Source organism: Chaetura pelagica, unplaced genomic scaffold (assembly GCF_000747805.2).
Source record: "Chaetura pelagica isolate M959 unplaced genomic scaffold, ChaPel_1.0 scaffold664, whole genome shotgun sequence".
Lineage (NCBI taxonomy): Eukaryota > Metazoa > Chordata > Aves > Apodiformes > Apodidae > Chaetura > Chaetura pelagica.
Genome location: NW_009952969.1, coordinates 485089 through 557177, shown reverse-complemented (window position 1 = coordinate 557177; position 72089 = coordinate 485089). Strand labels below are relative to the sequence as shown.

The following is a 72089-nucleotide window of genomic DNA, read 5'->3' as shown; positions in this document are numbered from 1 at the left end:
AGCTCATCTCCCAAGCCTCCCCCCTCTGCCTAGGTAGGAAATTGTTAATAGTGATAGGCAAGGAGGAGCACAGATCCAAATACTGCTTACCTGCCTTTGAGCCCACCAGTCTCTGCTCATGAGCACACAGCTGGGTTCAAAAACTGTTTCCAAACCCAGGCTGATAATCTTGGATCCTCTGTCCCCCCAAACAAGGAATTCTCTGACAGAACTTGCTTCATGATCCAGTTTTGGATCCAGTCTTTGTTCTAAAATCTCTGCAACCAGATTCATCGCCCAGTGTTTGCCTGACCCATGTCCCTTCTGAAGAGAAAAACATACTTCCCTAAGTCACTTATACACTTTTGAATGTTTTACTTGAGAATCATTTGGAAAAAAAGAAATAAACTCCCTCTCCACAAAGCTGTGACTTTTTCTCCTTTGAGCAGAGAAACAATTTTTTTTTAGTTCTTTTTTTTTTTCTTTCAAAAAGGGGGTATTTGTGTGGTTGAGAAATAAGCTGTGGTTGGGAAATTTTGCAATAAGATCCTTTTAAATGTTTTATTGCCCTTTTCTGATTTAATATTTTTATTCCAAAATATTTTGCTGAATAACTTAGTGAAAATAAGATGTGTTGCATTACTGAAAGTAAGTAAATATTTTTATTTTTACCCCAGTTGGAATATAAACATTGCAGGAACATTTGGATTTTATTGCCAGGAGAGATTAATGAGTTCCCTCTGAATCTCCTGTTCCATGTTTATTAAATCCCAGGGAGTTATACTACAGTGAAAAACACCCAAAGCAAATCCTTTCTGCCTGACAGCTACAGACAGACAGAACCTCCGGATGGGACTTGGGGCTCTGCCCAATCTCACAGCTATCCCTGGTTCCCATGGATATAGCTGAGCATCAATCTGATCTGTGTTGGCTGCAAAAGGCTGGCAAGTTCTGTTAGTTCCTAAAGACACTCTAGTTTAGTGGTGGTCACACTATGTTCAAGGTATTATAGCTGACCTTCTTCTTTGTGTTATGGTACCTTTTATTCCCACAGGGTACCCAACTGCTTACAGGGGCTACAGTTTATATCCATCAGTTACTCAGTGCCAACATTGAGAGTCCCACGTGGCTTGCATCTTCAATTGCATTTGCTTTTCAGAGGCAACAGGAAATCAGAAATAAGGAGCTAGAGTGATGAATTGTGGTCTCTGTATATCCCAGTATGGCCACCCACATCATGCCACCAGCTCTCCCCTGACTGGCCAGCACGTTCTGCATCTTCAGCTGCAGGGGCTGCCTGACCTCACACAGGTCTCAGATAGTGCTGCACTCCTGGAGAAATGCAACACTAATCCATCACACCTAATCATCATACCACACATCCATGCTTCATCCACACCGATTTGTCTCCTCCAGCACCTCAGCACAACTAATAACACTGGCATTTATAACAGCAGTATCATGCTGTGTACCTCTTCCCACTCCATAATTCATACAGGGTGATTTATTTGCAGTGGACATGTCTAGAAAATATATTTGCTGCTTCCCTCCCACAGGCAGTGTGACATCACTGAGGGCTGCGGATGCAGAGCAGAGCTGCCCAAGTCAGAGAAGGCAGCTGAGGTGGTCAATCCACATGGCACAGCCCCAGACAGGCTCAGCTTGGGTTCAGGAGCCATAGAATCATGGAATAATTTGGGTTGGAAAAGACTTAAGCTCATCAAGTCCAACCATTAACCTAGCACTGCCAAGTCCACCACTAAACAATGTCCCTAAGCACTGCATCTACACATCTACACGCCACCACTTCCCTGGGAAGCCTGTTCCAATTCTTGACAGCCTGTTCAGTGAAGACATTTTTTGTAATAATATGGTTTTTTACCACGTTGTGGTAAATAGGCTCTAAGTGGGACTTATCATCTTCTCAGTGCTTTCTGGGCAAATTCTGGCCAGATATGGAAATTTGTAACACAGTGATTGCTGGCTGGGATGATGACTTTTCCCCCAAAAAATGTCAAAAGATCGACACTGTGGGTCAGAAGGAGCTTCAGGAGAATCTCTGGTGAGAACCATTGCTGAAAGGAGGTTCACCACCCTGGAAATCCTTCACAACATTCTTGCTCTGCCCATATTTTAATCTCTTCTGCAAGAGAGACTCCACAGTTCCCAGCAGCCTGTTGCAGTAGTGTATTGCCCTCTCTCCATTTAAGATGGTTCTAATACTCAATATGCATCTTCCTTGCTGCATATTTCTTCTGGTCATGTGTACTGGCCGTGGGCAACTGCTAGCCACCATCATGTACATAAAATGTTTCTGTATAAAACATACAATATGTATATTTTATGTAATGAGACAGTTATCAATTCCTTCTCTTTTCTAAGATTTCTCTTGTCCTTTCATAATTTTTTTTCCAGTAACCACTGGATGTGTACCAACAATGAGCTGGGAAGCATTACTCATTTCTTCATCGTAGTGATACAGGTAGAGGGACCACAACAACCTTAACTCAGACTAGGAGATGCAGCATAGCAAATGGCCTGTGGAGTCAAGTCTCGTCTTAGTCTTACCTTTCTGGGGAGTTCCTTGCTGAGAAAACTAACACAACCTCCATGTGTAAGGCTGGCTCCACAGCCAGAGCATGAGCTGGGATCTCCACAGATTCACAGCAAGGAACTAACCCTCCATCACATGTAACATCCCTCTGGCCTTATCTTGCACACAGCAGGATTCCCTCTTCTGTCCTGCACTTAGACACACACACAGTCCAACACAGAAAATGTTCATTCAGAAGCCATCAACATTTCTTGTTAAAATCACTTTTCATTTTAGGAAGAATCCTGTTCACAGCAATGTCCCAGAACAGCACACGTACAACATGGTGTCTTTGTACTGTAATTTGTTCCTCAAATTGCTCTGCTTTGACCATTTATACTAGCATTATATGAGCAGTGAGCAGGGAGTGTTTTAAGATCTAATAGCTTTACCCATCATCACTAGAAACACCTGTCTGAGGGAACTGGGATGTAAAGATTTCTAAAGTTATAACTATCTCCAGCAAGCTCTAGGGGTTTGCTAGCTCTCAGGCCTTAAGGTTATGGCAGTGATCTATGGAAAATCTACCTCTGATGATTTAAAAGTTTTTAAAATTTATTCTGTCATCCAACTCATACAGGTATTGACTAGGTCAATGTGGGTTTATTGATGGGTGAAGTTGGAAAAAAGAGAAGACCTGGAAAAATATTCTGCAATTCTAAAGGAAAAAAAATCCAAAGTATTATATTTATAAATACTTACTTGCATGTGTTATTATATATGTGATTTTGATCAGCTTGGAAATGAGAAGGGGTTTTATACTGTGCCTTTCATGCTGATGTCTAAACAAAATAGGAAAATGTGTATGGTTTATCATTTTCCCAGAGGCTACTGTACTGCTTCTTGTACATTTTTTTTCAAAAAAGCAGATCAAAGAGTTGTTTTTTTTTTAAAAAAACATGCTTATTTAAAACACCTATTTTAATATATTCTTTATTTTTAAAAAGGCAAGAAAATGCTCTTTTTAAAAAATTTTATGAGTTGGACAGGCTTCATCTGAGACCAAGCTCTACTGCCACATGTTCTACCACATGTACCACATGTTCTGCCACAAGCTGCTACCCCTGTTTCCCACCCATCCTCTGTTTTGTGTGGTTAGACTAGGAATTCTTTGAGAGAAAGATTGTCTCTGAGTGTGGCAGCACAATAACATACTACTCTGTACTAAACCTTACAGCCATCATGGGGAGAGAAATAAAATTTCACTCTAGGGACTTAGTGTCCATCATTTAAAATTTGTTTACATTAGATTTGGAAGATAACCCCACTGTGGTAAAAGGGAACAGACAACTTCAAATAGTTGCCCTAGACTTATCGACCTTGGCAAGCTGGCTAGTGAAAAAATGACCATGTCTTCATTCAGGTGGCCAAAAAGCCACCTGAGATATCTGGCCACCTAGCAGTCAAGAATGGGAGTGTGCTTGACAGCTGGGTCCAGTGAGATGCAGCCTGTGACCTGCTGGAAGTTTATTCAAATTAAAACATTGTTGAAGTTTGCTTCATCGAGTTTATTCCAGACGTTTCTGACAATGTATGTAAGTACAGCTCCCTATTCCCAGTATTTCATGGCAGTATATTGGGGGGTGACAGACAGAATATTGCTGTTATCTGATGCAGTTGCACAAAATCTTTGCTAAAATATTGACACAACTGGAACAAGTTCCTTTAATTCAATCTGTTTCAGCCTGTGCCATCATTTTGACCTGAGTTTCAAAGTTTTTCTGGGTTTCACCACTTTTTATGTCCCTACATATACACTCACACAAAGAAGCCAAGCACCTTTTCTCTATCCTATTCAACATGGCAATGCCAACCAACTGGTTCATCCTTGCAAAATGAATAGTTGCTATAGGCATGATACCTGCATGTAACTATTGTCAAGGAATAGTCTTTAAATATCTCTTTTTATGCGACCTTGATAAATGTGGCCTGCTTAATAGGGCTAAGATGAATGAGCCAATAATTTCTGGATAAGACACCAGACAGGCAGACTGCGTTGATTTACAAGGCTATGTTAATAAATACTAGTGGCATGTTTTGTTCTTCAGGTTTCTGTACGTGTCTCTTGCTTCTGGGCTCTTGTCAGGACAAGGCTGTGAATTCACCTGCTGCTGCTGAGTTACCAGAGGGGGAAGTACTGAAGGACTGGGGGAAAGACACAGTGAGAGAGCAGTTACCTGGGCCATGCTGCAGATGATACTTCTGTCATATGATTTAGACACTGCATAACCCTGCAACTGGTGGTATCAGATAGTTAGATAGTTAGATAGTACTTCCCTGTGTTGTCAAGCTGTTTAACTTTAAAATATACAGTGTCCCAGCAGTGCAATCTTTCTCCTCTTCTTCTGCATGCTCATTTTTTTGTGTTTTCTAAGAGGGAGTTGATGCTGGTGTGGGGGTTGCTGGATTTTGGATGAGCTGTGTCCATCAGAGGTCAAGTTCATCATGGGTTTCCCTCTGAAGCTAAGTACCAGGTACAGTAACTCCCCAAGGGCTTGTGACTCCCCAAAGGGTGCTGTGCCTGACACAGCCACCAGAAGCAAATGAGGAGCTGGTCTTATATCAATAAGGAAGATTCTGATTTTGTAGCCCAAATCCTAATACTTACCTTAACTTTCTTCTTCTTTCAGCCAACTTTCTGTGTTTGGAGGCCTTTATCAGTCAATCCTAGTGTAAATGCACAAAACAGAAGCAACTTAATATTGGGTCAGACAAGACATAGTGGAAATGTTTTATGTAATGAAGAATACAACCACATATCAAACCTGACAAAATTTTGGGAAAGTCCCCAGCTAGCAGAACTTAAGAAGAATAAAAGACATAAAATGCAGGCATATTTATGTCATCGTCTTGTCATTACTTTGATTCCCTCCATATTACACCATATACCAGTATAGTCATAAACTTTCATTGTGCCATAAAACTGCATTTTGGAGGTGGCAGGAGGGAGTAACATAAGAGAAGAGATAGTGAGTGTGGCTGTGCCTCTGCTCTTTTCTCCTTGTGCAGGATGTCAGCAAGATGTTTCTACACAAGTGCTGGTACAAGCACACAGAGACAAAACTACAGGAAGAGAACTAAAATGCCTGAAAGCCAGAGGCACATCAGAGTTCCTGCAGCATCGTTTCACTGGTTCATAATTCACAGATAAAAATTCAGACTGCATTTTATTTCTATGCTCTCCCTGTAGCTGCACTTCGCCCATTTTGGTTTTTTTAAGCTACAGTCTCATTTCCTTTCAGCCCTCCAAAATTTCTTCATGGCTTCCATCTCTCTATCATTAATGTGCAATGGGCCTTAGGGCCATTTATTGGTAATACCAACTTTTCACTTACAAGTAACCTAACTGGGAGCAAGAGAATATAAATCTTGTTTTGGTCATAAAAAGCAGAAGTTAAAGAGGGTGCTAAGCAATAAAGGGGAGTCTGGCAGGCTGGCATTTGTGTTTTTCTGCTCGTCTTGTTTCTCTACTGGGGCTGGAGAAAGAGGATATGGTTTACACTGCTGCCTTTGACATGCTAAGTGTGGACTTGAAAAAAAGTTACGAGTTCATGAAAGTGGCTTCTCCTAGCAGGAGAAGCAGGAGTGCCTCTGCCACTCTATCTGTGGATGACAGCTTGTCCCAGGTATTTACATTGCCTCTGGCTTTAGTTGAGGCTCAGAGGAAGAATACAATGACATCTCCATCACTCTGTTATTGAACCTGATATCTGGAGCATTTCCGCTTTTGCATTTCTAAAGGAACTTCATGTAAGTTAAGTTTGTAGAGCTAAAGGTTGTCAAAACTTGTAATGTTATCCCCTGCCCCACCCCAGCTTATTTTTCACCAGATGTTCCACAGACCCAGGGATTTACTGACAGCTCTTCAGCAGTTGGTCACTGCAATACTGTTTTGTCTACCTATGGCATCAACCTCTGAGTCCGCTTCAGGTGGGTTCCTGAGCATTGAATAGGGCTGCTATGGATTGCTCTGTTACTGTGACACCATCTTCTTTGTCTTCATGAAGTTATGCATGTTTTAAGAATTGTTGAGCATATAAGCCTGCTGCTACCTCTGCAGGACTTCCAGAGACCTGACAGCACGGGTGTGACATCCCTTGATTCTACCAGTGTTGTTCTATGTCCTTGGTACTTCAGCACTGTCACTGCCTCCTCTCTTCTGAATGGAAATTACCAAGTAACGGTACCTGGGTCAGACAGTTAGGAAATCTCTTGAGGAATTGTTACTTGTACACAGAAGTAATTGGAATGAGGGCTGAAGCAACCTACCTGTCACTTGAAGTGGTAGTGGAGATGTCTGGGATAGAAACATTGACTGAGAGAGGCAGAGCCATCTTCCTCCAGCACTTCACTGCAGGCAAAGGTTATAGAGGAATCAGAACTGTCATGTTGAGTTCTACTCATCTTGATGAGGAGAAGGTGATGTTCCCATTACAGCAGTACTTTAATCTATTGAACTTCAGTGGGAATTTCTTTAATTTACTTAATTTTGTTCAGAAGCAAAGTAATCAGAAGGCTGTTGCTAGAATTACCTCCAAATAACTAGACTTAGCTTTTCAGCTTTCTGAAAGTATCTTCTAATGCTGGCAGTGTGGGAAATTCAAGCCTTGTGGCTAGATTTGAAGAATGTCTACTCTCTTTTTTTTTTCTTTTTTCTTTATCCCCAGCTTCAGACAGATGACTGCAGAATATTACTCATCATTTTAGAATAAATATTTTCATTCTTGACCTTTACAACTGAATTAAATGTATGATGCACCACAGGATTATTTTTTTTTTCATCTTGAAGAACAATCTATGATTCAAGTCCAGACAAACTCTCTGTCACTGTGCAGTCAGACACTTGCTCCAGACAGACTCTCAGCTGAGCCCCACTGAAATGGGACATATTGGGAATCCTGTTCTGCTCCCAGCCTGAAGAGCAGAGAGGGAACAGTTTCTGGCAAAGGTAACTGTTACTAAAGTAATTGATGGGCTCTAAACTCTCACCAAATGCAATTTAATTCCGTTTAAGGGTTAAAATTCTCTGTGGTCTTTGTGAGTCAGAAGTGTTATAAGCATGTATGAGATCAATGCTGGTATATTTTCACTTTTGCAGACAGGGGTGACAATAACTCAGTGACAACAAAGGACAGTGGATGAGATTGTGATGGTAGAACTACTAATGCCATGGCAGAAGCAGTCTGACAAAAGGGCCTGTTTATTTAAGTTTGCCAAGGGCAATTTGTCAAGGCAAATGCTTGTTCCAGCCCCAAAATGAGTCAAGCAGTCAAGACTATGATATTGATCTTTCCCAAAAGCTACCAGTAGCCAAAAAACTCTCTCCCTCCTTCTTTCTCCTCCTTCTCTCCATCTCTTCCCTTTTCCCCTCTCTGCTTACTCCTCTAGGTGATGAAGTCAGTGCATCTTAACAAGATCCCATGGACCAGTAGATCCACAGCAGTGATGTCTATGCAGACTCCTAGTGACAGCCAGCACAAAGTAGTAGGGCTTGGCATGGCCCACACAGCGATTCCCACCATCTGTACTTGCCCTGGGCTAACAGTGTGGATTAGCTCATTCATCATAATTTCTCAAAGCAAGAAAAACTGTGAGCCTGAGATCTCATCTGTGTGAGAGGACAGATGGAGGGGGGACGAGGAAGTACTGCAGGTAGAGGTCCCTTGGCCCATCCCAGCCAGGAGCTGGAGAATGGAAGCTGGGTGCAGTCAGCAATGTTCAAACATGGCTGTACTGGTAAGGACTGGAGGTTGACTGGTCCCAGATCTCCCCTCTTATCTCTGAAGCCAGAACTCAAGGGCAGAAGGTTTTTACAGCAGACTTTCAACAACCAACACTCAGGGTTGAGGCACTTTTTAAGAAGGAATGGGATGGATAGACTATGCATCCATTAATGTATCCAGTCAGGGTCTGTAGCCCTGTAGATTTTCAGTACTCACAATGTACTGCAGAGAGGAGATTCTCTGCTTAAATGTACACTGGCAATGAAGCACTTCCTTCTTTTTTCTTTCAAACCTGCCAAAGGGCTGAGGGGAGACCTTATTGCTCTCCACAGTTAGCTGAAAGGAGGTTGTAGTGAGGTGGGTGTTGGTCTCTTCTCCCAAATAACAAGTGATAGAACTAGAGGAAATGGCCTCAGGTTGTTCCAGAGGAGATTTAGATTGAATATTAGAAGAAAATTCTTCACCAGAAGGGTAGTCAGGCACTTGAAGAGGCTGCACAGGGTGGTGGTTGAATCACTATCCCTACAGGTGTGTGCTTAGGAATATGTTTTTTCACTAGACTTGGTAGGGCTAGGTTAATGGTTGGACTTGATCTCAAAGATCTTTCCCAACCAGAATGATTCCGTGATTGTACCACTCCTCCCCAGCTGGAAGAAGCAGAAAGCAATTGCTCCCTGTTTGCCCTATGCATGCTATTCCTCACATTGTAATTTTTAATTACCTTCTGTCCATACCAAATCCTTACCTAACTGAAGCATCCCAGTCTGTGCAACCATTCTGGGTATCTGTACTGCCTTTGTCCAGCCTGTCACTGTCCTTTGAGAGGTGAGCAGAGCCAAGCTGCATGCAGTACACAGCATGTGGCATAACATTTTGTCCTGTTTTCTTCCTAATAATTTTTAACTTGTAATTTGTTTATTTGACACTGATGGTTTGACCTCAGGATTTACGGAGAGTTTCCCTTTTAGGGGATGGGGCACAAGCAAAGCACCTTTGCTTGGGAGCCCTGGCACAGATGGGGACAGGCATGAAGTTGTTCTGTTATACTAGGAGAGCTAAACTGATTTTCAGTCAGAATGTAGTTGGTAAAGAAGTCATCAGACAGGATAACAGACTGACCAGGGTTTAACTGGAATAGGGGATCAAGGTGCAACAAGAAATTGGTAGGGACTTGCAAACCTATCAGAAGAAAGGAAAGAATCCTTCAAAGCTAAGAACAAAGCAGCTTCTGTCAGGAGCACAGAGATGAGCTAATTGAAGCGTCTCTCTTCGTTCTTCTCCTCTTTGGCTCCAGGAGCACCTGCTATCACTTAAAGGCAGCTCTCACTGTCACTTTCTCCTTTGGTTCACGTGAACTTGTTCATCCTTTGAGCTTTAATCTTTTGCTATTGATTTCCACCCTGTTAGCTGAAATATTGCCCTGCTCTTTGAGGAAGACAGTCGCCCAGACCACACTATTGCAAATAATATGTACTTTGGAAAACAATGATTGAATTCCCATATTATCCACTGAAGCAAAAAAACTCTACCCTGCCAAAGAGAAAATGCTCTGCAAAGATAAGATCATAGAAATTCATCAAACTGGCTTCAGGGGTTTTGTGTGTGTGCGTGTGGTTTTTTTTAATTGCACCACCCCATGGAGATTCTGAGATTAAAATGTATTCTCTTTAGACATGGGGGCTAACCAACCCAGTGAGTCCTGTTACTCAGAATTCAAACTATGATTCATACTCTGGAAATTGCAGATCCACCCTAAGATAAATTTCAGCTAGAGTGCAAAATACTCAGCTACAGTTTTACATGCATATTTAGTTTGTATCCATGTATATACAAATCTTCTGATAAACTGCCATAAATCTGCTACCATATGTTTCAATGATCCAAAGGAGAACCATGTGAACATAAGGGGGTTTATTACTCCCTCAAAATGTCATATGAAGAATAAAATGTATCCAAGCCTTATCTGGATGATCTGTAGAACTTTTAAGCCTGCAGATTAATTTATTATTATTATTATTATTAAAAATAATAATAATAGTTCTTGTTATTTTTGTTCTCCTTTTTTGTTGTTGTTGTTATTATTTCATTAAGACATGACACATTTGATAGCAGAAGCTACTGTTATATATATATGAGTGCCTTGCATTAGGTATCTAAATCCATAGCTAAAGGCATTTCAGTCAACTTAGTCCTGGCTTTCTGGATGAGTGACCCCTTTTTTTGGTTCATCTATACTGTCAGATTAGTGTTCTCTGGATTTTCACGGTGGGACACATGGGGGTCCCCTGCTCAGGTGTGCACCAGCTGCTTTCCCTGGTGAGGATACTACAGCATAACCTTGGATGCTTCTGTTAGAGTTTATAGGAATTTAGCCTGAATAAGCAGATCAAGCTCCAGGGAGGAAGAAGAGCCATCCAAAGAGCTTCCAAGAGGGGCATCTATAATTCAGCATTAGTAGCAGCAGAAGCAAAATAAGGGAGTTCCATCCCTTCCCAAAGCCCCCTGTTCACCAGGCAAGAAGCAGTTTTTGCAGCTACACATTGTGCTCTGAATGCACCAGCACCAGGAAATCAGAGACTGGATGAGCATTTCATGATTGTCAAGGAGAAGACAACCATTGCTGCATCTTACTCTTCTGAAATCCATTTAAAGAAATGAGAAAACAGGGCATCCCACCCAGGCTCTGGTGACACCTCTCTCTTGTGTTTCCTCTCTGAAATATTTTTCCTCATTTCCACATCACCAGACTATTTGCTCTTGCTTGTCTATATCACAAACAGTTCCTATTTATTTATTTTTTCATATTTTCCTCTTTCTCATGCCATTTCTTGCCTTTTCTTTAGTAATTATATAGTAGCAATGGCTCTTAAAACTTCCAACAAGAATATTACATACATTACAATAGCAATTCCATTTTAGGAGCAATTCACTTATAAAAGAAAGAGATATTAAATTGGAGGTGATGTTACAATAAAAATCATAGCGTTATAAAAATAATATAGCATTAAAACTAGTATTAAAACCAAAATATTTTAATAAAGGCACTAAATAAAACCAGCAAAAGAAAACCAGGAATGAAACAGGGACAATAAGAGTTTTTTACTGCCACACTGATTTTGCTTTGTTTTAATGTATTGATGGAATATTTCATTGCAACAGCTCCATAATTTTATCACAAATGTAAGTCGTAAAGCACATTTCTTGCAGGCAGCGCAATTATTTCATTTCCAATGGTAGGAAAGAGCATGTATGGTTCATGGAAACAGCAGAGTGAATTACAGACTGGATGGAAATGTTTTCCTGCTTCACAAGAGGCTGTATTTCCTGCATTTCTTCTGCCAGAGGAGCCAGAGCAGGAGTGGGGAGAGGTGGTCTATGAGGACCAGGCTGGGGGAGTGTGTGGCATAAAGGAAAGTTCTGGCAGCACTGACAGGAGTCCCCAGAGTGCACAACCTACAACATGTCTTGCAAAAAAAAAAATAAATAAAATTTGTTTGGTTCTGTGAAGACAGTGGTGAAATCTGGTATTGCCTTAAAAAGCTGCATCTTCAGATTTTTCTTTGGCTGTGAAGGTCCTCTTCCCTTAGGACAGAAAAATGTGGGGAAAACTGTGATTTGAGAGATTCACAAATGCAGCTTCTACCCAGCATGAAGATGTGCTCAGTGCAAGAGAGATGAAGGCCTGAAGGGAAGGTGAGAAGAGTTTTTTAATTGTTTCCAAAATAATCCAAATATTTTGTTTTGAAATTTTGTAAATGCAATTGAGCCACAGAGCTCAAGTGCTAGGATTTCTACTTCTGTTTTGGATCCCTGTTTCTTGAGCTTGAAGGAAGCTTTTCTGGCTCCCTGGTTGCTTATCCAGTGCTGGAAGCCCAAAATCTTTCATCCCCAGCTGGACTCTTATTGCCTTTATCAATTTCTTTACTCTTTTCCCACAACCTTCAGGGACTTCATTACCTTGCTGCTAAGTTGGGGTGAATGAAGACTTCAAGACATGTAAAACCATACAAGTCATCTTGTTTTCAGCTCTTAGCAATGACTTCTCCTTCATTTAATAAACAACAGAAATATAAACAATCACCAATGACGTTAAGTGTGAGGATGGCAGGTTTTGTGATAAGCTTTGTTTTTAATGAACTTCATTCCACCTCAGACCCTAATTTTTTTTTCTTCAGAATATTTTATAGGAAATACTAGTCCTTTAAAAGCATGGAAGGCCTAAGAGCCACTGAAATCTGTAATTGAAATGCAAATGGAAAGCCCCTGGCACATCAAATCAATTTTGCTCTTAATAAGAAACGGAAATTGAATGTGACATGGAAAAGTCTGGGTGCTCTACATAAAGGTAGGGCTTTTTAAGTGGTCTGGTGCATAACAGAAATTCCTGTTTGCTGTAGTCACACTTTTAAGTCATTCCATTATCAAGTGATAATGCGATACAATTAACAGGCTGCTGTTTGGTTACAGAAACCATTTTCTTCGAGGTACAAATGTCCCTTGAGGCCATAAAACAAGCATTTTCAAGCTCATATCCACAGTATCTGGCTTCACTGTATTTACAATTGCTCCAAACAAATTCACTGGGAGGTGTCAGCTCGGTGTTTCATTGCCCTGGTTTTACCCTGGTATTAGGATACCTGGGCCAGAGATAACCTCCCTGTGCCCTGATTCATTATCAATGCCTGACTCATAATCGTGTTTCAGTGTTTGATCCAAAGATCATGGAAGTTAATGGAAAGATTCACCTTGACTTTCGTCCATAATTAGGGTGGATGAGAGCAAAGAGGATTGACTTTTTAGGAACTGAATGATTAATGCAATCAATAAATAGCTAGAGTTAGCATAGTCAAACAAGGCATTCTCCTGAAAAGTTTAAGAGGGAGCTTAACTTTTTATCTGAAACTTCCCTAGATAGAAATTTTTTAACTAGACACAATTTTTAATATGTTTTGTTTGTTTTTCAAGAACCATTATATCCAATTTTATTTGAACTAACCTGACATAAACTGATCTACTATAATTTCATCAGAAACATGAAGCTAGACAATGCTATAGATTTTCTGATGCTTCCAGTCAGAGCATAGATGATTCACTTCCTAAAAAATAAGAAAGCAATCATTTAACAAATAAATAATTATCTTTTGATTGCAAAAAAAAAAATCCTTCTGCTGGATTGATGTAAGAATTGGGAGATTGTGAGGATGACAGTCCTGGCAATAAGGGCCATGTGTGGTCAGAGCAGTGATGGTGTTTGAAAGCTGTCAGAGGGTCAACCCAGCAAAGTTCTTCCAATTTCTGTCTCTTCCCTTAATTCTGTGCAGGTCAGATGTGATGCTTTTCCCCCATGTGCCCTGATGACCCCTCTGTCTAAGGTGCAGAGCATCTTCTCTCAGCTCTTGATCAAACACACCCTGAGTGGCAGGAGGGAGGACGTGCTGTGATGCTCTTTATGTATGTTGATGTCTGGAAAATAACAAAATCTCTGTATAGTGCCATTTAAGATGCTGAGAGCTGCCTGGAGTTTGTGACCTTGGTGCACAAAACGCCATCTTCATTTTTCCATTTTCCTCCCTTAGTAGAGAATAATTACATTACTGGGAGATTTCAATCTGAGAACAACCTGCTCTCACTGACATGAACAGAAATATTCTGGTGGCTTTTGGCTCACACTTGGGAGTCTTAATTCTGCATGATGCTGAGTACGTCCCCTTCCTCCCCCCGCCCTGCCGTTAACTCGGGTTACACTTCCCCAGAGGAGTCTGGGAGGCTCCACAGCTTTTAGGTGTCTGTGTCTCATTTAGGTGTCTGTGTCTCTAGCTTTTCTGTGTCTTAGAAAAGGCTGTAAGGTGTTGCAGAGGAAGGTGTGACTGCGATGCCAGTAGCCACATGCCTGACTGACCCATGAAAACATGCTGACAGAGATTTCAGATTTCCAGATTTCTATACATATCGTGGGTGTTTACTCAGTTGATCAGCATAAGCTGAAATCCTGGCTCTTACCCTGAATCCAGTGAGATAAGGCAAAGCTAACACGGGTGGTTTATCCATGGGTGATTGTGCCTTTCCTTGATTCATTCCACAAACACCACAGAAACAATCTTTATTTATTGGCCTTGTCTCATACTGATTTGTTCATTGTAAGGTTAGCTGGTATATCAAGTTTATTTTTATAAATTGCATAAAAGGGTTATGCAGTAGAAAAGAACAAAGAAGAGGCTGAAAGTGCCATTGTTTCAACCGCACTGTGTTTTCAACATAAACCGTGTTTTACCTGGTAAATGGTTGTCTATTATTATCTGTGCTGCACATGTTTGTTCTCTCTTAGTACCCATACAACGCACTAAATATCTTGCTGTGCCAGATCATGCTGTCTCTCAAGACAAATATATAAATGGGTGGTTATTTCCCTGGAAAAAAAATATGCCCATTCCCAGGCCATTAGGGAAATACCAGCAAAAGTTATATGATATAAAAAAATATAGGAGCTTGATTTGCAAGCCAGTGTTTAATCACTGTAGCCTTGAACAGCAGGTGAAAGTCAGAGAGGGCAGTAAATCCAGTCATGGCTCTTTATCCAGAAAGCCAGAAGCTTGGATCTTCTACCAATAAATAGTTAAAAGGTGAGGAAAATAATTTCCAAATCTTATTCAAAGATAAATAGGGGGGAAAAATGACTACAAGAAGAGGTTCCAATCCTCAAATGTTGACAGTTATGGATGTGGCTCTGAACAGGCTCTGGGATCTGTGGGTGTGAGAGAGGACCTGTGCTGGGCATGCTGCACATCATCCAGCACAGCATCCTGCTATGGCTCTGACTCCATGCATCTTCAGGATCCTGGACCTATGGGGGAGAGAGTTTTAGAAAGGGTAAATCTCCCCCATTCCTAAAATAACCCATAGCTGGAGTCTGTGAGAGTTAGCAGCATGAAAGCTTCCCCTCTGTGAACAAAACCTCCATCACAGGGACAAATCAAAGGGGAAAAGAGGAAGAAAGCAAAATTTAGTCCGTCAGAATAGATGACCCACAGGTATTCCTGAGTGTATTGTTCTTTGCTGGAGATAAATCTTTGTCAGCTCTTTCTCTATGTTATTGGGGTCGGACTTGCACCTTCCTGCCCTAGGCACACAACACTGCTGTGTTTTGTTACAAAAATAGCATTAATCATGGATGAACTTGAGCTTCAGAACAAAAGACCAGACATGGTGCCACTCATACCTCACTCCTACGAGTTGAGATGCAGGTGATATATAGCTTGGGAATAAATACAGAAGAGGAATAAAAGTATATTTGCCCATAAAGAGCTAGCCTAAAAACAAAGGACCTGAAGACCTGTTTTGCAGTCACTGAGTTATGTATCTACTCCACAGAACCACAGGATGGCTCTTGCTGGCAGTCACCTGTGAAGGCCACCCTGTTCAAACCCCTTCCTCAAAGCACAGTCAGTGAGAGGATGTTGCTCAGGGCCATCAACAGTCAGGTTTTGAGTATCTCCAATGATGGAGACTGTAACCTCTCTGTCCCAATGTTTAACCACCCTCTTAAGAACACAAGCCTGAAAATTACCTCCTGAATCATCACTTCTGGTTCCTATACCATATAAGATACTTCATCAAATAGTAAAAACCCAATTTGGCTTTCTACAGCTCTATTTTTATTACCAAGCTGTTCCACTTCTTCTCATGGCAAGAAATCTTATTTCTGTTTCCAAATGGAATGTATTCTTAGCCCATTTGCTCGTGCCAGCACTGCTGTTAGTTTAGGTAGTTCATCTTGCTCTTTGCAGGATGAACTGCAGCATTATGCTGCAGAGAGCTGCCATGCCACTGCTCCCTGCCCTTATATCTGACATCCCTTGCTGCCTCTAGACCCAGGAGACTTCTGACCTTAGAGCAGTTTAGAGAGAGTTCCAGCTTGGCCCCTACATCCTAGCTCACACCCTTGCACATTGGGGCTCTTGATCACAGCAACACAAAATTACCTCATCAGGACCAGTGTGCGTGGCTTTAGTCTTGATTCTCTCGTCACACTCCCTCCTGCCTACCCAGTGAGGTTCATAATTCATGCAATCCTTGATCACAAAGGCTAAGGCCTTTGCATGTAACTAACTAAACTTTTTCGCCAGTTTACTTTGGCTCAAGTGTGTTTTTTTCATAGAATCATAGAATCTTAGGGGCTGGAAGGGACCTCGAGAGATCATCTAGTCCAACCCCCCTGCCAGAGCAGGGTCACCTAGAGTACATCACACAGGAATTCATCCAGGTGGGTTTTGAATGTCTCCAGTGAGGGAGACTCCACAACCTCCCTGGGCAGTCTGTTCCAGTGCTCTGTCACTCTTACAGTAAAAAATTTTTTTCGGATATTCACCTTGAACCTCCTATGCTCCAATTTACACCCATTACCCCTTGTCCTATCACTGGTCATCACTGAGAAAAGCCTAACTCCGTCCCCCTGACGCTCACCCAGGCAGGCTTAATCTAAACAGGTTTTATAGGAGTATGTGGGAAGTGAAAAGGCGTGTGCAGCTGCACATAGGAAGCATCCAAGTAACAGGAAAACAGTTTTCAGACAGAAGACAAAATATACACAGAAGAATGTCAATAGGCAGAACATGACTGGCAAAACCAAAAGGAAAGTTGTATCAGGGGGAGCACCTTTTTTGGGGGGGGAGAGGGACAAAAGCATAAAAAGATCAAGCATATACAAAATTTGGACTAAAAAGATGGCAAGATTACTTCAATTCCAATTTCTTGTGTCAAAGATCTATCAAACCTGATAACTTTGACCTCTGCAACTAAGAATCACCAGAGAATCATAGACTTGCTTTGGTTGGAAAAGACCTTTAAGATTATCAAGTCCAACTTTTAACCTAACACTGCCAAGTTCAACACCAACTATGTCATTAAGCACTACATCTACATGTCTTTTACACATCCAGGGATGGTGACTCAACCACTTCCCTGGGCAGCCTGTTCCAATGCCTGACAAACCTTTCAGTGAATACATTTCCCTTAACATCCAATCTAAACATCCCCTGACACAACTTGAGACAATTTCATCTTGTTCTATCATTTTTCTTGTGAGAAGAGACCAACACATACTTTGATAAAATCTCCTTTCAGGCAGTTGTAGAGAGCAATGAGGTCTCCCCTCAGCCTCCTTTTGTCCAGGCTGAACAACCCCAGTTCCCTCAGCTGCTTGTTGTAAGACTTGTGTCCTAGTCACTTCGCTAGCTTCATTACCCTTCTTTGGATACACTCCAGATCTCAATATCCTTTTTGTACTGAGGGGCCCAAGACTGGATCAGAGCCATTAGTGTGTATTGTACAGCTATTCAGAAGTGTGATATTAATGAATTAATTTAGTATAGGGTGTTGGTTTTTTTCAAGTCTAAAACTGGCCTGATGAGTCAGTTTTCTAAACACTCCCATCACATTCATATCTAATGCCTTGTCTTTAAATTATATATAGCCATATATTCAATTTTTTGCACATTGATGTAGAAACCTTAATTTAGCCCTTTGAAACTAATTTTGCAAAGATAGTTTCCTAGGTTTGTAGTATGAACTACAATAGACAGAATTTTTAAAAGCTCCCACTTACTTCATCAAGAGGGTTCTGTAAACTATGAGGTTTTGTTTCTGCTTATGTAGCTAAGATTCCATTCCAAAGGAGGTACATTTTTTTTGAAGCGGTTTAAGGAGGTACATCCATATACAACCACAGTCCTACCACTGACATGCAAGTTTTTGCCAAGTCTATCATGTTCCATCAGGTTATGTCAGTATATTTGGTTTCTGTGGCAAGGTTTTTATAGCGGTGGAGCTACAGAGGTAGCTCCTATGAGAACCTGCTAGAAACTTCCTTTTTGTCTGGTAGAAAGTTTAGATACCAAGAATTAAAAAAACCCACAACAAACAGATATTAAAATTCAGAAATCAACTTCTGAATGAAAATTATTACCATATAGTAATTCATAACTGATCCCCCATCATTAATTAAGGAGAATTGATAATCTTAATGGGATTTGAAAGTAAATAGTATATTGTAATTTTTAACCTTTTATTATCCAATTTTTCAATTTTTTTCACTTTGGTTTGTGTTTAGAATCAGAGTGATATACATAAGGAACAACTCATAGCAAATATATTCATACCTGTGTTTCGTGTTTCAGCCACAAGGCTGATTTGTGTCCTATTGGTTGAACTAATAAGTACTAATGTATTCTATAGGTAAATCTATTGATTCAAAGGCACTTGGAAATATTGGTTTCTCAATTAATAAATGGCTGTGCACAGCAGCTTGATTTGAATTAGGCTGCAAAATTAAAATGATCCTCAATAATCAGGACTTTTTGTATTTTTAAGAATTCTTTTCTCAGTCTTGAATTTAATATTAATTTTTGTGTCCTTGATTGTTAAGCTTTGTTTTCAAGTGCCAAACATAGTGAGGCTGTTAAGAAATATCACTTAACTTTCAAATTGTCTTGTCTGTTTTGTCCTCATTGACATTTTACTCTCCTTTTGTAGATTAAATCTAAGATGTAAAAGGGTATTAAAATAATATTTTTTTTCATTATTCTATCAAAGCACGCATTATTTTTGAGAAAATAAAAAAGGCTAATTCATTGCTGTTGTTATGTGATACAGCACACCAGTTCCATATATGCCGAAGAGCAAAGAGGGTATCTTGTTTGTCAAAAGCTAAATAAATATTCAAATCAGATCAAGGTTCAGAGAAGTTGGTAGCAGACACAAATGTCTATTGATGCTGGAGCCTTCATCTCTTTCTGTTCATATTTTCCATCATAGCTGTCCTGAATCCATACCAAAGTCATACCCACTTTACATTCTGTTCACTGCCTTTTTTTCCACAACTTCATGAAAATCCCTGAAGCAGCATGGTTCACATTAAGAGGAAATTCCACAAATGAAACATGAGAAATGAATCTGCTTTGGAGGTAGAAGTTCTAGAATATACAGAGATGAGAATTCATTGCAACTGCAACATTTTATTGCAAGGGTAAGCAAAGTGAGGATAAGAAGTTACAAAAAAAAATATATTGGATATGCAAAGTTCAGTAGTAATATAATTTCATAATAGATAATGAAAAAAATAATTATTTAGCTACTTCAGAGAAAAAGAGAAGATAAAAGGGAAGGTAAGAGCTCTAATTATCAGAAAGTAAATACACTAGAGGGGAGGAAAAGTGGAATTTCTAAGTACTTGCTCTGCTTCAGTTCACTCAAAACAACTCTTCTGTGAAATGATTAATTATGCTGGGAGTAGATGAACAACATAAGAGAAGAGACATCAACACCGTAAAGAGCAAGTGAGAAATTACCTGGACTGAATTAATGTTTTGAATCAGCAAGGCCAGATTAAATCCATCAGAGAGTACTAAAGGAATTAGCCAATGAGGTTTCATAGTCCATGGCAAATGATTTTACAGAACTCCAAGGAGATCCTAGGGTTGCAGATTAGAAGCCTGACATCCATTATAGGAAACATACCAGCTAAAAAGAGATGTAACATGAATAAAAGTATTATTAGTGCTAGAATGATGTTAAGGCACAGAGCAAAACAAATGTTAGCGTTTAAAAAGGACTTATATATTAGACAGAAGTGTCGTATATATGATATCTTTTGCCAAATAAGCATATTTACTACACTAATTCAAGGTATTGTAAGGTACAACCTGTAGAAAAGAAAAATCTAGGTTACCATAGCTCACTGAAACCAGATAGCATCTACACCAAATATTACCGAAACATTTCAGAAAGCAGAAAACCAAAGATGATTGCTCAATAAGGACTCTACGAACTTCATAGTTCTAGTAATCCTTAATAAACCCACACTTAATCCCCAGTCCATTAACTGTTGGCCTAGCTTAAATCCCTCTTTCCTCATAATTGATACTTCTTAACTTGTAAGATTCACATCTCAAAATCAGAAGTCAAAGTAGAAAACTAGTATGACTTATAACTTTTAAGTTTATACTGCTGGGCTCATCTACAGCCTCTTGAACATTAGATACAGATAAATCACCCATAAAGCAAAAAAGTAGATACTAAGTCACTCTCCTGAACAGAAGTCAGTTAATGGTGACAGATAAATGTTGCCATCTACAAAAAGTTTTCACCTCCAGTGTTCCCCCAGATTACCTTCTCTGTTTCTCTTCCAAATCTATCAGTCCACTGATAGCAACATGCCTTGGTCTTTGTTTCCAACATTAGACCAAATGTATAACTTATAGAATCATAGAATCATAGAATCATAGAATCTTAGGGGCTGGAAGGGACCTCGAGAGATCATCTAGTCCAACCCCCCTGCCAGAGCAGGGTCACCTAGAGTACATCACACAGGAACTCATCCAGGTGGGTTTTGAATGTCTCCAGTGAGGGAGACTCCACAACCTCCCTGGGCAGTCTGTTCCAGTGCTCTGTCACTCTTACAGTAAAAAAATTTTTTCGGATATTCACCTTGAACCTCCTATGCTCCAATTTACACCCATTACCCCTTGTCCTATCACTGGTCATCACTGAGAAAAGCCTAACTCCGTCCCCCTGACACTCACCCCTTACATATTTGTAAACATTGATGAGGTCACCCCTCAGTCTCCTTTTCTCCAAGCTAAAGAGACCCAGCTCCCTCAGCCTTTCCTCATAAGGGAGATGTTCCACTCCCCTAATCATCTTCGTAGCTCTGCGCTGGACTCTTTCGAGCAGTTCCCTGTCCTTTTTGAACTGAGGGGCCCAGAACTGGACACAATACTCCAGATGTGGCCTCACCAATGCAGAATAGAGGGGGAGGAGAACCTCTCTTGACCTACTAACCACACCCTTTCTAATGCACCCCAGGATGCCATTGGCCTTCTTGGCCACAAGGGCACATTGCTGGCTCATGGTCATCCTCCTGTCTACCAGGACCCCCAGGTCTCTTTCACCTACACTACTCTCCAGCAGTTCAGCCCCCAACCTGTACTGGGACATGGTGTTGTTCTTCCCCAAATGTAAAACTCTGCACTTCCCCTTGTTGAATTTCATCATGTTTCTCCCCGCCCAACTCTCCAACCTATCTAAGTCTCTCTGAATGGCAGCACAGCCTTCTGGTGTGTCAGCCACTCCTCCCAGCTTAGTGTCATCAGCAAACTTGCTGAGGGTACATTCTATACCCTCATCCAGGTCGTTGATGAAGATGTTGAACAACACCGGTCCCAGTACCGACCCCTGTGGGACTCCACTAGTCACACACCTCCAACCAGATTCTGCCCCATTGACTACAACTCTCTGACTCCTTCCTTTCAACCAGTTCCTAATCCACCTCACTTCCTGATCACCAAACCCATACCTGATCAACTTTTCTACAAGGATGCTGTGGGAGACGGTGTCAAATGCTTTACTGAAATCAAGATAAACCACATCTACCGCTCTACCATCATCTATCCACCTAGTAATTTCCTCATAGAAGGCTATGAGGTTAGTCAAACATGATTTACCCTTGATAAAACCATGCTGACTGCTCTTGATGACCCCCATGTCCTTGATGTGCCTGGAGATAGTGACAAGAACAAGTTGTTCCATCACCTTTCCAGGGATGGAGGTGAGGCTGACCGGTCTATAGTTACCCGGGTCCTCCTTCTTGCCCTTCTTGTAGACTGGAGTGACATTTGCTATCCTCCAGTCCTCAGGCACCTCACCTGTTGCCCATGATTTACTGAAGATGATGGAGAGTGGCCTAGCAATGACCTCCGCCAGCTCCCTCAGCACCCTTGGGTGCATTCCATCTGGACCCATTGATTTATGGATGTCCAGATTACTCAACTGATCCCTAACCCAATCTTCATCTACCATGTCAAACTCTTCCTCTATCTTGACCTCTTCTGGGGCTATATGAATCTGGGGCTCATAGGGAGACCCTGCAGGAGTGAAGACAGAGGCAAAGAAGGCATTCAGCACCTCTGCCTTCTTTATATCCTCTGTCACCAGGGCTCCCACCTCATTCCTCAATGGGCCAATATTGCCTCTATTGCTAGTTTTGCTAGCTATGTACTTGAAAAAGCCCTTTCTATTATCCTTAACCTGACTTGCAAGGTTAAGTTCCAAGGAGGCCTTAGCTTTCCTAATTGCCTCCCTACATCCTCTGACAACAGTCCTATATTCCTCCCAAGTGACCAGCCCCTCCTTCCATGATCTATAGATTTTCCTTTTCCACTTAAGTTTGCCCAGTAGTTCCTTCTTTAACCATGCAGGTCTCCTAGCACCCTTACTAGATTTCCTAACCATTGGGACACTCTGATCCTGTGCTTGCAAGAAGTGGTCCTTGAATGTTGACCAGCTATCTTGAGCTCCTTTATTTTCTAGCACCCTGTCCCATGGGATTTCCCTTAATAGATGATTGAGGAGACCAAAGTTTGCCCTGTGGAAGTCCAGGGTTCTGGTCCTGCTGGGTATTTTGTTCCTTCCACACAGGATCCTGAACTCCACCATCTCATGATCACTGCAGCCAAGGCTGCCATTGACCACCACTGCTTCAACAAGGCCCTCCTTGCTGGTTAGTACAAGATCCAGCAGCGCTCCTCTTCTAGTCGGCTTGTCCACCATTTGCATTAAGAAGTTATCATCAATGCATTGGAGGAACCTCCTAGACTGTGAAAGGCTGGCTGTGTGAGTCTTCCAGCAGATATCAGGGTAGTTGAAATCTCCCATGAGGACCAGCGACTGTAGTTGTGAGGCTGCTTTCAGTTGCTTGTAGAAAGCCTCATCAACCTCCTCACCTTGATCAGGAGGTCTGTAGTAGACCCCCACAACTGTGTCACCCGCACCTGCTTGCCCCTTAATTCTTACCCACAGAATTTCAACATGCCCCTCATCAGCCCCTGCATGAAACTCAATACATTCTAGTTGCTCTCTCACATAAAGAGCAACCCCACCACCTCGCTTCCCTGCCCTATCTTTCCTAAAAAGCACATAACCATCCATGGCCACATTCCAGTCATGTGAGCTGTCCCACCATGTCTCTGTTATTGCTACTAGATCATAACCCTTAGCCCGCACACAAACCTCTAACTCCTCTTGCTTGTTCCCCATGCTGCGTGCATTAGCATACAGGCATTTCAGGAAACGAACAGAGCACACTGGTGGGACTAAATCCTCCTTGGACGACCTGACTTTGGGCCATGGTGTGTTCCTCTTGTGCTTGTCCCTAACAGGCCTGGTTTTCTCCCCTTCCCCCTTCACATCTAGTTTAAAGCTCTATCAATGAGCCCTGCCAAGTCCTGCCCCAAAAGCCTCTTCCCCCTCTGGGACAGGTGCATCCCTCCTGCCACCATCAGTCCAGGTGCCTCATATAGCATCCCATGATCAAAAAAACCAAAACCCTGGCTATGGCACCAATCTCTTAACCATTCGTTGACCTGCAAACTCTTCCTATATACCTCCCTACCCATTCTTGCAGGAGGGATGGAGGCAAACACTACTTGCGCTCCAGACCCCCTAACTAGCTGTCCCAGGGCCCTGAAGTCTCTCTTCATTGCCCTTACATTTCTTGTAATAATTTCATCACTGCCAACCTGAAAAATCAGCAGCGGGTAGTAATCGGAAGAATTCACAAGATTGGGGAGTTTCCTTTTAACATCCCTAATCCGAGCCCCAGGGAGGCAACAGACCTCCCTGTGAGATGGGTCCGGCCGACAAATGGGCCCTTCTGTCCCCCTCAGAAGGGAGTCACCCACCACAATTACTCTCCTTTCCTTCTTGATTGAAGAAGTCCTAAGGACTCGAGGTGACTGACGAGTCCTAGGCACTTCACTAGGTAAGTTTACCCCTCCAACTTCATTTTCCTGTTCCTGAATTTCCAATGCCTCGTATCTATTCTTCAAGGGCAACTGAGAGGGTGGAAGGGGTTGGGAGGATTTTTTCTTGCCTCTTCGAGGTCGAACCTCCTTCCATTCCTTAATATCTCTTAAGTCCTCTCCATCTGCCTGGTGACAGGAGGGGAGAGGATCCGTCACTTGCCCAACGTCTTCTATCTGCCCCTGCCTCAGGGTTTGACTCCACCAATCTATTTCACTTTCACATTCTCTAATGGCCCTCAGTCTTGCAACCTCCTCTGTCAGCTCAACCACCTGCCTGAGGAGATCATTTACTTGCTCACACCGCACACATGCGCTGTCACTGGTTCCCTCTGATACCAGTGCCAGACTCAGGCATTCACTGCAGCCAGAGACCTGCACTGCTGCGTGCCTGCTTGGGAGCTCCGTCTGAGTCCCCACATTCTTCTTCACAATGGTTTTTGGCCGCGTTGTGACCATGATCAATCTAGTTACTAGTCTGCTTTTCCTAGGATGAGAAGGCACCCGCTGCTCCCCGCCTGCCCTCGCGCGGCTCTCTGCCTCACCGCCTGCCCTCGCGCGGCTCTCTGCCTCACCGCCTGCCCTCGCGCGGCTCTCTGCCTCACCGCCTGCCCTCGCGCCTGTCACGTGTCTCCCCTCCGCAGGCCGCTGCCGCTCTCTCTCCTGCGCTGCCGCGTACTCAGACGAGGCTGCCACATGGCCGCTTTTCAAACCTTGCCGCCGTTCACAGCCACACCCCCTGCCACGTCAGCCTTCCTCTCCCTCGCAGGCTTCCCGCTCAGACTCGGGTCTCCTGGCTCTGCCCCGGCTTCACCGTCTCTGGGAAGCCCGGCTCCCTCTCAAATCCTCAGTAAATTTAAAGGAACACCTCTCACCGCTGCCGGTGCTGCTGCCGCTCTCTCTTCTGCGCTGCCGCGTGCTTTCATTCTATTTCTTTTAATGAAATATTTCCCTTTTGTGCCTGCAACTGAAAACACTTTGCAATAAGTCTGAGTACTGGTACTAAGTGTGAATGAAAGATGTTCAGGAAAGAAAAAATCCATTTCTTTAGCTAGAGCTCATTAAAAGTAGCAAGCTCAGTTCTAGCTCTGTAAGCACACACACAGAAAATGTAATCATTTTCCTGGCACTACTTGGAAAATCCCTCAAGCCTGCGGAGGGAATGCAGTGCAAAGCCTAACCGCAGAAACAAAGCCGGGGCTGCAATAACCACCAAGCACCAGCAAGGGGAGATGGGGCTACTCCGAAGAGCTGTCATACCGCTTTCCAATCACCAAGTTTGCTTTACTCCACCAAAACAAAACCTATAGTTTGCACAAAGACTCCCTCTTGCACAGCACAGCAGTCTAATTGCAGCTAATAAGCTATGAGAATAAGTTTTGTCTCTCCTTTTTCTGGGATCCTGGTTCTTTTCTCTGAGTGGAGGAAAGCTTGTGTGGTCTCACTTTCAGATGGTGACAATAGGACAATGTCTCCTGATACATTCCCACAACCACATGCATCTGCAGAGGAGAGGTGTCATTCCTTCTGCATGCTGGAAATGCTCTCAGTGCACCCAGTGGGACCTACACCTGCAATTTTCCTCTATGAATGCTATAGGATACTGGAGCATGTGTACTGCCATGCACAGGAGTGCAGGGGGTGTGCTACCAAGACACTGTCGTTCCACAGGGAGCAGCCCCTTTGGACACCTGCAGACACAACCCCAGCACATGGCTCTGCAGCTCCCCAGGCTGGCCAAGAGAGCAGAAGTCTGAGATGTCCACAATCCCTTCCCTCATCAGCCCAAAACTCAGTTCATCACAGGCCTGAGCATGTGCATGAGAGAAGCACAATAAGGCAAAGAAATACCCAACAAAACCTTTGTAACCTACTGAGGGCTCCCCTGGGTGAACCAACACCAACGCCATGATTGGGCTGTGGGTCAGTCTCCAGCCCATCACTGCACACTGCTGATCAAACTAGGTGCAAGAAGACATCACCTGCTAGTGACACATCTTCTCTTTAGCTCTGGCTGACACTGAGGACAAGCACATGGGCCAAGATCTGTCATGGGTTCAGCCTAGTCACAGTTCAGATTGCTCTGTCACCCAACTCTGGTGTCACAAAACAAGCATTAACAAACCAGCTAGAGAGAGGACTGTGACCCTTCCAATAGAGTTTATTCTGCAATAATTGACTAACGCCTTCAGTATTTTCACCCTCACTGATCACTAATGAGATCTTGTAGGCACAGAGGGGCCCAAATGATTTGAGAACAGCCACACAGGATCCTGGAAGCAACACAAGATCTTTAACATAGAGCCTCGAACTGTATGTGCTAATCAAAGGATCCAGTTTGGATCAATCCCCCCTATCAGAATTGCACTGCAGAAATATCTAATTCCATAGTAGTTTCCACAATCTTCGTTCTTTGTTCAGCACAGATTGTGTACATCATTGCAAGACAAAAAAAAACAATCAGTCAAAGCTGTATCTTTGTTCTCTTGCTCACCCTGTTATCACTTCATCGATCTCTTTGTGCTTTCATGGTTTTCATAACAATAGCATGTGAGCATCTAATAATCTTTAATGTAAATGTCTTACAAGAGTCCAGCAAAGTGTGACAATGTTATTGTTCCCATGAGAAGACTAAACACCAAGCAATGAAATTTCATATTCACCAAAACTCTTCAAAGCCTTACCCCTGATAGCTAATTCCCAGGGATAACCAATAAACCACCATCAGCAAAGGGACATCAGTGGGACATGCTTTCTCAAGCGTAAGTTATGTGCCTGCATACACTTGTGGTTGTAGATGGACACAGCTTCTCCAGGCCTCAGCATCAGGTCTCTGTGGGAGCCAACACTCAGCCCAATGACACATTCTAGATTAATGTCTTGTACACCAACCATCGCTGGAGATCAGGGTTAACAAAATTAACAAGTGTGAAGGGAAGGAGAGGGGATGTGGGACCTGCTGTGCTTCTGGTGACACTCAGGACTGTAGCAGCCTAAATATTGCCAGTGATTTTAAAGACTAATGATCTCTTTTTGCCCCACTAGCATTCCCACTTGTGTGAAAACTTCGGGGAACCGAGGAAATTTCAGTAATTGTCACCATTATTTGAAAGTGTCCTCCTGCTCTTCCCAGAGTCATACACTGCTGTGCTGTGTTTGCAATGATGCTTCCTTGCTGCCTCACTCTCCTGAGACCATTTGGTTTCAGCTGTGAAGTAATTATCCAGACTGAGCATGAGGGGAGAAGGGCACAGGGACAGGGAGCGGGTTCAGCAAGTCAGACCTGAAACAGGAGGAGTACAGCTCCTCATTCCTATAAATGAAAGGCAGCAGGGTACCCACCTAATGGGACACCAGAGCTACCTTAACCCCCAGCTAAGCCCTGTTGCCATGGTTTGCATAAAGCAGCATGGCAGAGCAGCCTAGTGTCTGTCTCAATTATTTGTGTGGCATCCATTGTAAGAGTAACTGAGAAGCCTCATGATCTTTCATGTATTTGTCCATATAGCAGCCAGATGAAGATGTCTGATGCCTCCTCTTTATAGGAAGAATATTGGGGATAAAGGAGATGGAGAGTATGTCCCCAGCAATAGATTCAATACACTGGTAAGTTTGTATTTTCTAAATTGGACTCTTACAACTATAATTTCAAGGGTGGGAGTTTTACTTACTGAAAACCTACCCAGTGCTCCAGATGGAAAATACATTAAGATTTATGCTTGGATGTAATGCCAGTAATGCGAGAAGCATGGAAATACCTTAGTTGGATAGATATTGGAAGAGTCTCCTTTCCAGCAGGCATTCTGTTAGTAGAGTCTGTACTGCTACAGCCACCCAAAACAGACTAATTCTATTTACACAACCCTAATCCACCCCTGGGAGAATGGAAACAATAGCCTGCCCAGGACAGCAGTAAAATTTACAATAAACTTTAGAATTGTTCCCAAAACTTCCAAAATACCCAGACACCTACTGCAGCTCAGAAGAACCAGGCAACCTGCCATCCATTTGCAGTCAGAGATAAAAACTCCCAAAGTCATTGGGTCAGGTGTTTTGAATTCTTCTACTTTCAGTAACTGCAGGCAGATTCTTAGTTATTAAATATTTACTGAATATCTAGTCCAGACCACACATCTAGTCTGAACATTTCTCTTTAAGTTAACCTTGAATATCATAAAAATACTTAGGTCTCCTTGATTGATCTATATTGTTTAAGGTGATAAAATGAGAGCAAAAGATGTAATTAATGGGCTGGTTGGTTACATGAATATTCCTCCCTGAAGTATCATGGTGACATTTCTTTTCTTAATGCCTGAGTGATTTTGCTGAAGCAGTTGACTATTGTCTTATGCATTAATTTGAGGCTTGAGGGAGGAAAATAAATGTTAAAAAATTAAATCGATGTCCCATTCAGGCCCCCAAAAGCTTTCTGCAAAAGCTTTACCTGCTCTCTGAAGACTACAATGTTCTCAGAAAAAAATATTTGTGGGAGTCTCTGGCAGTTCTCCACTGAGTTTTTAAAAGATCTTATAAGGAGTAAGGCAGATTATAAGTAGGGATAGTAAAGTTCTAGATGAATATTCCACGACTATGGCTAATCAATTCTGCACACATAAGACATAAGCAGCACAGCAAGCTGGTGCATGTATAGAATCCAACCCTAATTAACTGTGTGTGTGAATTTTAGATCACTAAAAAAACATGTGTTGGTAATTTAATAAATCTTCATTAATTCATTTATGTAGCAGGTAGCAGTGACCACCAGAAGCACCATTACAAATTGACCCTTTTCAAATCCTCATAATCCCACACAGGACATATATATCTAATTGGACTCATTAAAAATAAACAGTGATTGACAGGACCACTGGGATCCTTAAAAGGGCTGTACAATCAAAAAGAATGGCAGCATTCCTGGTCTCCGGGGCAGCATCTGACTGTTTCTTGCTTCTGCCAGAGAAGGAGAAGGAAGGAAGTTGTCTTCTGTGATCTCTGACCTTCCTCTGAGCTTACGTAGATATATGGAATGGAATATCTTTGGCCAATTTTGCTGTCTGTCTAACTCAGCCTCCTACGGGGGGGTCACAGATCTCCCCATAGTGTCTGAGCCGGCAGAGTGCAGGTGCAGCCTTGAAGCCTCAGTAGTTAGAAAAACATTCCACTGTCTTATCAGCCTAGCAGAACACACTGTTGCTAGCTACAAGAAAACTTACTGAAGGAAAAAAAAATTCAGTAAAAAGAAAAATTGGCTTCATCCTGGCTCAAACCAGGACAAGGTCACATTCACTTCCATCTGGCTGGTGGGGAACATTCACTGCGAATAATTATGGAGATAAGGGAATTATGGACCTTTGAACTGTGATTGACTCTTGTTAAGAATTTGGGGTGGTTTCTTCTATGTTTTATGTTTTGTAAGTCATTAACACCTGTGAAAAATTAGTGTAGGAAAACACTGGCAAATCAATAGTGTGTTACATAGGCATCAGTAATTACATAGCAATGGGGAATTTGGCCTTGGGAATTTTCAATTATTTTATGTTGCAAATGATGTTCAGACACCATTTGGGAAATCATGTTTTGGTCAAACACCATGTATTTTTCTGTGTGGGTCAGTGTTATGGGGGTAATCAAATAATATGGATCTTTCTGGTCTTAAAAAAATCTTTGTCTCTAATTTTTCATTTCTGAGTCCAAGCCAAGCAAAATTTGATTGGCTTATTACATAGCTTGAATGTCATCTGGATGAAACATCCGTGTAATTGTGAATGCTCAGACACTACCCTGGACACCTAATTCAATGCACAATTTTCAGTGTGCAGTTTGTCTGCTTTTGAAGTCAGCCTCCAACATTTTCCTTCATAGAAACATAGAACTTATTTAATCTTTCCATATACCAGCACTACGCAGGCACAAAAGCATTTCAATTGTATCTAAAAACCCTACTGCATATCCGGGGAGTTCCTGCAACAGTTTATGTAAGTGTTCCTAACATGCAAAACCTGTACAACAACGTGACCCAGTGTAGCTGTCTCAGAGCAGTGTTGGGTAAAGTTGAATTATCTCCCAGTTGCCATGATCAGTGAGACCACATGAGTGGTTATTCTGGCCCTGCTGATGTGCAGTCACCTGCTCAACTTGCAGCATGGAATGGCTTGTCTGAGCCCTTTGCTTCATCTTTTGCCTTTAGTTCTCCTGCACCAAAAACCTCATGGGTGACTGGAAGCCACAGGAAGTTGCTCCAGTTTGTTCCCCCACTGCTTGCTCTGGTTTGTCCCAGATGCATGAAGCCCAGATGCAGAGACATTTCCATACAGCGGCTCTGTCTCCTCCAGGCAAACACTTCCAAACAGGCTGTGATGGAAGTCTGGGAGGCACTTCATGTTTCATTGCAGCCTGAATGTCCTGAAGAAGTGGAAGTGTCAAAAAAGATTAGTGTGTCAGTGGTTAAAATGATTGTGGCTTGAAGGGACTGAGGCCTGCCAAGACCAAAACAGCAAGTGTCTCTGAAGGCACTCATGACAGGTCATTTTGACAGATGTGCAGCTCCTCATTAAATACAAATAACAGGGGAGAGTGGGCTCTTCTGCAACAACCTCCCTGGCCTGGAACTGGCGGATTTGGGATGGACTGAGCAGAAATTATAGTAAAAAATGCTGTGTGACTGTGACCTCTGTTGAACAGGTGAATCTCTGTATTTCTGCTGTGCCTCTGATGTGTACAATACATCTTCCTCCTGCTTTCCACAGCTCTGCCTGCCTGGCAGGTGGGTTCCAGACCATTCACCAAGAATGCAATAGCCTTGAATGTCCCCCTGTGCTTGGCACTGGTGAGGCCACACCTGGAATTCTGTGTTCAACTTTGGGCCTCTTACTAGAAGGACACTGAGATGGACCGAGTCCAAAGAAGGGCAATTAAGCTGGTGAAGGGTCTGGAGAACAAGTCTTATGAGGAGTGTCTGAGGGAACTGAGGTTGTTAAGCCTGCAGAAAAGGAGGCTGAGGTGAGACCTCATTGCCCTCTACAACTGCTTGAAAGGAGGTTGTAGTGACATGAGGGTTTGTGTCCTTTCCCAAGTAACAAGTGTTAAAACAAGATGACGTAGCCTCAAGTGGCACCAAGGGAGGTTAAGACTGGATATTAGGACTTTTTTTTTCACCGAAAGGGTTGTCAGGCACTGGAACAGGCTGCCCAGGGAAGTGGTGGAATCACCATCCCTGGAGGCATTTAATAGACACATAGATGTGGTGCACAGGGACAAAATTTAGTGGTGGTTTTGGCAGTGTGCTATGTCAGTAGTTGGACTTGATAATCTTAAAGGCATTTTGCAACCAAAACCAATTTTATGATTTTGTGAAACAGAGCAAAACCATTAAACACAAAAAGGTGAATGCAGTTCATTATTATTGTCACTTGTCATTTCTTTGGAGTTGGTTTCCTGACAAAATGGAGGGAAACCACTATGTTGCACATGCAGCTTGTGCAGTGCTTGGACTTTCTGCTGCTTCATATTTATTAATTGAGAAATCCTTGGTGGAATTGCCACTCAAGCCATAACATTGTTGACAAATTCAGCAGTTGCTGGTACTCCAGCAGCATGCAAAGCAGCCGAACAGGACTGATTATACTGTGTAGCTACATCTGCAGAAGGTTGATTATATGGTTTGCTTCCTAATTAAACACTAGTTTACTGAGGAAAGTGAAATGGAGGAATCCAGGTTTACAGCAGCTTTGTGTGGAATAAGAGTCAGTGAAAATTCCTGGACCACAAAGGCATCATACTGGCCAAGCCCTCTCCAAAAAGCTTGTTGGAGCCCACATGTAGATTAGCATACAGAACGTACCCTAAACCTTGTCACTCTTTCATGAGCAAGAGTGAAATTAAATTAGATGTGGATGAAGCAGTAAAATCAGCTTCTATTTCAGTTTCTAGTGCAGACCAGGATGGAGCTATGATCATGAGAAGCAGATGCCACAGCATCATGTCTGTTGGGATCCTCACAGGGACTGCTAAGAAAGCAGGGGAGGGACTTTCTGAAATGATGCCTCACTGGGATGAAAATCCCAATTCCAGCAATTACTCCAGTCACTTCTGAAGGATTGAGAGCAAGAAGCTCACCACTTAAAGGAAGGGAGGAAGGAGGAGGGAAGGAGAATTTTTTTTGTCATGTCTTTTTTGTACCCTCACTACCTTGTCACTCCCTGATGCTGCATCAGTTTTGCAAGCATACCCAAACACAGAAATTACCATATGCACTCAGCAGGGTATCTAGGGATTATTTTCCTCATCACAGCTACACATTAGGTCTCATCCTGCTCTTTAGCATTTAACAGTCTTATTTAATGAATAATTAAAAATCAAAATAACGTGACACTGCAGCGTCTTCTGTAGAGAAACTGTGGAAGCTAAAGGATGTTTCTGTGAGAATAAATTACTATAGACGAGCCATCAATAAGTTTAAACATGATGATTACAAGAAGGGAAAGCCTGGTAAGGGTTTGTGATGAATGCTGAGGTCTGAGAGTTACTACACTGTTGTTTGTGTGAAGGCTACTGCATTTGGAAATAAAATTGTATGATGTGATTGCCTGTAATGGGGGACTTCATTTAATGCCTAGTTCATCCTTTTTCTTCTAGGTCACCATTCAGCAGATTTCCAAATTCATTTCTTCATCATTGATTTTAAGGACTGTCATATTGAGGCAACACCATCTCCATAAACAGTGTTAATATTCTGTCTGGCCAAAAGGTGCTAGGGAAAAAAAAGCCATAAAAAGTTGGAAAACAAGAGCTGAAACAACCTTTTACTTAATTTTTATTTTGCTTTGATGGGCCCATTTCTTTTTGTTGTTGCTGATGTTGTTACTATTCAGAAGCATGGTACAGTAGATGGAAATGTGAGTGAAGGGTTCATGGAAAGAAAAGTTGAGTAGGATCAACATCACTGATCCCAGGAGTGGGCAGACATACAATGGAAGTAGGCTGAGGTTCAAGGGAGGGCTGGATGAAAGAGTTAGGTCCTGAAGGTGAAGGTGACAGATATAATGAAAGTTAAGACTGCTTTCCTGGCCTTTGCATCCTATTAGTTACTGAATATACCAGAAAAGTCCAGAACCACTTGAAAATATAAAAAAGACCCAGAACACACCCGAAACAACCCTCAAACTCCATGATAACTTTCTTCTTGACTAACAGCTGGTTCGTTTGTTCCTTGTGCCCATGGCAGAGAGAAGGTGCCTTAGCTGGTGGCTCCTGCAGACTGGCATCCCCCCCACAACCATCACAGTACAGCTGCTCATACTGTTCAAGTTCACATTTTAGCTGTGTGTTTAAAAGCCAGTTTTCTTCCTAGTCTTTCTCAGATTGTATTTATTCAAGTCTGGACTAGAAGCAGAAACTTTGTCTGAGCCCCTTTATGGATATGTTAGTATCTTCTAGCAGACAATCCCTTATTGAACTACTAAGAGGAAAACTAGTTTTTCATTTGTGCTTTTTAAAGTTCTGTGATTATTTTTTTTTAATTATCCTACTCAAGTTCATGTTTGGAGAGGCTGATCTAAATTAGCACCTTTCATTGAATTTAACAGAGCAACTTCCTCGTGTAACTGAGGCCGGATGAGGATCTACTGAATTGCTTCTCAGAAGTCCACCTCTTACTTCAAACATATGAATTAACCTCCCTTTTCCACATGACTCTTCATTAGAAAAAAGGCCACCATATAAACACAGCCCATCATTACAGTGTCTGTGGTACAACAGATTATATTTGCAATATTAAGGGGATTATATAAGCACTAAATTATTAGGACAAGGCACAATCATATAGTTTAGCTCCAAATTTAGGGGTGAGAAGAAACTGTTGCACATCAGAGATAAAAAGAAATTACAGAAATGATGAAAAAATTGCATACTATTGTTAAATAATATTAACTTATCAAGAGCCCACAGTAAAGAATAGTAAGAGCTGACTAAGTATGTGTTGCTTTCTGTAAATGAAAAGCAGAAGGTTTAAAGGAAACTATAGTCACTTAAAGTTACCAGATTTTTGTAAATAAATCAAACAGATAAAATATAGTCTTGAGAGCAAGTTTCTCTATGAATAAGACAGTCCACAAATGGTTCAATAATTCCCAAGGAGCTGGTTGGGGCTGATTGTGCTATTTAAGCCGTGCGTCTCATAGGTTACTAATGTGAACAACACTCTGCTTGCTGCATTTTAAATTACCAGCCACTGCCAGCCCATTGTTTTATGTGATTCCCCTTCTGAATAGATATACTTATTAATAAATAGCTGGCTGTTCAGTGAGTCTCCCACCGCTTTGTGGAACTCACTAAACAGGATATTTATTTAGGCAACTCCCACCAAACATGCCCTGTGCAAGCATCTGTGAGCTTCAGTCAGACAAACAGTGGGTCACTATTGACATGTGAAGCCTGAAGAAGAGTCAAAAAATAGTCACTAGGTGTTGCAGCTGATCACCACACCTCTGTCAAGAGCAGGAATACAGGCGGTGGGTTTGAAATAAGAGGGATAACACCCCATCTTGAGACAATCTCCTCTCCAAGTTGAGGGCTCTGGTTAAAAACTGTCCCTGGGGACACAGCTAGGTTTGCTATAGGCTCATGTCACAATGATGGCACCAGCACAGCCAAAAACTGACTGTATGCTGTGAAATGCTGCTATCTGAGGTAATTTCCTGTGCTACATGTCTCACTGATTTAATAAAAAAAAGGAGATTTTCAAATTAACAGGCCCAGTAAAGGAAGACGGGCTGCAGAGAAGACTTGATTACTCTCCGTAAATGCTACCAAAGCTGAGCATATTTAAGCCAGCAACAAGTGACGTGCATATTGATGTTGTAGATAGCAGTGATGTCAATGAAGCAGAGACATTGGAGATGGGGATTTGACCATGGTCTCCATCTCTGTGCAAGGGCAACAGGCATTGTCCTGAGCCCAGGAGCAATACCAGAGCACCTGAGAGAAAGAGGCCACCACTCCATCATATAACCTACCAGGGAAAGGGATAAAGGCAAGGACGATTCACTTTTTTTAAAATAACGTGTTCTGAAGACTGGAAGGTGATGAAGCAATCACAGTAGTGATGGGAAGCTGCCAGCTGATGTGTGCCATGCTGTGACACCATGTCCAACTCTGAAAATTTCATCTTGCAACACCACCCTCAGCCATGGGATCATACCAGGGGAAAAAGTTCAGATGAAGAAAATCACAGCCTGCACTGAAAAAAACAGGGATATCACAGGGCTGGCCAGACTAAGGATTATGCCTGGTTTTCCTTCTCTTTCACTTGTGTCCTGCATTTGAACAAGAGTTGAAAGTGTGGTAAGATGAAGACTTCAGCATACAGTGAATTTCTGAGCAGTTATTACCTCTGGTGCCTGGAGGAAAAGTGTCCCTTGGGATGTTTGACAGAATGTAATGTCTGACTTGATGATAAAAACAGGAGTCCTTTCCATGACAGACTTAGTCTCTTTAATTTACTGATAATGCACTCTCTCCCATTCAATCAAAATTCCACTTCACCCACTCAGATGTGTGCTCTGTGCACTGCTGACACACACAGAAATCCAAACCTCCCATAAAAGTAAAAGAAAATGTAAATTATGTACTGATAAACAAAGAGAGACTTCAGAAGAGGGGAAAGAGCTTTGGTTTACATTTAAAATTAACTGTCTGAAACACAGAGAGTGAGAGAGAAGTAAGGAGGTGCAGATGCAGGATAGTTCTGCACAGGAACTTTGATATGGGGGTTAGTTTGCACTCTGGTAATTCCTCCTTGTCTTTCCCATTGCAGCCCAACAAACACTGTAGAGAACTTGCATTCAGTGCAAGGTCACCCTGAAGAGACCACCCCTTCCTGTCCCTCTAAGCAATTAATATTAAAATGTCATTCTAGTCTTCAGGGAAAAATCTTCCAGAGCACGGGGTAGGTGTGATCCAGCTGGCTGGGTTGGAGGCATCTGTGTCAGAGCTAGTCCTTCATGCTAAGGGGAAAGGAACAGGCACCTACAGGACTGGACCCATCTGCTCCTATTGCCGACATTTAAATTAGAGTGGTTGAATTGCCCCCAAAAGCACTTTTTTTGTCATCTTTGGCAGAACTGGAGGTTGGGGTGATATACTGAGGTGGGGGTACTGCAGGCAGTGAATGTCAGAGCAGCTGAATCCTCACTTTGCAGGTACTGAGAGAAAGCCTTCTCAGGAGGGTGGGAAATCTTGCACGGAGTGAAAGTGCTCATATTTTTACTCCAGCCAGATGAGTGTGGATTAGCTGCCAGTTTTTGCCAGTTGGCTGAAATGAAGAGGGATTGACAGGAAGCTGGACCTTGTGCAGCTTTTCCTGATTAGGCTAGTGAGCATGGGAAAGAGCAGGAGGCAGGGGGGCCAGGAGGAGACGAGGGGTGGATGCTGCATTTACAGCACAATATGTGATAAGGATGGTGGAGAATAAAGCAGAAGGCTTGGTCCATGCCAAGTTACCCTGCCCATGCAGCAAGGCACTTGACCCCCAGCAGCCTGTGGAACCCAAGGCAGACAAATCCAATGTGGACCCAGTAATGAAACCATGGACACTGTCTCCTGAGGAAAACCCGGTTGCACCCAGGGCAAGACCTGTGTGTCTTCTCAGCCACATAAAATCAGATATCTGACCTAAGGCAACAACTGTGGCTCTCTGGAGTAAGTGTGTCAGGGGGCTATTGGCTCATCTGTCTTAGAGCTCCTAGGATATGACAACAGCTACCTGGGATGAAATGTTGAGAGAGGAGTCAAGCTTCATGCACTAATTCAAGAAGCAACCTGTGTGAAGTGATGTAAAATTAAAATACCTTCTTCCTCCACATCTTCCATTCACCCAGCTCTCCCATCCCAGCAGGAAACTGGAGCGTAAACAGCCTCCCATAACACAGGGCAGGTCATGCAGGAACCAAGGTGACACATGGGCTGAGGCTGCAGGCCTGGCAAACATAGCCAAAAAGCAAATCCCCCCGTGCCCTCCATGGACTTGCTTTGCACGGGTGAGGAGCTGTCGTACGTGACAGATGAAAGCTGCAAAGCAGGCAGGTCAGCACTGTGGTGAGGGTCAGGGCTATTTCGATGGCTGCAAGATGCTCTAATTATAGTGTTGGGAAGGCTGGAAGCTGCCAAATTTGATAAGGGAATAATGTGCACAGGACCTGCGGAGTAAAGACACTTGTTGTTTTGTTTTTGGTTGCTTAACTCAGGGACAAGGCCTCTGAGGAAGGAAAAGCAACTTTATGGTTATAATTGAGCCCCAGGAATTCAGAACTTATATATAATTAGACACAGGAAAAAAAATATATCAAGGCGGCCTCATGTTTATTGCACTGGCTCCATCTCCTGTGCTTTTGGCACTGTGGTTTTTCAGCTGAGCTTCAGCCAGTTAGTTGAGCTGTTAAATATCCTTCACCAGGATAAACAGCTGAGACAGCCCTGCTGCTCACTCCAGCACGGTGCCTTTGGTGGGTGCTGCTCCTTCAGAGGGCTCAGGCAAGTACTCAGCTTTCTATTGTGATATTCCTCTCTGCTACCTGCTCCATACTCTGCTTTGCCTCGCTGCAAAACTTTTGCAGGGCTGCTCTCCAGTGTTACAGGATCTGTTGCAGCATTTCCTGCAGTTTTTATGCTCTGATTATTCTTGGCACATTCTCCCTATAGATTTGAGAGCTATGCAGCCTGAAGATTACTTCAGTTGCAGTTCAGAGCAATCACCTTTCCTAGGTAGTGGGGGATTTTTGTTGGGAGGTGGGATAATGAGCAGTTACTTCACCCACAGCCCTCACTATTCCTAATGATCCACCTCCTGGGACTGCTGCCCACTCCTTGACTGTCCCACCTCTCCCCAGCCTCACTGCTCCAGGGTCTCCTAAACTGCTTCAGAGATCCGCATGACCCTCCCACATACCACTATCTACTGTGCTGCAGCAATCTCTCCTCCAGCTATTTTTTCTGAAGTTCAGTGGAGCATACTACCTTCATTTTCCTTCTTCCTTTCCCCTGAAGATTTCCCCCCTTAAACACCAGCTGCCATTTTCAGTTTGGGCAGCCCTTCCCTCGCCTGTGCCCTGCAGGGGTGAGACCACTGCCTGCTCCTCCTGGCCAGCTGTAAGCCCAGAGGTTCCAACAGGGCTAGATGGACTCTGAGATGATCAAGTGTCAGATCAGAGATTTTTCCTAGCTATTCCTGCCCAGGACATTGGGTGTTTATTTGTCTTTTCTCTATTTATGCAAATATTCACCCCATGCACTGCAATTATTTCTTTTTGTTTTTTGGGATTTTTTAATATTTGAACAATCAGAAAGAGCTGTGAACCAGTAGCTGGTGTAATGCCAAAGCACTGGAGAAGTAATAAGGGCAGATTTTAATCCATTTGCTGTACCAGTATTCCTTAAGCAGAGATCAGTCACATAAAATCAGAGACAATGTAAACAGTGTCCTGTAAATGCAGCTCAAATCAAATACATACGATAGCCTTGAATTTTATCCCAGACTGTGTTTAGTCAAATCCAGGCCAAATTTATCCTAGATGTAACTCTAGTAATACCAGTAAACATTGCACCAGAGAGGAACTCAGTTTGTTTTTTCTTCTTTACTGACAAATGATTTATGGAAACTGCAAAACTGCTGATGCAAGCACAAGAACAAGCGATGGTGCAAACGCACAAGCAATCTCCACACTTCCATACCGGATAGGTCTCCATACCTATAGTGTTTTGTTCCACTCTATTTACAAAATATTAAACATATTGACCATAGCTTCATGTTTTGAAATCAAGAAGACAAAGAATCAATTTTTATTACTTTATTAACCTTTTTTATTTAAACAGGTAATAAAACTGTTCAACTGTGTGGGGAAATCTCTATTAACATTTGCCTTAGTGCCAAGAGCTGGAAAATGCTCCAGTAGTTACCTAAGTTGGTTTCCCAGTAAAAGCTTTTCTCTGCTATCAGATTCTGTTATGCAGTACATAGATCCCTGCTTTACAGCCAGCATCACTTCAAGAGGTAGTTTGAAAGCTTTTGGGCTCTTCCAATGATTGCTTTGCTTTTCTTTCACAGCAATTACAGGCCCTTCATTTAATTTCAATGGAAACTTTAGTGTTTTAGACCTTGCCCGTGTAGCTGAATGCTCATCTCTGGATCTTATTTCCAGTCCTCAGGAGGACCGGTTTTGATGACCTAGTCTGATTACAGCATCTTTGACAGCTTTAAAGGAATTTGCTTGGGGGAAGGATACAGCTGCTGCTCTGATGGAGGATTTTTCTGAGCAGGCCTCCCAGGCTAGACATGTCAGTATGAGATGCTGCCGACGTTTTTCATCATGACCAACAAGTAAGTCTAAAAAGGTTGTGTGTTCTTGCCTGCATAGGCCAGTGTGGATAGAACCTCTGTCATAAAGATGATTAACCTGCTTCTGTCTGTGGCTGTGGCTTCTTGGCTTCTTTTCCCTTATGTTTCATATTCAGCCTCTCTGGAAACTGTAGGGCAAATCCTTAGTCTGGTGTAAACCACCATTACTTTGTCAGTTCAGACAGTCTTCAGGGAAGGAACAGTCTCTTTACCAGTATCTTTAGGTCTTATACAGTCTTAAAGAAGACCTACGAAAATGCACGTATTATTTATGATAATTAATAACCATTATTAGGAGCTGCAATAAGATCTCTTAGCAGACTTTTTAGAATAGAATCTGAATAAAAGCAATATGATAACCTGTTGCTCTAGAGCCTTTTTGTTTTGCCATTTATGTTAGAAATAAGATGGGCAACATTTCAAGTCATTTTACCTCCAGAAAAGGGGTTTAACCTTTTTAATGTTGTGTGGATCAGGAAAGCTCTATGCTCCCTTCCTAATGCCATTCCCAAACCCAGGAACTAACCTTCTTTTTACTCATATAATGCACCTAGAGTGAATGGGTCATTATTCAGACAGGAATGTTTCTCTGTAAAAGGTTTTGAAAAATATCTGAATTTACCAAGTCTCTATGTGTGTTCTGGAGGAGATACTTTACTTTTTGGGGAGGAAATAAAGCAATGATTTCAAAGAGGAGGGGTTTGGTTACACATGGCTAGGGCTGGAGCTACTAGGGCAAAGCCAAGATATGGGGAGTTTCCTCCCCAGAACTTCTCCAGTCTTGTTTTTTTCAGAGATCCCTATGCACGCAGGTTGCTCAAAGGACTGAGGGCACTTGGAACACTGAGTGATAACTTCTTCTCTCCAGGGCCAGCCCATTTCCACCACTACACTCTACTCCAAAATCCAACTCTGAACTGACAAGTAAAGTTGAAAATCACGAGCCACCTGCTCCAAATTCTCCAAATTCCCCTTATTTTTCTTCCTTCATATTGCTTATTTATGTTGCATATCCCCAGAAAAAAAGAGTACATTGCCACTTTGCTGCCTTGTGAGTGTTTGATCTCCAGTAACTGCAAAGGAGCTTGAGGTTTCCTTTCTGGAATAGCAATGGGGAGGACAGAACAGATAGTGCAATCCCACCAGCCTCAATTAGCCTGGCACTTGGTCTCCTTATCCAACACTGATGAAAAAGGATTCAAACCAAATCCTGTTGAGAGATATGACAAAGTGGTGGCTCTAGGATCCACCTTCCTATGGATTTGTTAAAAGACCAATGATATCCTGGTGTGCATTAAGAAGAGTGTGTCCAGCAGGTTGAGGGAGGTTCTCTTCTCCCTCTACTCTGCCCTAGTGAGACAACACCTGGAGTATTGTATCCAGCTCTGGGCTCCCCAGTTCAAAACTCATGGGGATTTACTTGAGAGAGTCCAATGGAAGACTATGAGGATGATTTAGGGACTGGAACACCTTTCTTATGAGGAAAGGCTGAGAGACCTGGGGCTGTTTAGTCTAGAGAAGAGAAGACTGAGAAGGGATCTTATTAATGTCTACAAATATCTGAAAGGTGGGTGTTAAAAAGGAGGGGCCAATCTCTTTTCAGTTGTGCCCTGTGGTGTGGCAAAAGGCAATGGATGCAAACAGGAGCACAGGTAGTTCCACCTGAATGTGAGGAAAATCTTCTTTATTGTGAGGGTTACAGAACACTGGAACAGGCTGCCCAGAGAGGTTGTGGAATCTCCATCTCTGGAGACTTTCAAGAGCCAACTGGATGTGTTTCTGTGTGACCTTCCCAAGATTCTGTGATGGTCCTGCTCTGGCAGAAGGGTTGGACTTGATCTCTAGAGGTCCCTTCCAACTCTGACAGTTCTCTGATTCTGTGATTCTGTGATCTCCAGAGGGCCCTTCCAACCCCTAACATTCTGTGATTCTGTGATTCTGTAATATGTCCATCAAAGGAGCTGGCACCATTTTCCATCTCTGAAACTATCCGTGCAGCAAGTGAGAAATCTTGCCAAAACCAGGAGTGTCAGTAAAAGGTGTTTTAGTTTTACAGCCTCAGGTCGATCACAGAAGCAGGAGAAGTCTTCTGGGAAGAAAGAGTGGTGGTGTCATCTTTCCATCACCTTCACTTTAGAGCTGGAAAGAACCTATCGTCCAAAAAGGGAACTAATTTTTTCCAGCTCTCCAATTCTGAGAGCGAAATGCTAACACCAGGTAGAGAGCATAAGAGCACTCTGGTCTAAACACTTGTCCCAAAAGTTCTTGCTAGAGCAGGTATAATGCATGGAAGAGAGATCACAGGGCACTAAACTAGCTCTCTGTACCCAGAAGTTTTTCCTCTCTCAGGGAACAGCCAAATAGCCATGATCATATGATAGACCAAGAGACCAGTTTCAATTCTCCTCCCTTCAGATGCTATTAATTCACCATCTCCATAGCTGCCCTATGAAGTTTATTCCTGGTCTTTACATTTGTCTAGCTTAAAAAGAAAAGGTGATGTAATTTCCATTGTTTCATGGAGGATACTGATTGAAAGGCTCGTACATTTGTGATGATGAGAAACAGCACATTTGTTGAAGCAAAGATGATTCTAACTAATGTATTAATTTAAACTGAGAGGTTTTTCTGGTCCTGAAACAAATTTCAGGTAAGAATGAAAGAGAAAGAAGGGAAAAGGGAGAGAGCTGTTACCAGGCAGCTAGAAAAAAGCTGCATCCTAGGGGCATTGCATTTTCAGGATCTGATCCAAACCTGATAGGGATCGGAGCTGGACCCCAGTTCCACACTCTTTTAAAGCCCATGCTCTTCCCTGCTGCCCCACCATATGACACAAATTGCCCTGATGTGAGCAGGTCCCTCCAGCACTCCTGCAGGCTTGCCAGAGGATGCTCTGATTTGAAACAAATACACAACTTAAATCTTTAGCTTGCCTGTGCAAAACATAAGTGGCTTTCAACCTGACTTATCTGTATATCCTCATGTCCACAAGCTTTCTTTGATGTGCTGCCTGAATTTTCCCTTTCTTCATTTCCTTGTCTCAGCTTAAATTGAGATGCAGTTGAATACAGGCTCCAGAAGCAGTTGGCCAGTTTTGGAAATTGTAGCAATTACTCTTTGTTAAACCTACTTGTTTTGCTCTGTAAACACAAACCTCCAGGGCTTGGAGAGGTGGAGAAAAGAGACTTATATGCTAATTACAAGAAATTAAATCCAGAGCAAATATCACCATTAATAGACTTAATATTAATATAAAGTGGCTGCCAATGACAGCAGGATTTACCACTTGCATTTTATATTCTTCATCATCCAATATCACCATCCAAACTCTTTTCAATTCCTTTGGGCTTTTCTCACACTTCAGCCTGCTCTTTTCTCCATTTTTCTGTTCTTCTTTCATGTCATTAATCTAATCTAATCCCTTTCCAAGGTGACTCTGCAAATGGAGCTCAAGAGTATTTACATCAATGCCTTCAAATCATCTTATGCAGCGATGCCTGCATCTAGGTGCTTTGCAATTCCTTTGGCTTCTTTGCTTCCCATTGCCATAATTCCCACTTGCTGCCCTTCTCAGTACCAATTTGGCATTAGCAGCTACCAGGTTTCTAAAACCCATTAAGGACAGACAGTGTCTCACAGAAGTCAACAGGAGCCTTTTGATATCCAGGATTTAGACAAGACCACTAATCCCCTTTCTAGGCTTTGTCCTGCAGTCCTCCCAGCCTGAATTCTCCTCAGGACAAAACTCACTTGGGGAAATGAGGAATCGTTACAGAAAGCAACAATCAACACAACAGAGAGCATGAAGTGATTACTGCTAAAACATAATTCCTGAAGATAATACTGTTTTGGCTGTTTCTGAGAGTTTTTCTCTTCGTGCCTTTTTTTATCTCCCTTTCTGTTTTACACCATCTCAGCCATCCTCTTGCTGGCAGTGGTTTCATCCTTCTCACTCATCCCATGGCTGGTGACAGTCCTGCCATCAGCAGCAACCTGGATGCTCTCAGCAGAGATTCCAGTTCCACTCTTCTTTGTTCTTAAAACAAAATGAGTGTGTGATAAAAGCTGACTCAGAATGACCTCACTCACTCCCTTTCCATCTTCTACATCCCACATCAATGGGACTGGCTGGGGTGGGAAGAGTGAGCCAACAGCAGATATTAGCATTTGGTTACTTGGTAACTCTTATTCAATCAATACATACTTTCCATTTTAGATCCCAGTGGTAGGATGAACAGAATGAATTAGAAAACCTCAGGTGGAATAAACCTAATGGCTTGTGGGACATTTCCAAAATAAAAATACATGTTGAATCACAAATAATAGCTTAGCTGTAATCTCAGGAGTCTAATTATGAAATGGATGTGGAATCATTCTGTAATTATTTAGAAAGTCCATTTCAGCAGCCCAGAAATTCTCTCTCTGTTTACTATATATCATCACAAGTACTCTGTGGTTATTTGTAATATCTACTTGGAAAGACACATGAACAAGAGAGGCAATTTTAAGAAATGGAGATGGATCCATTCCTTTTATAAGTCAGTGGATTTGTGCCAGGGATTAATTGAGACCAGGTTCCTCCACAGAGTTTAATCATCTCTAGACAGTCTCAGGAGACCAGAAATCACTCTGCCCTGAAGTGAGGATGTTCTTACCACAATGCAAAACCCTATTCCATGTTCTGCTCCGTGCTTAGAGAAGAACTCTGTTCAAAACCTCTGCACAGAGTGAATTTGAAACTGGTGCCACAGTTCCAAGAAGATGTTCGTCACTTGGAAGTACATGCCGTAGCCAGGGCTCTGCCTTCAGCAGTGAATTCTGTAGTCCTGGATCTGATGGCTGCCTATGATATTACTGTGCCTAGTCTGATTTTTGCAACCAGTAGCAATCCAGGCCAGCAGGTCCTGGATGGACAGACCCGGGTATGCCTGCCTATATCTAAGAGGAGCTGACAGGTCTGCATGATCCTGAAGACTTCCAGTGCAGGGATAAATATATATACAAAGGACAAAGAGAATGTCTCACTGGGAGGATAACCTTGTGGGTCCACCATGGAGCACCACAGGGACTGCCAATGTTGTGCTTTGCACTTACCATGTTGCCATTCCTTGGGGACAAATGCACTTGGGGACACAGGTCTCTGGGCATCCCAGGAATTCACAACTATACAGAGAGGAAAACTGATTGCTTTCAGCCTAGCTGGCTGAAGTGTTACTAGTTCATCTGCCCATTCATTGCTCTGTGTCTCTCATGCTTTGTCATTAATCTTTTTTTTCCCCCAACTCCACAAAAATGCTCCGTTTTAGAGTAACCATCAGATGAGAGATAAACTGCAACCCCTCTGCTCATGGAATACACATAGAAGTGCACAGTCCAAAGGGCTGATCTTTGTGTTGAGGCTGGGATTTATCCAGTGGTTTCTTCCCTGGAAGGTCTGAGGAGCAGAGATGGTGCCATCCAACATTTCATGGGTGTCCCACAACCTTTAGCAGTAAATCTGTTTCTCTAGAGGCAGAAAAAAAACAATGCACACAGCTAATTACGCTCCGTGGGGCAATTTCCTTTTTATTTCTTGATGTGTTGTCTGACTGGTGGAGAACCACTCCTGGCCAACACAAAACTTACCTTGCTGCCAAAAGGTGCACCTCTACATTATTAATCAGGAGCGCACAGAACCACGAAAGGTGGAATATTGTACAAAGGCTCAATTGACACTCTGGAAGTTGAAGAAGATATGGAAGGCTCCCTTCTAATTTATTTATTCCTTTTCTGTTCTGTTATCCTGATATGCTGCTTCCAGTTACCACTGCACCCCACACTGTATGGTATTACGTGATTTTGTTTTCAGATTGTTGGAGATAAAGTTACTTCATTATTAATATATATGCACTGTGCATATCCATAAATATTGAATACATACGTGTGTGTAAACCTACTGGAAGTGTTAATAGTTAAGATAAACTAAGTCCATTATCACAATGAGTGACTGTTTCTATGACCCTATTTGCAATAAAACCAGATTCAATGATATGAGAAAATTGCTAGGTTTCAAAATAATTGAACCAGGCCAGATGAATCCCCACAAAGGCATCATTTACAAAGTACTTTGCTTGTCTAAAATATTTATTCCTGCAAAAGGAAATGGAAAAAGAGTTCATGTGGTTACACAGCTATCCTCTGAGCATAAAATTGTTTTATCATGTTATGTTTATTTCCTAGACATCTTCCATTGGGGTATTGCAGGAAAATACTGGCTGTGCAGTTAGTTCTTTGTCTGGACTGTTCATATTTATTCACTGGGAAGTGAATCATGTTTTGTTCAGGCTTGTTTTGTTTTTTCTGCTGAGCAAACACTTCAGCAACCCTTTTCTTGTGAAAACTTATTTGCATATACAACGTAAGCCACTCAGAGTTGGCACTACAGGGACTGAGATTTCTTTGCTTTCCCTCATATGTGTCTCAGGAAGTAGTGGAGTTCTTCCTGAAAATGCTGGTGGTGCTCATTAAGACTGCAGTATATTGTTCTTGCTTAAGGATTCCATCAGTAGTTACAGATATTTTTAGTTTGTCTTGTATTGAAAGGTTGGATAGATTTTTACTATTAAATGTTCACAGCAAAATGCTTCCAAGCAATCTACAGACAAAGAGTTACTCCCAGCAATTATCCACTGAATATATCTGAATAATGAATACGTTCACAAAAGTCACTATCTATTTGTGAACAATTAGCTGGAAGAAATAGAGGTGACACTCATCAGCTAAATAATTCATTTATGAATTCTTTGTCCAGATTTGCTTCTGACATTTGTTGCATGAAATGAGATCAAAGCTTAGATGAAAAATTGCTTTATAAAGAAGGGAAATGTTAAAAGAATTTATTCGAGTTTCCAAAGCAGACATTATCCCACTGTTGTAACTATAATTTATTACCAGTGATTTGAGAGGCTAGTAAAGTTATTTTCCTGGAATCCTTCACTTCATGCATTAAATTGTGCTTTATTCCTAATGTATATCAAATTTTAGGTTGTTAAACTGCAATCAAAAGCACTTAGTAAGGATGGATCTCTCCCTGTTGTGAGATTTGAACTCCTGACATCTTTATCCGCTGGAACTTGAGTGCCCAGGTAACTACTAATTATTCAAGCATTTACAACCCTTGCTATCAATATAATTAACAGGTTTTAAGATAAAAGTGAGAACGGCATGATGAAATTATCATTCTGAGCATTTGGAGAGCAATCTTTTGTGTAAACATTTATAAGCTGCTTAATTATTTTTCACTGAAATGAACAGAAAAATTGTTTACATTTCAGGGGAATCTAGAACTGAAAAGGAATGGTTTCTGGCATGGAAAATGATAAATGTTTCCTCCATTATATCCATTTCTTGAAAACAACAGACCCCTCCCCCTGACTTTTCTTCAGGGTTTTTAAAGAAAATACCAAGAAATGTCTGATCATTTGTTCAGAAAAACGTGAGGCTTTTTTTTCAATAAAACCTGATTCAATGAAAAAGACAGGAACAAGGTTTTTCATTCAGGTCTAAAAGCTTACACGCTCACTACTGCTCTCTGCAGGAATAAGAGGCTGCAAAAGACGTCCTAACATGCCTTGCTGGATGGCACTAGTAAAAATAAATAAGGCAATTCACATAGAGAAAGTGAAATCTAGATGAAGACTAGGCTTTCATTTCCCACTTCCCAGCCCCACCACTTTTGCTGGCCAAAGTAGGCAGGTAAACTCCCTCTTATATTGGATAGTAGCAAGTGCTTATCACAATGAGAACAAGGAGGAAGTGGGGGAGAAGCTAGGGACTATTATTTAGAAGTCTTTGTCACCTTTCTGTTTAGGATCTAGCAAAAGAAAAATTCTGAAGAATGACTTTTCCCCCGCCAAAAGCTCAGCTTAGGTATCCCAAAATAACTGCTGTAAAACACTTTCAGGACACACCAGAGAAGGGATTTTGAGAGCCCTGCAGCTGTGAGCTGGTTGCAGCATGAGGAAAAACCTTCCATCACCCCAATGTACAGGAAAGAGAAGGTAAGATGACTTTCTCCCGGTGACTTTTAGATATGGTATACTCAGTGAAGAGCCTCAGTCCAGAAAAATATATTCTTCTTCATGGTGACTTTACTTTCACTACTGGAAAGGGAAGGGCTTGAGGTCAGCAGCCCTGGAAAGCCCATGCAGAATCTGAGCAGTGGGAGGGTAACCAGGTTCAAGGGTGCTGCTGACCCCACATCAGCAGCAGATGCCTTCCCTGCTGTGCTAGCCTGGTTGTCTCTAGGGAAGCATCCCAGCCCTTCCCATCTACTCACCCACTCCCCAAATCTCTGAAAGGAAGATTAAAATAGTGAAGCTGGTAGAGCTGCTGTACCCTCTGGATCCTGGTGTCATCTTGCAACCCTCACTCCACAGGGTAGGTGCAAAACAAGGGCCCCAGTCTGAGCATGCCATGGGAGAATCCATCCAACCACCCAGAAAATAAGACAAAATTGGAATACTTTAGACATGTCACAGTAAATAAATCAATCTAGGAAAACTACAACAAAAAAAGCTTGAGCTTGTTCCTGTAGAGACAGTAAACCACCGTATTTCAGCAGTCACTGCAGGTATTTCTGACTGTAAATTGTATATTTGATGATGACCAGCCTTCAGCATTTGACAAGGGGCTGTTAAAGCCTCTTGAACAGTAAATCACCTCTCTTCCTATCAATAATCTTATTATAATATCTGTAGAAATGTCTGATGTTAAAATCCCACTTTATTACTACAATAATGGATCTAATTTATAAAACATAAAGCAAAGCCATAACTGTACTGGAGGGAGATATACATGATCCCACTACATCTATATAATTTCCTGGTGCCCTTTCCCCACATATTTTGAATGGAAGAAGCATTAAAAGCAATCCCACTTGCAAGATTTTTAAGACTGAGAATGGCTTCTGGAAAGAAATCAACATGATCACGCAAATGCAGCAATCGTTATACAAAGAACAGCCTCGACTTTGCATTTATGCATACAAACACATAGATGTTTGTGATTTGCTTCATTCAGCCCCTTCCCAGTTTTCAGGAAAGCCCTGCTTTCCAGCTGCACAATCAGTATTATCACTATGTGTTATTTTTGGCTGCTGAGTACATTTTGACTAACGTCATCCTTCCAAAGCCAACACTGGTATGAAGGGCGGAAACTCTTCTTTCCAATCCTCTGCCATTTGCTGCTGCTCCCATTTGTTCAGTGGCACTGCCTGCTCAGTCCTTGTGGCAGAGGGATCTCTGGATACTTTCCCCTGGTCCTTCTCATTTTCTTAAGCAAGTGGCTTTCCAACCAAAGCTTTATGTGTGAGGTTTCATGCTGGAATCCAGAATACATGTCCCAGATATGTCCAGCCCTACCTTCTGATCCTAGTGCAGAGGAGCTGCCGGTGAGTAACTTTGTGATGGGCATGAGTCCTTGTGTCCAAAGTCTGGAGCTTTTCACAAATGGTTGGTTTTTTTTAAGGGCATCTAATTTCCCTACTAGCACTTTGGTAGGTTTCCATCTCTTTTTACAGTATGTTAACACTGAGTTTCTGGCTGAATGGAGAACACATCCCTTTTTTTTGACACTGTGTAGCTTTGATCGTTATTAATTATTAAATTCTAGAAAGTATTGTAAATACCACTTCATTTCTTAGGCCTTCCCTAGCTAGGTACTTCCCAACCAGCTAGCTGTCTAATGTTTTTCTTTTCTGTTGTGATGCAACTATTATCTGTTTGGAAAAGTTTATATGGACAAGAGCTGCACTTTTAGCTATAAAACCCTTCAAATATAAGGTTCAATTTCCTTAGCTGTGCTATGGAAGGAGCCATCCCAACTAAAGTTATAACCACTGCTAGTCTGAGCTGGGCTTCTGCTGTGTCTCCCTAAAGCTGTTTCATTTTACATAGAGCAATTAAATATATATTATGTCACAAAGTGTGTGTGTGGCTATAACCGTGATTAGATTATTCACCTGGTAGATGTGAGACCCTGTTCCTAGTGACTGCTCCAATGAATATTTAAGTATTTTGCATTAAGTATTCATTGGAGCAGGGATCAGAATAGACTTCTCCCATCCTCAAGGGAGGACCCAAACACCAGGCTGTAAAGTCATTCTTTCATTCTTTCTTACTTTAGCTCAATTAATATTTAATTATTCAAGGCCAAACAAGATGGCTTTGGTGGCAGAGACTGAGATTCCCTGCTCCTACCTGTGCACCAGGTGCGATGTCAGTGTGCATATAAGAGATACGGGTTCATATCCCTTTGGACCCAGGAAGAACTGGAATCCTGGTTTCCTATACCTGAATGGGTATTCCAGCTTCTGAGCTGCTAAATAACAACCACAGAGCTCCAAAACACACCATCTCTGGTCATGAGAGAGAGATTATATGAATACTTGCATGAACACAAGCTCAAAGAAAGAATTCTTTTCAGTGATAAGTAAAAAATCTCATTTATAAATTCCTCAGGAGAAGGTATCAAAGCTGAAGATGTTCTTCACTCCATGGCAGCTCCTGCTGACTGTGCTATGTCCCTTTCTGAGATTATCCAGACTGTGATGCAGAGGGAAATCTATCTGTAGTCTAGGGTCTGACTGTAATTAACGGGACTTAATCCTGCCTCTGCAGCCTAGGAAGTGGGTGTGTGAAATGGTAAGTGTGGCAAAAGCATCCAAAGAGAAAAGCTGTAGTGCAAGAGTGTTTGAGTTTAAAAACAGAAAAAAGTAGCAGACATTGAGGAAAGCAGGAAGGAACGCATGGTGGAAGGGGTGTGTAATGACTGCGTTGAGAAATGTCAGATGAAGGGAAAAAAAGGAGCAGGGACAGTGACCAGAAGGAGTAAACAAACCATCTAAGAAATAATATCCTTTACCTAACAGAAGAATGGAGGGAAGGGGGAGAAAGAGGTAGAGAAGATTACTTCAATCTTAAAGTAAAAGTAAATGTGGGGAATCTCTGCCACCCACTTATTTATTTGAAAAGCAGAAAATTTTCCAGCTGCTCTCCACTTGCAGAGGACAGCAGGTGTCCCTGAACCAGGATTCTTTGCATTCACTTTGGGGAGTTGACTGTGGGACTATTCCTTTGCAGAAGAGGGATTTATTGCTACTATTGCAACTCTGTTTCTTGTCATTTGGCAGAATCCGCAGCAATCTGATTCTGTTACAAAGACTGAGTGTGGCTTCCAAGCAAAAGACAGAGCAACAACATAATAGTGATATCAAAGCACAAATTACCTTATCCTACCCACCAGGATAGTATAAAAGCCCAAGACTGCTGCATATCCTCAGTTATTGAAATGGCGACACTGCATTCAGAATGGAGCTGCTTAGCTCAGAAGAACATTTCAAAGGTTCTCCCAATGATACGGGTTATATATTTAATATCCTATTTTATGTCCATCTACCCCAGGGCTGTTGAGCAGCCACCTTCAATAATCATTCACTCCAGTTTAGAGAAATCCTTTCTGAATACTTTCCTGTCTGTTTCTTTAACCAACATTTTTTCCTGAGAAGACAGCTTTAGAGTACTACAGATCTATAACAATGAAGGAATATCCATATTATCTTGCTATAAATATTACAGTGGTTTCACTACGTCAAACCAGATACGTTTCATATCTTGTCTTTTGAGGGATACGATAACACAGGGACAAAAGCTCAAAGCTTCACCAAGATGCATTACTGCAGTTTGAATAGCCATGTGTTTTCTGTTTTGATCAACTCCTTAGACAGATGACAGTAGCTTTCCTCCTTCAATACTGAGGAAAAGGCCACCTGTGGACTCTGCTGTGGGGGAAAAGCGGAAGCAAGAGAGAAGGGTTCGATTTCGTGAGCCAGAAGAAGTCATTGAACATGGTATGCTCAAGCCATTAAGCCTCTTGGCATGACCTTTCTATCTTTTTAACATTCACCCTGTCTACATCAGCTTCCTCCTTTGCTAATGTTATTGTGATTTTGAGCTCAACACAGAGCACAGGGCACACGATTTTTGCTCTGTGCTCCACAGAATATTATCTGGTCCATTTTCCTGCCAGCCCTGGGAGGAGACAGGCTCCTGTGTTAAGTTAGAGCAGTCTCAGGGCTGTTCTTGTGGTGAACTCCCGAGTCAGCCCCCACAGGCGTCATAGTAGACCATGGGTTTGGCTCAGCCTTGGGTGTACCCCAGAGCAATTCTTTCACACACAGAAAAGGATGCCAGACCACATTTAAATATTCTTGTGTCATTCTGGGAAACTAGGATGCATTGACAGAGAAGGATCCAGCCCTTTCATGGTTCTGAGCAGCATGCTATGGGATACAATAGTAAAGACCTGAACCTGGCTGGCCCACTGGGGTTAAAAGCAGCCAGGATGTAATCACCCCCGCCAAGGAGGGCACCCAGGGAATGATCCAGCTAACATAGTCTATGGGCCAAATTTGTGAGCCAAAATAACTGTTTGCAGGTAGGTCAGCCTTAAACAGAGGTCTAGCTTAAGGGTCCAGTTTGCATTTCTGGACATGCTCTATACAATTTGTAGCCAAGTAAGAAGTGTTGCTTCTTTCTGACTTTCACAAACTGACCAAACTGAAGAAAGATTGTATTTATTGGCATAGGGAACTAGAATGTATGTGTTTGATACATCATTCAGTAAAAACACAAGTGACAGAATGGTAAAATTCCTGTGTCAGTGAGCTGTTTGGACTGCTACTCAGCTCCTAAAAACAAGGCTTCGCTTCCACTACTGTGTTTGTACACAGACCTTGCATTGGTGTTGCATTACATTGTTTCTGGTGCCTTCTAAAGCAGGAGTGAGAAGCTGTTTCTTGATAAGGTTGTTGACACAGGCTGGGCTTTCCCATCAGAATTGAACTCCTGGAAAGACTCAGTGAGTCAGCCCTAAATTCTTCAAAGCTCATCTGACTGCTAGAGAGCAGGCTTGTGATAAAATGTAATACCTCCTTCAGCTCCCTGCCAGAGTCTGTGTCCCCACATCAGTACTGATAATCCTGCAGTCCCAACCAATGGGACACTGTGATTTAGACAATTTGCTGATTGTCCATGCAAAGTTTTTAAATGTAGAGGCTGGTAATGTGGAGGTTGCTGGCACCACTAAAATTTTTCCATTCTCTGGTTTTTTCGTCCTGGATTGTGTCTGGATCCCAGCTGCAAAGTGGAGGCAGTTCCAAGATACTGTTGGATGAGAGTTGCATCTCTCAGTGGGCTTTGCTTTCTTAACTTCCATTCCCCTCTCATCCCACTGATTTATCTCCTTTCCCTCCTACAAATGATGTGGGATTGGGAAGTCATTTTTTGCAAGATGTGACTCCTGATCTCACTGTAACAGCAACAACCTCTGTCTCTGAAATCCCCTAAACAATATATTTTTGCATCTGCAGCTGCATGTTTAGAGGGAGTGGGCAGATCCTCATCTTGCATAACTGTACAGACAAAAGTGATGTAAGGGGACCCAGTGTCTCTATGGCAGTTTCAGAGACACTGGTGTTTGTTTTCTTTGTCATCTGCTGCAAAGAGGCCTTTCCAGGTGTGTAAGAACATCTTCATTCTGTTTTCTAGCCATTTCCTGCTGTGACTACGTAGTAGGTAAGTCAAAATTTCTCATTATAACTGTGAGCCATCCATAGCACTAACCTGAGTTTGCTTCTCTGCTGCTGGGATGCTCTGTGCTAACATAACCTTCAAATACAAAGCATTTCATAATCAGTGGTTGTTGTTTTCTTCTCAGTATGTGAAACACAAGGTATTGATGAGAGCTGTTGTAGTATTTTGAACAAGACATTTACTAAGACAAATAGTGGAAACAAAAATGAAAGCCCCAAAGCTATTTTTAATTTAAATATAATTAATAAATTTTATGGCAATAGAATAGGCACAGGTTTTTCACTAAGATATGCAGGGAAAGCACCCCAAGCGAAACTATGGTTCTCCCTGCTGACTTGCATATGTGGGGAAGAGACAATTCATTTATATGCTGACAGCAGGGTAGAAATAATAGAAATAATCTGGTTTTTTCTATGTATTTATTTTCTTGCAAGGCTGTTTGAGGCCAGTCAGCCCCACAGGCCCTCAAGCAAATGTGTGTATCTGGATGTTCTTATTATGGTGATCATTTCTAGAGCCCCTAGCCAACATCTAGCCCAGCCTCTGCTCTGTGCAGTACAGTATGTTAGAGGGATACATGCACATAGACACACACACACAGAGCCACAGCGTTGGGGGCCCAAAAGGAAGCAAACATCCCCACATCTCCCAGCTACTGCTATTGCCCAGGAAAAGGAGTTGTATGGCCATGCCAATGACAGCATCAGCTAAGGCAGTTGCCAGGCTAAGTACATGGCAGGAAGTAGGTGGGAAAAGAAAGACAAATATCCCTCAGGTGGCAGTGGAAATGTGTTTCCAAGGCAGGAACTGAACCAAAACCTCCCTTGTCCAATGCTTTTCTCAGATGAGCAGCCTTTTTTCTAGACTGGGCACATGGCTTGGGCTGAGTGTGCCATTCCAACAATTTGACTTGCAAATTTAAGCATTAATTTTTTATTTGTAATCTAGAAAATGGCAAATTTATTTAAGCACATAATTATAGTGGTGTCCTGAATCTGTTGTGAACACACCTCATCACTATTTTGTGGATAAGATTTTTCTTCCATATTATTTTCTTCTGTTCGTGGACTGAACAAAATCCCTAATTTAAAGGACATAGGAAAAGTCAAATTTGCATTTGAGAACACCAAGAAATTTCACATGGAAAGTAACGTTTGCAAGATCAGAAAAAATTATAAGCACTTCATGAAGCTGTTTAAGCTTTCACAGAAAAGTTTCATTATTACCAGGTATGCTCATCAACCAGGTCCCATACTTTGAAAGGTCAGTCAGTCAAGGACTGTATCTTGTGGTGTGGGAGATCACACAAGGGAAATACCAACTTCCACATCACAAATCTCTGCAAAAGCAGAAAGTGGTGAGTAATTCTGTGGCTAAATATCTCCATATAAAACATTCATAGAACAATACCAAACAAATAAATTTAGAAAAATTGAAGTCTGCTCGTGGATAATTTGTGAACAGAAAGAAGGGCTAAATTCAAATGAATGAAGTATTTGCTGCAAATTATTCAGTCAGATCTATTATGGGACATTGATTTGGTTTCTGGTTAGCTATAAAATGACTGCCTATTAACGTTTTACCTTTTCCCCATACACTTTTTGATGCATTATTATGTGTTTCTTGCTTGGTTTTATGACTTCTACCTTCCTCTCTGTACATCTGTTTGACAGTTTAATTGACTGCTGTGTATTCCAGGGCTCATAGTAGAAGCTAATTTAAATATGTTACAGCTAATGTTGGCCCTTTACCCATAATAATACACACCACATTTTTGTCTCCTTATTGATTATGTGCATATGGCAGGAAAATAGCTGCACACTACAGGCTTTTATTCAGGCATGAATTTGGCTTCCTGCTGCATGTTTAATATTCAAAGTGCTTTATAAAATGATACTGATTGTGCAATGGCCATGCGGTCAAGCACAGCAACCCTGCCTGAATCAAACTGGATCTCCAAGGCCTGTGGGTGGATACACATGTGCAAGGGCTGGGGCATGGATGCTGATGAGTTAAATGCAGGCCATTGATTTCCACATGTGTACTGTGCCTGACCTATGGCACCTTAAACATCCTTGAACTCTTTATTTTAAAAGCAAGTGCTGAGGATGCTCCAGTGCATTTAGCACACCTATCACTTACAGAGATGTTAAATGTGCCACAGCTTTCTAAATATGCCTCTCACTTAATGGAGCCACATCTCAGTTCTTATTGTAATTAGGAGTCCCAAACAAGCTGAGTTACCAGGGAAAAGGACAGAAATCTAGATCTTCTCTCTTTAATGGAACTTTTGTAAGCATTAAATGATTAGACGAGATACCTTTAAATTCTACTAGTATTTAACATAACATTTAGCTAAAAGGTATAAAATAAAATTGCTGGAGGGAAACTTGAGATCATGTATTAGGTATGGTAATCCTCTTCTTCCTGTATATAATTAAACTCTTTAAATACTCAATTAGATGAGATCTTTTGTACTCACCACCCTCCATCAGGAGGTGTGACTCACTATCACTTAACTGATGTTTATAGAAGTTCTCACACCAGAGCCCTGAGTGCCTGGAAATGTGGGACAAAGGCATCAGCAGGTGGTGAAATTTTGTAAGTCTTTAAGGTGACACTAAAATAATGCTGCTTTCTTTTTTCTCCTCATCACCATTCAGTGGATGACAGGTCATCATCTGGATTGCCTGTGCTCCTCTGTCTCTTGTTTTGCTCAGTGCTGATCCTGGCTGTGAGTCTCTACTACACCAGCATGAAGCAAGATGGCAAGGTCCTGGAGGAATTTCAATCCCGACTTGTTATCTTCTTTCTTCAGCTAAGACATGTTGCTCAGAAGTGCTGGACGTGGTTTGTGAGGCAGTAGCAATGTCCTCCAGCCTGACAGACATATACTAACCAGCACATGGCAGCACAAAGCTCCCAGTCTACTCCAGCCACATGCAAGGAACATGTGAAGACCGATCTAACAGCAAGAAAATCACTCCTGTTGTGCACTGTCCAAAAGCTGCTTGGTCTCCTTTCTTTTTTATCTTTTTCTTTTTCACAGTACTTGGCAGTCACAGTAGCACCTAGAATCCCAGCAAACTCACGTTCCATCATCCTGAACAGCAAGCAAGTATCTGATTTTTGTCCACCAAAGAGCTTATAAACTGCTAATAGGAACAGAAATAGAGAGAGAAAGCCATGGCTCTGTGTGCAGGCAGCAGCAAGCTCTGAATAAAGGTCTCCTGAGTCAGGACATCAAGGTTTAAATACCAAACCATCTTTCTCCTCAAGCCTCCTAAGAGCTATTCTGAAAAAGTTGAAATAAAGCTGAGCTATTGCATAAATGCTGTTCTGATGGCCAAAGGCTTGGCAAGCTGCTACATTTATTCACCTGAAATGATTATTAGTAAAATCCCAGCAAAGGTCTGCTTTGTTTCCCTTCATGCATTTTTCCCTCCATAGGGAAATGTTGCTTCTTAATGTTTTACTTGAATCCCAAGTGTGAAAAAGAACAGGAGAATTCACTTAAACAGTAAATAGTTTATTTGCCTAATATAATAAAGAGCAGCATTGAATCCTGGGCTAATTATCAAATCAGTAGTTTAATCCTCTGGGTTTGATTTAGTCCACAAACACCACAAACTGAGCTTACAAGATTTATGATAGTGCTGGTATTCAGAGTTTATGCATTTACACCTGGCTGTTCAAGGCCTCAATTAATGATAATATGGACTGTTCATGAAGGTGTGGGAGGCAAAGCCCCTTTCATCTCTCTATTGTGGCACCACAGCATGCACATCTCTGAAGGGAATCCTTTTGATGGAGACCATGCAATAAATGGAGAATGGTGCTCTGTGTAACTGAGAGGACAAGTGAGTACAAGCTTATAAGATCCAGCCATGTTTTCTTCCCAGACAAAAACAGTACAATCAGCCTTTTAGGCCTTAGATTCTTGGCAAGTAGCACCTGGTATGTGCTTGGTTTTATTTGCTATGATTGATATCAGAATCTGTAAGAGCTGAAGAAAAGCAAACATAAAAAATTAAAAAGAGAACAAAGATACTTCAGAGAAGACATAAGAGATGCCTGCCAGACCTTGGCTCAGAATCTTCTGCCATTGCAGTCCAACAAAAAGAAGAAAAATGGTGCTTTAATTTTATTTTTTGGTTTTATTATGGTGTTGTTGTTGCCTTTTTTTTTTTTTAAAAAAAAAAAAAAAGGTAATACCTCTTTGTCCCAACAATCTTCTTCTAAGCAGCCCAAGGACTTGAACCAGTCAGAGGATAAAGAGAAACACAGCATGTAGCTTTCTCTCAAGAGGAGGCTGGGCAGCAATTCGATTGAGAACAAGTCAAAAAAACTGGAGTCAGAAATGGTGAGAAGTGACTTCAGTGGCCCTCCTCATGCTTCTCCTAAGATGTCAAAGGCCACAGCAGTGACATTTGACATGCTGATGGTCAGGGAGAGCAGGAGGAGTGTTGAGCTCAGTGGTCTTTGTGCAAATCGCTCGTGTGCCCCGTCTCAGAGGGTAAGTTTTACTCCTGCTTCCCTTCTCTCCCCCCCATCTCATCCCTGCTCTTTAGGTAATAAAGAAGAAAGGTTTTAAACTTGTGTTCTGGTGAATCTTTGATGAAAAGGTGTGGGTTGGTAGATGCATGCAGCAAGGGTGCCATTAAAAATTCTGTTTTCATTTTTTAATGTTCATGGTGAAACTCTTTGGCAAAGCAGTGACTCTCCTATTTTGGCTCTGGGCTGACACATCCTCCCAGCAGGTAGCAACAAGCTTCTTTAAAACAGTAGCCTTTTCTGAAGGGATGGTTCCTCCTCTGCAAGCCATGGCATATTGCAACAAGAAAACAAAGCCTGAGCTGGCAAGAACACAGCAATCTCAAGAGCAAAAAGCAGTACAGTGAATCCTTCCAGTATGCTAGCAACCTGGTTTTGATAAATTTAAAACAAACCAAAAGGTTAAGGTAGAACAGGAGTTACTCTTAGGACTGACAGGGAAGATATAGAGGCAGTGTGAAGTCTGGATGCATGTCACTTCCCTGCACATCTCTCCATGGGGCGGGCATGGGACCACCTTTCCCGAGGTCTGCTTTAAATGGAAAATTGCTGTGTTCTCCTTGCTGGGGCCCAACTTTATCAAGTTCAAGTGAGAACTGTTATCACATCCAGGCTGTCAGGGAAATTAAGCAGAGGAACAGCTATTCTCAGCTTCCACCTAGGCTCTGGTTGGGACAGTTTTGGCAATGGGCAAAAGCAGCATTTGAGGTATCTATTGTGAGAACTTGCTATGGCCTAGCAAGGCCTTCTGTGTCACGATTGTTTACTGCAGGCTGTCAGCTATGTGTCAGGCTGCAGAAAGCCAAAAAGAAATTTGCTACAAAGCCAGAACATTTGAAATAAATAAAAGCCAAATCCTATCCATAGGAGACTGGTGGTATTTTGCAGGTGAAGAAACTGAACTTGAGAAAGCCAATGCATCTGTGTGAGTGAGTGAAGCAGGTCAATAACAAGGCTGGGAATAGGAAAAAAAAAGTTCCTTGGCCTGCATTTAATTACTGCTGCACAGCTTCACTGTGGTCCTACAAACTTAGCTGTTTTATTTCCTTCTCACACTGAAGCTCTTGTTTAATTCATCCATCCTTCTTGTGCACACACACACCCTTTTCTCATTCTGCCCCTTCTTTCTGTTCTTTATCCATCACAGATTTATCCTCACCACTGTAAGCCAGATGGAGTTTCTCCTTTTTCTTCTTTCATGCTCTTTTTCTAGGTGTGACATATTTTTGAGTTTGGAAGAGCTGATAGGAGCTCTAAAGTTGCACAAAATTGACAGTGTTGGTTAATAATTCTCTTGCTGGACATGCTGGGTAATATTTCCCTTCAGTACAACTCCTGATAATTGCCCATAAAGAGGTAAAAAAGAAGTACATACTTCATTACAAATGTTGAAGGTGCTCTCCTGAATTCACACTGGTGCCAACACGGTGAATGGATTTAAAAGTCAGGAGTCCTGCAGCCAATCAACTCTGAGCAATTATTTATTCCAATTTGGAAATGACAGTATTTTATCTTTAAAGGGCTGAAAGAGGGAGTGAGAGATCCTTGCAGCAAGTTTTGAAGAACACAATGAGTAGGTGGGCTTCTCAGAAGTAGTGTCTGGGTAGCCAGAGTCCCAGGGCCAGAAGAGAGTGGAAGGAGTCTGTGTGTGAAAATGGGCTAGTGACAGGGTTTAAGGACAGAACTGCCACCTAATATCCTTTATGCAATGGGTATTAAATGAATGTACAACAGAAATCAGCAGACCACAACAGCACAGGATAAGCATTGTTTTGACAGTGTTCAGTACATTCCTGCAACAGGAACGAAGGGCAGCTGCCAGCACCCTCTCCAGGCAAGCTCAACACATCAACAGCACCTGATTGCCCTAGCAGACATATTCCTACACATACAACTAGAGAAGATAGTGAGACACCTTTTAATGCACTCAGCATTAGTGCTGGTAAAAGACAATCCCAAAGACTGCTTCTAGTCCCACTCCCTCCCTTCATCCCTCCAACCCTTCTAGTCTGGAAACAAGTTAATGGAGCAGGAGAGGCCCACAGCAGCAATTTTTGGTTGTCATTTCTGCCTTTCACCACTTTGAAGTAAGCAGAAAAGCTGGCAGAATGTGCCTATGAAAAGGGTATTACCAGCTGCCCTCAAGGAATAACTCAGGAACCTTTAAGCTAATAGTGTGGAATTGTTTCTTACTAATTCCTTGTTCCAGGATAGCTGTTAGGAACCTTTAAGCCCACCCCTGAAGAAAAAGTCTGATCTTTATAAGAAGAAAATTAACCAATTAGCATTAACAGAATCACAGAATCACAGAATCTTGGGGGTTGGAAGTGACCTCGAAATTCCAACCCCCCTGCCAGAGCAGGATCACCCAGAGCACATCGCACAGGAACATGTCCAGGGGGGTTTTGAATGTCTCCAGAGAAGGAGACTTCACACCCTCTTTGAGCAGCCTGTTCCAGTGCTCTGTCACTCTCACAGTAAAGAAGTTTATTCTGATGATTCTGATGTTTATGTAGAAAATGTTTAGAAATTAATTTTTAGAAAATTAATCTGCTTATGTAGCCTGTGGTCCTCCTCTACCTCTACAGCTGCTTTTCAGATGAAATGGGAGCATACTTTCTTTGCCTCCCGTGGCATTAGAGTTCACTGCTGGCAGATGGTACCAAAAGGCCTAAGGCAGCTTAGGATGGTTGGCCATATCCTTGACCAAGCAAGCTATGTTATGGAGGTGCTGGGAAATGAGTACATGAACTGAAGAGCTGCAACTGACTTTGAGAACTACTTTTTTATCTTACATTGCAACAATTTAGATCCACCTTCAAAAAACAGGCACAGAAATACTGACTTTTCAGATAATTTAATAGTATATATTACCAAGTCATAAAAAGCCAATGCACAGTCCAGCAAAAAGCATCAATATATAAAACACAGTTCAATCATTATCAGTAACACTAGAGTGTATCACTTATACTGAACCCAGTCCAGCTCCTACTAAAGCCAGAGGAATCTCTGTCAGTGACTCCATTAACAGAAGGACTGGACTCATAATTTTTATTCACTAGGTTTTTTACAAAGGGCTATATTAAAATGCTAGTAAAAAGCTTCCCTTCTGAGACTGTATCAAAACAATAATAAACATCGCTCCAGTTCTGTTTCTGTCAAATGCATGCAATTAAAACTCCAAATCAACAGTCATTACACTGCAAAACAACATACAAATAATGAGAGATAATATTCAAAACAGACCAGGCTGTATCCTCTGTGTGTGTGGACTGGTGTGGCTCCAGCATGGCTCACAAAGCTCAGCTATATACACCAGCAAAGGAACTGCCCCTCTACTGCTTTCAACAGCTTAACAGATTATGAAAAGTGTTCAGTTGTGGGTTTTTTTCCCCAAACACCCACGATGTGGAGAGCTCATTAGCAGCATAACACAACAGTTAATCTAGACTCACGTGAAGCTTTCCCCACATGGCTCTAAGAGAGAGTATCTCACATAAGTCACAAGACAAGCATTTCAGAGAGACTGAAATGTTTTCAGGCACTGCACTGACTTATTAGTAAGAAAGAGCTGCTTCAGATCTTTGCAGGTGTTACTACACAAAAATCAAACCTTTCAAAACTATGGGTGTTAATGAGCTCCTTTCAAAAAAGATGAGTCTACAGAGATTTGGGAACAGTCCTTCCTTCCCCACGCAAGCCACAACCTGCACAGGGCCAGCTGTAGAGCATCTGGATCTGCCAAAGTGGAAAGAAGAGGTTTCCAAAGCAGCCCCTCCAAGCCAGGTGGCAATGCCAGCACCTTTACACCAAGTATCTGCACAACTGACACAAGTGGCTCCCTCCAGAAGCTGAGTTTAGGCAAACACAGACTTCAAGATGTTCTGCAATTTGTGAAGCCACATAAGGAGGGTGGACTGAGCAGGCCAATCAGAAGCTGACATTGGTGTCAACACTGCAACACTGGATCCCTCACATTACAGCCTGAAAGCTGAAATCCCTCATAGGAAATTCACTACCTGTTTCTGTTCTGATTTACAACACTCTCCTGTACCCCTCAGCAGTTCTTGTCCTCAAGTAAGTAGAGACGTGAGAACTAGGACCTGATCAGCTTGATGACAACAAAACCCTCTCTGAAGTTTGCAGGCTTGTTTTTGGAGATGAAAGGATCCAAGGGAAGATGCCAGTGGAGCTGTTGTGTTTTTGCATGTTGTATTGCTTTGTTTTGTTTTAAACCTTCAAAAATCTCTCAGCAGTGTAATTCAGATCAAAATATATTTATTTCTCAGTTGTGTAAATTGGGTTGAAAAAGACCATGAGTTTTACTCAGAGAGTATTTTAATAGAATTGCTCTGATGCCCTCAGTCTGCACTGGCTGTGAACCTCACTGCCACAGACATCCCCCTGGGAGGGTGTTGTTCAGCACAGGGCTTCTCAGCATCATTGCAAAAGGAACGCTTGAAAGTCCTGAAGACTGTGGTTCAAATAAGGAGACTGTGCAGCCTTTGAAGTAAACTGCTAAACATGGTTTAAACAACGACGTTTTAAAACCCTTTCAGTAGCCTGGAAAGTGGAAAGGGTTAGCTGATGCAATCAAAATCCAGTGTGTGGCAGGAAGGTGTGTTCCACTTCAGACACAAAGTGTTGGACTTCACAGTGTTAGCGGAGAGTAATAATTCCCTCTGCTGCAGGAGTGAGTGGGGGAAGAGGTCTGGACTGTGTTATGTGGGCTAACATAAAAGATGATTTTCAAACATTTCCCTGCCTTAAAATTTATGGTTTAACATAGCATTCATTTAATTCCACCAGGTTCCTCAAGGGATTGCTGGCACCAGCCTTGGGAACCTCTTAGAGCAACGTGGCACCCGAATCAGGCCTGGCTTATGTAAAGGGAAGGGTTTGATGTCACAGCTCAGAGCACCCAAATGAGAACAGGGAAAATCTGTGAAACTTTTCCTTATTTTTTAACCAAAGGTTATGTTTGCCATAGGAGTTGCAATTTTTCTCACATTCATAAACACTCTTCAGAACCTGTATACAAACTGGAGACGTACTTGCCCGAATCTATGGGAGGAAACTAAGGAGAAGATAAAGAATAGTTTTGTCACAGGACTGTTTACTCACTTGTGTGAGAAATCCCTCAAGTTGTCGACAGTAACAATGAATCTTTATTCCTACCTCCTGGCAGGTTGTCTCAACCCTTGCTTTATAACATACTCAAGAAGAAAGGGGGGAACAAAAACTTCTCAAATTTGGTCTCCACCATATACAAGTAATTTCAGTGAGCTGCTCTTGCTGCCCAGTACTTTATCTTCTTGATAAACACCAGAACTACCAAGCTAAAACCTTGCTATTTGGGAGCTTCAAGCCAAATAGAAAAGATCCAACAGGAGGATTTGAGGGGCATCGAGGATAATACTATGGTGGCAGCACTTGCCGTATAGATGGAGGTTTGTATCTCCCAAACAGTGGGAGATTAGCCCTCTGTCTCCTGGTTATCTGCCTGTGGGGAGGGTGGGGAAGGGCCATTAGAGGCATTTTAACAAGTACCTCAGCGGTTTCTGCCACCCCTGTGAAATGCAGCTTTTCAGGTTACATATACAAGTGATGGCTTTCTGTTTTGGTGAGAAAAAAATAATTGGAAAATAACCACAGACCAAATAAAACAAAAAAAATTAAAAAGCAGTGTTTCACTAATCAAAAGGGGTATTCACACAATCCTTCTTGGGTGCCTATGTCCATTTTTTAGGAATAAGAATCTGACAGGAAGCTAATAAAAGTTAAGTCCTAAATCCTTTAGCTATATATGAAAGTAGGATTTGGGCTCCCACATGGATTCAGTTCTCCTGACTGTTGTGTGCAATCACTGTTTAAGCAGTTACTGCAGCTAAGAGAGGTAGAAAAGTTTAAACACTCAGGTGAATACATTCATGTTAATCTGTGTTTGCAATACCAGTTCAATTACACTCTTTGGCATGGACAAAAGAAACTAAAGAGAAAGCATTGGTATGTAAATATCCTTCCTAACAACAGAATGGAAAGATATTATCAATTACAGGCCTGCACTGAAATAAGCAGTACCTGCTATTTGTTAAGTTGCTGTCTATCCTCTCAGAAACAAATGTTTTCTGAGACAGTGCAGTTGTGTTTTTCCATCAAAGTGTTGCCTTCTGTGCAGTTGTTAAATTCATAAATTATCGAGTGGATTTTTGTCACTTAAAAAAAAAAATAATTAAAAATCTCATCTGTGTGTATTTGTGCGTATTAAAATAATCTCAGGTTAAGTTTCCTGTTTCTTATGGAGGGCAAAAATAGAAACATGTACTTCAAGGTTTTAAGAACATGCACAGAAATAATTCTAAATAAAAACATGTACTTCAAGGCTTTAAGAACATGCACAGAAATAATTCTAAACCTATTGCAGAGTTCATGAACGTACATGAGTGTTTTCTCACTACATGTTGGTGTGGCAACTAGCTAGGCAAAACCTGCCTCTCTTCCTAGATTGCCTAAGCATAAGGAAAAGACATTTGTGGGCTCCAAATCAAACGTTCCAATGAGATAAAAATGGGCAATTTCCATCAGCAACAGAAATGATCTGAGACAAATTTAGGATCTGGATATAGAGAGGATTTGCATTAGTTTGATGATATTCACACCTAAGTCTTTGATTTAGAAAAAGAGACAAAAGTTTTGTCAAAATCCAGATTGGTTGTCATAAAATACTGTAAGTCTTGCCAGTAAGAATGACTATCTGTATTTTTGTTAAATTTATCATTAAAGTACCACAACTGATTTTACATGCAATGTGCTTGTGGTGGGGGCCTTTGGAGAAGGGAGATGATAAAATCCACACTCACCTGAACACCAGGTTTGCACTGAACATTTTGCAGGTGTCATCTGTTCTGAATTTGCATATTTGATACTGCATTTTCTGAGACCCATCACATGGATCGATGTGTGATCTGAGGTCGTGCAGAAACCCTGTTTCCATCATAAAGCCTCTGCACTGGCCTGTGGCTCACACTTCCCTGGCAAGGGGACTCGTGTTCTGCACCCAGATCAGCCAGCAGAGACTCCTGTGCACATGTCCCATTGCTCAGGAGATGGTGTCCAACCATCAACATAAGGGATAAGCCACATGAGGTGTGAACAACTGAGATTGGACCAATATGCAACAAAGACTAAAACATTCTGGAGGAAAAATGAAAGTGAATCATGGCTTCATATCTCCCCAATGAGAGCTTTAAGGTGTCCAGGGGAATCCTGAGTGTCCCATCTCAACCAGCTGTGCATTTTGCATGCAACAACCATTGAACAAAGAAACCAAAGCACTCAAACTAGGAATCAATTTCTGTAATCTAGGCCTCCATTTCAGACCACAGGCTTGAGCATTCTAACCTGCTATTTACGTTGGGGATTTAGAAGAAAGAAAGCAAGTGTGCATATTTTCTTAAGGTGAGTTTTCAAATTATTTTAAACATGAGGATTAGATTGGTTAGATGCTCAGACACCATCACTCAGCTTGAACACTCAAGAACTACACACTGATTTGCTACACCAAAGATCTGCTTGAGTTTCTTCAACTGTTAAGACAATGAATAAGTTTTCAAATCAATTCTCTCATCTAAACTTCCACTACCAAATAACTGTATTATAGATACATCTTTTTTCCCCTTTCTCATCTTATCTTTTCTAACAGCAAATAAATTACTGTTTACAGTAATACTTGCTGGCTGCTTTGAGGCAGAATATTGTACTGTGTTACAGAAGAGTGTGGTTTGGCACCCGAAGGACTGAAGCTCCTACCAAATTTCTGTTTGTCACCTGCAAGTCTATATTTAAAATTAATTGATAAAAGGACTGTATTCCTGCCAGGGTCACTGGTTGTTAATGATCCCATGGTACAGAATTCCTGGATTAGAGGAAAAGTACTCCTTGCTCATGCAATATAACTGTAAAATGTGTGCTCCTTTTCCTTGCAGCTCTGCTTCCATTCTGAATACTCATATAGGTTAAATAAACAGTGAGAGAATGCCTTGAAGGGAAATGTGACTCGGTTCTCAACAGGACTAATACAGGCTGATATAAGCACACTAACCAGACACAGGGGAGGAATTAAAACACTTGCAAACCTGCATTACAAACCCATCTCACACCCACATCCACGTCTCAGTGTCATAACCTGTGTATCATCGTGTGGAGCCTAATACTAAGAAAAAAGGCAGTATAGAAAGTTAAGGAATCTAACAACTACTCTAACATAAGCTCCCTGTTAAAATAGCCTGTATCCATATCACAGAAGAGCAGTCGAATTATTTCTGGCCTGTACTGTGTACACTGTACATACACACATACACTGAATGTTTTTGTGGCAAGGTCTGTGTACTCAGGCATCCATCACTGGTTATTATAGCAACCAGTTTTGTAAAGGACCAGAGAACCATTGCCATAGCATGCATGTGCCTTGCAGTTTTTAGAGTAAATTACCGTGCTCTTATTTTTGAGATTCCTATTGAAAGTTCACAGCTGAAAGACGTCTCATGAATTAGTGGGATAAGAAGTTACGAGTATTAGTGCCCTTGTGAGGAAATTCTACTTAAAAAAAAAATAAATTCTTCAACTGCTTCTTCCTTATAATAATAAACAACATCGATATACAAGCTCAGATGACACTTGTTAGCTCAGATTTTTCTAACCCAATGTGGACTGCTGGCATGGAATTGGCAGGGAAATTAACCACAGATGGTAACCAGGACATGAGGAATATATTCAATGCAACAAAATAGTTTTGTGGCAAAACCCTGGTGCCTCAGAAAGGAGTATTCAATTGCATTCAACCAAGTAAGGCTCTCCCTGCATTGCTAGCAATTTTCACAGGTCAAAATAAAGACCTTTTGGCTGTGGTTTTAGCATGACAGGGAACACAGTGACTAAACAACTGAATCCCACACTTTCCACCAGAATGGCTCACAGCTTTACAATGGGCAGCAGCAGGAGGGGCTGCATTGGCAAAGACTACAAACCTTTTTCCCCTTCCACCATGTGACAATAAATACAAGTAAAAATACCACACAGGGTTCTAGTTCTTTGAATGTACCTCTTGCTAGAGCAGTCCCAGAGACCTGTTTTTGGAGATGGCAAATTCTTCCTTAAGGCATTGAATATTGCAGAAATGCAATATTTGACTCAGGGAAACTGCAGCCACACTCCATGCTGGTTGGCAACGAGGAGCTAAAAGCAGAGCTCACAGATGTACAAAAGAAAGATGTGTGTGAATGAGATCACAAGTATGTACATATGTGTGAATAAATAATACCGCTAACTAACAGATTTTCAGCCTGGCAGTACCAGGCTAACCTGAGTGTGCAAGCTTTGGGAGAAGAGGTTGCAGAAAATTGAATGGGGGGAAAAAATAAAAATAAAAATATCCCAAATGTGTCCAATAACTAGGATCTGCATGATAGGTACCCTTCCTTCCTTTGAGTCAGCCAGAGACCTTTTCACTACCAGGTCTGCCTTCTCACCTGCCCAAGGGTTTCTTTCAAAAATAACTTTACTTTTAAGCATCACTGATGAGTGCAAGCTGGGTGCCAGCTTCATCCCATCTGGTCAAGTGAGAATTGCAGGGGAGAAGAGATTGTGATGCATGTGGGACTCAAAAAAGAGCCTCAGCTTCTTCTCAGTTTACATGCCAGCTCCAACAGTCAAGATGCTTGTATTCATGGGCACTGAAATACAACTGGGGTTAGAAGAATACAGCCAGGTAAATGAATTGGAGAGGCTGAGCTTCAATGCCAAAGTTAGCATGTATCTGTGTTGGGCTGCACTTTCCAAAAACTGAAGTGAAGCACTGTGTTCTTACTGACTCATCCTGGCTGCCCCAGGTACTTTCAAGAACCCAATTTTTGTCTATTGAGCTACAGAACGATGGACAAAGTGTCAGGGATATAGTGTCAGGGTAACAAATGCTACTGAAAATGCTAACCACAAAAGTCAACAAGAGTAGAAACCCCAGGACCAGTGCTAGCTACTTCTTATGGAAGTGAAAAGGAGGAAAAGACCCTGAGAAAAGAGAAAAGAGAGGTGGAAGAGAGCATCAGGTCCAGATAACTTAATGAATGAGCAGCATCATCCTCCTCAGAACCAGAGACAAGGCTTGAGCCCTGGTATCTCAGAGCAAGGATGAGAGGAGACACTTGCTATCTTCTGTGTCCTGGTTCTTCAAACCCTCATGCAGAACAGGAATGGTGGTCCCAGCCCACATGTTACTTTGGCCTAAGCCTGATTTGGCATACACATAAAATATATTACATAAAGAAGCAGCATGATTCCACTGAGGAGTAAGGCATGCACGGAAGTAATTTGTAGGAAGAGACATCACTGCTGAATCTTAAATTCACAGTGAGACTTGAAGGAGAGTAGTGTCTTTTACAGTTACATAAACAACTGGGGAAACACAGGAAGCAGGCTAAATTTCAGGACCCAAGTTCTTCTTCAGAGTATGAAAGGGAAGGTCCTGCCTGGGCAAAGGGCTTAGGTACCTGCAAGAGTGTGTCTCTTATTATACCAAATTTAAAAAAAAAAAAAAAAAAAAAGGCACTCCAACAGTCCTGATCTCTGAATTTTAAATTGGTATTAATTAACCTGATCTCGATTCTCTCTTCAGGAACATCTCCTCTGATGTCAATCCACAACTACCAAAAGAGCCAGTGCTGTGAGTGATGTTGACAGGACCAGCTCCCTGCTTACAGCCCAGGGAGGGTTTTTTTTCCCTAAACCTATGAGAATAATTTGGCTGTTAAATGTAATGTTAGATTTTATGCCCCAAATACTTACAAATTGATAGATTTGTTATGACTTCAAATTCTGTTTATGCTTAAGCAGGTTCTTATCTTCAAGCACCAGTTAGTCCCCAGAAGAAAACAGTAAATCTACATGGTTGGGCTTGCCCCAGGCTCGAGTTCTAATGTAGCAGAGAAGACAGTAGCCTGCTGTCATCTCTCCACAATTTTCTTTATTACCAGGCAATATAGATATGCATGGTTTGCACGTGTGTTGCAATAATTTGAGTCTCAGTTCAAAACCAACGCAGGCAGTGTCTGTGTGCTCACAAAAAATCATCTTCAATTTAAACTAAACTGCTTGCTTAGGTCTTCTGCCAAATTTGGGTCTTCTGTGTAACATGTACCCAGGGATAACTGCAAATCCTGCCCTCATCAAAGTGACTCTTCTTAATTGTCTCATCTCAGCCATCCACCTCGTTTGTTGAAGCACTGGCCAAGCAAAACTGAACTCAAAAACAAAGTCACTAAGGAGTAATTTCTGAAAATAAAAAAATCACAGCAAAATTCATCAGCCCTGGAACTCCTGCCCATGAGTGGGGAGAACAGACTCATTCAGCACTGAATTACTTATAAAATAATTCAGCTGTTCAAGCTCCTTGCTACGTTTATAGATACATAGAAATACATACAGTGCAAATGTTTACAGTAATTTTGCATATCCCATAAGAAATTAAGATCACAAGTAAATTCTAATACTCAAACTGAATAGTATACAATGTTAGGGATCAAGTTACATTTATAAATGCACAAGCAGTAATACTATCCAGCCTAAATTTTTAGTATGCAAGCTTCAGCAATTGCTAGTTACACTACACTTCAAGAATCACAATAATATTTGTCATGCCAAAATCTAAGAAGAAATAAAACCACAGAAATTCTCCACCATCCTTCCAAATCATACACAGTTTTTGACAGGTACTGTAGCAGTATAGTGGTTTCATGAAGTTCATTAACACTGTCCAATATTAACTGTCAAGTCTGGAACACAGGTTTCTATGTTCTAGATGAACTCATAATCAGAGCAGGAGCAACAGGTTTGTCAGCACTGTCCACACATAGCAAAAGCAGAGACAGCAAGTATCTGTACATGGACCAGAACTGGAATTACCCAGAATAAAGTGAGAACAGGGACAGCTTTACTGGCAAAAGGGAGGAAAGCAAAGAGGGACTAGACACAGCCCCCAGTTGCAGAATTTTTTTAAGAAATAGCCTTGACTCTGTAGCCTGGTTTTGCCAGTACAGCCCTGAAAAATGACCCCTTCCCTGAAAGGCAGTGATAGCACATAGGAGCTCTGCTGGTAGAAGCAGGTTACAGGTTGTGCTTACACAGGATGGAAAGCTTGCTGTGCAAATGGCACATGGGGCCATTCTCTGCATCCTAAGTAAGTATTTCTGCCAACAGTTTCTCATGGAGGATGTGGGTGATTCACAAGTACACCTTCTTTCAGGAAAGAAAATATCTCACACTTTCAGTACCCTGACTCAACCTCAGGTCATACTACTGAATAATAAAATCTAGATCCTGCCCTGGAAATTTGCTTACACTTTAGATCATGCCACTTTTCTCATCTTGCAAAGAGGATCGTGAAGAGGATCTTCCGAGCAACAGCTCCTTCTCATGGATCAGACTATCTAGCAGGTCCTCCTGTCTGTAGTTGTGATAAACCTTCAGGAAAGCCAGAATGGTAATTCCCAGCCAAGTCAGCCAGGCAGCCCAGAGACCAAACTAGAGAAGAAAAGAAATTATAAAAAAGGTCAGTACTATTTTGTAAAAAAAAAAGTCAACTCTCCAGGTGAAGTTCAAAATTTCAGCTGGACCAAAACCCATGAAGTCAAGCCAAGTCACACCCTGTGGAGTCCTGGCCCCAGTGTTCCTCAAGTCTGTCAAGTTATTCCTAGCTTGAAAGGAAAAACTTCTTATGTGCTAGAAAAAATGTAAAAAAAAAATGCACTAAATACAATAATTAAAAAAAGAAATCTGTATAATCCAGATGCATCCACTGAATTTCCCACATCTGACATTCTGGTTAGCCTAAAATTCCTGGGATTATTTCACTTTTTTTACTTCAGAACTGCAGCATTTTCTAAGACATTTTCCAAAACTTTGTTCCCAAGTCCCTCAGTCCTACTACCCCTGGAGAAGTATACGTTTGTAAGTATTTCTATTCAAAATATTATTAAGAAAAACTTACCAATTGAACTCCTATTTGTTCACATGACAGAAACATGGAATCATAGAATTACTGAGGCTGGAAAAGACCTCTGAGATCATCAAGTCCAACCTAGGACTTAACACCATGCACTCAGACAGGAAGAGAAACCCTCTCCCATCCATCCATTTATACATGGCATGAGATAACTGGGTTTAAAGGCTCAAATCTGCAATAGGCTCCACCACTAACTTGCAAGTCCCTTTTGCTTAACTTCATAGAAATAATTGCACTTTGATTCTTACAGGTACTTGAACCATGACCTCCCTGTCTCAGAGAAGGCTCATTTACAGTAAGGCTTTCTGGCAGAAATTCCATTTTAATTCTATGATGCCTTTAGCAAAGAACCATTAATTGAATCCTTCTATTTCAGTTTTGACACACTGCATTTTTAATTAAAAAAATACAACAATATAAACACTTCCAGACGGTAATACAGCTGTTTCCTCTAATAGCCAATTTAGATAAGCAAGGACACCTATTTTTTAAAGGGTTTTTATGTTCCTATATATCTTATGCACTTTGGAAATTCTCTCAGGTATTTCTGCCCATGCTTGCAATTATCTCAGTTCAACAGCAAATAATATTTTGAATTACTCTACAAACCCTGGAAATAAGATCTATTATTTCGGCTTCATATGACCCTATCTAAAGAATTGGAAGGTTTGCATTAATTATTTAAGCACCACTTCATTACTGAAATATTATCTTAAAGGCATTCAGATATCTGCTACTGATGTGGTCTTCTCAGCATATGATACAGAAGAATCTACATGGATTTAACCAAATTCAGTGAAATTCCCAGTGTCATTCTGAGGTACTGGAAGAATCTGAATGGAGGAAAGCAGACAGAAATGGGGTCTGTGTATCCATGTGTTTGTACATGCAAATATACATGTGCCAAATATCCAAAGTTTTGATTAAGCTGCCTGTTCTTCCCTTCTAGATTTTATCCAGAGCCCATGTTTCTAATTCTTGAATTGTCAGCAATCTTGATATCTCCATTAAAACCACTGCTTCTAAGTTAAACCTACTGTGGGAAATTATTGCACTTAGAAGGGAATTTTAGAAATAAACATTCTCGTGCCTTCATCCATCTATGCTTACTTACCACACCCCAGGTACCAGAAGAAAATTATGCCACATTTTGTTCCCTGTTTGGTGTTTCTTTAAACAGGCACAACCAGGATTCACTTTGACACTACAAAGTTCAACTGTTTCTGCAGTTACATGGTGTTTCCCTGGAGCTGTTAGGCTTCCAGGCTCCTCATCCCTGGGTATATGTAGATCTTGGAGCCTGCACCTTGTAGCCT

At 41.8% G+C, this 72089-nt stretch overlaps 2 protein-coding genes across 2 annotated transcripts in view; one reads left to right on the top strand and one right to left on the bottom strand.

Moving 5' to 3' along the window:
* Positions 1-48877: 48877 nt before the first annotated feature.
* On the top strand, positions 48878-56031 carry LOC104387156 (chromosome unknown open reading frame, human C14orf180). Its single transcript, XM_009995851.1, has 4 exons — positions 48878-48964; positions 51295-51421; positions 53121-53147; positions 55829-56031. The coding sequence occupies exons 1-4, from the start codon at positions 48878-48880 to the stop codon at positions 56029-56031; spliced, it is 444 nt and encodes a 147-aa protein (XP_009994153.1).
* A 14081-nt stretch (positions 56032-70112) lies between these two features.
* TMEM179 (transmembrane protein 179) overlaps positions 70113-72089 on the bottom strand; it is a 9503-nt gene continuing 7526 nt past the window's right edge. Inside the window, exon 4 of the mRNA XM_009995850.1 lies at positions 70113-70292. Within this exon, the coding sequence (XP_009994152.1) occupies positions 70113-70292 (180 nt within the window). The remainder of the gene's footprint in view (positions 70293-72089) is intronic.

Excerpts from the sequence above, each read along its gene's own strand:
- LOC104387156 (XM_009995851.1), top strand. The coding sequence starts at position 48,878 with ATGTGTGAGGTTTCATGCTGGAATCCAGAATACATGTCCCAGATATGT. Across the intron at positions 48,965-51,294 it reads CTAGTGCAGAGGAGCTGCCG|ACAGATGACAGTAGCTTTCC; the intron begins GTGAGTAACTTT and ends TCAACTCCTTAG. Across the intron at positions 51,422-53,120 it reads AGAAGAAGTCATTGAACATG|CCATTTCCTGCTGTGACTAC; the intron begins GTATGCTCAAGC and ends TCTGTTTTCTAG.